Source organism: Pseudorasbora parva, chromosome 16, assembly GCF_024679245.1.
Source record: "Pseudorasbora parva isolate DD20220531a chromosome 16, ASM2467924v1, whole genome shotgun sequence".
Taxonomy (NCBI): domain Eukaryota; kingdom Metazoa; phylum Chordata; class Actinopteri; order Cypriniformes; family Gobionidae; genus Pseudorasbora; species Pseudorasbora parva.
The window spans coordinates 9,503,994-9,576,082 of NC_090187.1; the positions used below are offsets into that span (position 1 = coordinate 9,503,994).

General features: G+C 41.2%; 1 protein-coding gene across 6 annotated transcripts; it reads left to right on the forward strand.

Annotated features, from left to right (window-relative positions):
• Positions 1-982: 982 nt before the first annotated feature.
• Positions 983-19,077, forward strand: grk7b (G protein-coupled receptor kinase 7b). Of its 6 annotated transcripts, none has more exons than XM_067419336.1 (5): positions 983-1,582; positions 2,495-2,932; positions 5,518-5,789; positions 5,983-5,985; positions 18,622-19,077. In XM_067419336.1, the coding sequence occupies exons 1-5, from the start codon at positions 983-985 to the stop codon at positions 18,962-18,964; spliced, it is 1,656 nt and encodes a 551-aa protein (XP_067275437.1). In that variant the 3' UTR covers positions 18,965-19,077. The 6 variants fall into 6 exon arrangements, with proteins under 6 accessions (XP_067275437.1, XP_067275436.1, XP_067275433.1 ...); XM_067419335.1 differs by lacking the exon at positions 5,983-5,985 and adding an exon at positions 7,697-7,699; XM_067419332.1 differs by lacking the exon at positions 5,983-5,985 and adding an exon at positions 9,857-9,865.
• The last annotated feature ends 53,012 nt before the right edge of the window (positions 19,078-72,089 follow it).

The window sequence follows — 72,089 nt, forward strand, 5'->3', positions numbered from 1 at the left end:
ACACGAGAATAAACCTCATTGGTTCTTGTGGAAGCTCAAACGTGCTACGTTACATGAGAATCAACATCACCGGTTCTTGTGGAAGCTTAAATATGCTGCATAACATGAGAATGAACCTAATTCGTTTTTGCACGTCAAGCAAGCATGCTTAAGCATCTGTTTACCAAAAAACGTATGTGTGCATTGATGAATTTTTAATCTGTTCATCATATAAAGCGATCATGTCTCTCTTCAGAAAATTTGAAATAAACCACAATTCATATGGATTCGTTTTACGATCTCTTTATGAACTTTTTGAAGAGTCAATGTGGTACCTGTCAATGGAGGTAAAGAAAGCTCTCAGATTTAATCAAAAAGATCAGAAAGTTCAGAAGATGAATAAACAGGATTGGAACAACATGAGGGTGAGTGATTCATAAACGACAGAATCGTCATTTTTAGGTGACCTAACTCTTTAACAGAGGTTCTCAAAGTGTGGGGAGGTCAGCAGAGGAAAAAAAAATAAAGTGGGGCATGATTTATAAAAATGAGAACCCCTTTACCATTAAAGCAGCACATTTTGCACGGGCAAGCACCACTCACATTTTCTTCAGAAATCCACCTAGTTCTATGTATTTTCTTGTAGAGACAGTAGAGAACTATGCGCGTCATAGGCAACAATTGCATTGTCTATCCCTTAGCATTGTTGCTAAACATAGTACAAAGCCTCTTAAGTTCGGTACGGCATAAGTTCCTTCCGTGAGCAGTATCCGCGAATTAGCATACAAAGACACTTACTTAAGAGAAAATCCCCATTGAGGTTTTTAATTCTGACTGAGCAATTACATGAGTGGCACAGGGAAAATTCAGGCTTGAGGCACTGAAGCCTCATTGTTTTTAACTCATCAGTGTATCAGAGCTTTCCATTGTGCTGACTACATTTCTGTCCATATTCATTGTTACTTTCAGCATCACATATTTGACCCTTCACCTCGCCACAGCCATGTGTGATATGGGTGGACTGGACAACCTGGTGGCCAACACAGCCTACCTGAAAGCACGGAGTGTAGATGACAAGGAGATGAGGAAAAGAAGACGTAGCCTAATTCTTCCCCATCTTGAAAACTGTACAGAGGTGCATGGAGCTATTCCCAAAGACTTTAAGGACATCTGTGAACAGCAGCCCATTGGGAAAACATGCTTCCGACAGTTCCTCTTAGCCTCCAATCCAGAATATCTTGCCGCTGCAGAATTCCTGGAGGAGTTGAATGACTGGAATTTGGCAGAGGCAGGTACTAAAGAAAAAGCCAGGCAGAATATCATTAACAAATTCTGCAAAGCTGACTCCAAAAGTTTCCTGGCTTATCTGACAGAGGACATGGCGGAGAAGTGTAACAGCGTCTCTGAGAATGACTTTGAGGAGGTGATGATGGGACAGGTGAAAGAAGCCACGCAAGAGTTTCTGAGAGGAAAACCTTTCGATGAGTATCAGACTAGTCCGTTCTTTGAGAGGTTTGTGCAGTGGAAGGAATTTGAGAAGCAGCCCATCTCTGATAAATACTTCTTTGAGTTCAGGACTTTGGGGAAAGGAGGATTTGGAGAGGTGAGTTTCTGCACATCTTACCTTGTCACAAACAAATCTACAGATGAAATATGACAAACACAACAACAACAACAACAAAAATTCTGCTTTAGCTGCAGGTTTGGGTATCAACCCACTTGACAGATTGTATAATTTGATAGCAAATGTTCAGTTTAATTCTAGTTAAAGTATAGTATATCAAGTCTTATGAATGTTTGTTATTAAATTCTTGTTTATAATGAAACTATTACCTTTCATTATACAATTTCACAAGTTCACATTTACATATAATTTATAGAGTGCTGTCCGGGGGGGGGAGGGCTTCGAGCATCGGACTTCGGTCCGAACCCAGAGTACATTTGGAAGAATGTTTGTATATAAGCAGATATTGAGCCCCATTGACTACCATAGTAAGGGAAAAATACTAAGGTAGTCAATAGGGCTCAAAATCTTCTTATATACAAACATTCTTCCAAATATCTTCCTTTGTGTTCAGCAGAAAAAAGAAATTCATGCTTGTTTGGAATGTCAAGTCCTGCCTAACATTTTTTTCTTGTTCGAGAAGATGTTTCATTTGGATATACATCTGCTTCTGCTTGTTGTCATGATGACTATGTTGCAAAATCTCCTATCCCAGTTCAATATGCAGATACAGTTAAGTAAGCTAAGTTAGGTTGATTTCACAGAATGTTGAATTGCATTGCTTTATTAGTTTCAAGCTGGCATGTCTACTGTCACCAATCTTACCTGTGGTGTGTATTCTTGCTGCCACATATTCTGTTTTACAGCATTATTATTATTATTATTACTATTATTTATTTTATTTTTATTATTATTATTATTTTAGAATTCAGCCCATATCTAGTCCATCATCCAATTTCAAAAACAGCAATATTTCTCTTTTAATGTGCTTTAAAACCTCTCTCTGTGCAGGTGTGTGCTGTTCAGGTAAAAAATACAGGTCAGATGTATGCCTGCAAGAAGCTGGACAAGAAACGCCTGAAGAAAAAAGGTGGGCAAAAGATGGCTCTACTGGAGAAAAAAATCTTGGAGAAGGCGAACAGCCTGTTTCTGGTGAACCTGGCCTACGCATTTGACACAAAGACCCACCTGTGTCTGGTCATGACTCTGATGAATGGAGGAGATCTGAAGTACCACATTTATCACATTGGAGAGAATGGTATTGAGATGGAGCGAATCATTTACTACACAGCTCAGATCACAACTGGTATCCTCCACCTACATGCTATGAATATTGTTTACCGTGACATGAAGCCAGAGAACGTCCTACTGGACAGTCAGGGCCAGTGCAGGTTGTCAGACCTTGGCCTAGCTGTGGAAATACCAATTGGGAAAACTATCTCTCAGAAGGTAAGGACAGGAAGATAAGACTGCTTTTATGAATAAAAAAAAGTATCCTCATGTAAAATGTTCTTTTTAACAACAAACTGTTTTTCTGGGGAGGTGTAAACTCAGGGTATTCTCACAAAAATGCGTATAAATAGTACGAGTGTGCAATGTCGTGGAATGTATACGCCAAAACTCATTTTAGCGTGTCTATGGCACGCTGTTTTTCGCGTGCATATGATACGCATTTTATGGCGTATTATACATACGAACCCCCCACCCCACCACCCTAAACCTACCCAAGCGCGTGTCATATATACGCCATAAAGTGCGTATCATATGCACGCGAAAAACAGCGTATCATATGCACGCCAAAATGAGTTTTGGCATATACATTCCACGACATTGCACACTCGTACTATTTATACGCATTTATGTGTGATCAGGTTGGTAAACTAGTGGTTAATCTGGGCTTGTAGATGAAAAATTTGAGAACTGAACTCCCCATGCATACAGTATATATGGGCACTTGAAAAGGTAGCTGCTGAACACTTGAGTCCTAAAAAGTCCCAATAATCATAAATGTGTGGTTAGAGCTTTGCAAAGTACTTATTGATACTAACCCTTCAGAAGGGATAGCCAACGTTGCTCCTGGAGAGCGACCTTCCTGTTGACTTCAGTTCCAACTTCCAACCCTGCTTCAACAGCCCTGCTTGTCATTTTCAGTAACCCTGAACACCTTGATTAACTGGATCAGGTGCGTTTGATTGCAGTTGGATCTGTACTCCAGGGTAGCTGTCCAGAAGCTGGGTTGGCTACACCTGCCCTAAAGCAATATTTTCCAACCCTGTTCCTGGAGGCTCTCCATCAACACAATTTTGAGCAGGATTTGAACCAGCATCAACTGGCATGGTAGACGGGAATACTAACAAACACACTAAAGAGCCTCTACCCTCATTTGCTAGTGCACATTGAGGTCGGGACAGTGAGGTTTATCTGCACAGCTCTTACTAGCTGGCCTCCTTTACACCAGCATTACACATTCTGAATGTCTCCTTTATCTGACCCATCCATCTATGGAGTCTCCATTAACAAACTGATAAGATGTGCTTGATTAGAAAGAGTTTGAAAATGTGTTACACTGCAAAAAAAAAAAAAAAAAAAAAAAAAAAAAATAGTTGGTTTAACTTAAAAAGTAAGTAACCTGGTTGCCTTAAAATTTTAAGTTCATTGAAATTAAAAAATTGAGTTGATACAATGAAGGACGTGTTTAATAAATAGAAACTCTAAATATTATTGTATCTGAATCACATAAAAATGTGATAAATCATGAAAATAGCACAAATGGCATGTTTCACTGCGTCATCACAAATAAAATCACAAATGAAACACACACACTTACCCAATATGCTTACAAAATCTTTTAATAATATTTGCATAAAGGTTGTCGATTTTCAAAAGTTCATTTCATTAACTCACATTTTTAATTTCAGTTAACTCAAAATGTTAAGGCAACCAGGTAACTTATTTTTTAAATCATTTTTTACAGTGTAGCTGCATCCAAAATCAAATGTACATACGTTGCGATGTTCTATATAGTTTGAATGTGTGTAGTATCAATGCAATCAGGACATACTACATTTGGCATGTTGCATTGCCATGTGACCTATCAGCATCAGATGTGTCACTTAACTGCATTCACAAAACCTCTTTCATGGCCTCATGTGACAGTAATGTCCATCACACTTCAAAATCTTATCAGAAGTAGTAGGACATTCAAGAACATTTTGTCCTCTGTTTCACAAAATTCTGTCATAATAAGTTTGGAATTTATAACTAGATTTGATAACATTAATAAAGTACTATCACTCAGTTTTGGTGTACCTTATAAATAACACATAATTATAAAATAATTAACCCATGAAATGCATCCAACCATTTTCCAAACCACTTGTCCTACGTAGAGCTGCGGGAATGCCTCACTGTCTCGGGCTGTAGCCAGGTAACAATTTAAAAGGATGGACAGTTTTTCGCAGGACAACCATGAGATGTCTCATGAAAATTTTATGATATTCCTATGACATTAAAATTAAATGTTTTATTTTACAATGTTATTATATTAGACATTTAAATCTACCAAATAATTTTACTATGTTCAGTATCCTATTAACTGTATCTTGAGGTACAACTTTGACTCTGATACTTAAAAAAAAACTTAACTAAATTTTCCAAATGGCAAAATGAGGACATTTTGGACTATTTCATTATTAACAAATATTTTAGCCAGGGTTACCAAAAAGAAAACCTTGACTTTATGATGCTAATCACAGTATTACCCAAAGCTACCATCTTAGTTGGCACAAGGACTTTAATATCCCTGGATATCCAGGTTAAATGCAAAGAGACTGTTATTGTGTCTGTAACTTGTTTCTGGATTCTCTTTAAATAAAATAGGATTGAAATAGTATTTTAATGAGGATGAAGAAAAGGTCATAGTGTTTGTAACAGGATAGATGTCTTTAAATATGATTTGGAATGCTTTTTCAGGTGGATTCAAGAAGGCTGAATGGTTTTCCTCATAACCCCTCTTGTTGTCTTTTCCATCGTAGGCTGGCACTAAGGGGTATATGGCGCCAGAGATCCTGAAGCAGGAACCATATCGTACGTCAGTGGACTGGTGGGCCTTGGGCTGTAGTATCTATGAGATGGTGGCCGGCCGTCTGCCGTTTAGAGATCACAAAGAGAAGGTTACTAAAGAAGAGATAGTAAGGAGAACTCTACAAGACGAGTGCAAATTTGAACACAAAAATTTTGACGCTCCATCCAAGGACATCATCAGTCTTTTTCTGAAAAAGAACATTGAAGACCGCCTCGGCTGCAAGTAAGTGGCAGCGTTTCTGTGTTTCATGGCAAGAGGACGCACTGTTTCCACTCTAGGTCATTATTAGGACATGGTCAGTCCAACTCTGCCCTCCGCGTGCCAACAGAGGAGCAGAAGTTTTACTCTGTCAGCAAATTTAAGTCAGTGTGGCAGCAAATCGAAGAAACAGGCCAGCCTTTCTAAGTAAGAGCAGTGGGTTTGGAGCCTCAGCACTGGGTTTGGATGGAGCAAAGCATGAATGTTAAAACAAAATAGCTTTAAGTCTTTTTTCATTCTGTGGGTGAAGACACCAAAAGATTTAATACCAGCTTCATTGCTCATAGGTTTAAATTACATTTTAACATATAATACTATTACCAATGTCAGTTGCTGAAACTATTTCAACCTATTAAATTTTTATTTGAATCCTGTTAAAGGAACAGTTTCACCCATAAGTGAAAAATGTATCTTTATTTACTCAGCCTAATGGCAATCCAAATCCAATTTTTGCCATGGAACACAGAAGAAGAATCTTTATGCAGCTTCTGTCACATCTATCAAAAATATACCATAAAATCGAATCAAAATAAGCCAATGTGACGCTTTTGAGTCTTCTGAAGTAATTGTTTTGAGTGGGGAACAGACTGAAATTGAAGTTATTATTTACTGACAATCTTCAGCTCTCAAATCAAACATGGCATTGTCAGGTGTGTCACATCAGATTTAAACTCAATGGGTTTAGTTACAAGGCCTGCAAAACCCAATGACCTTTGATGTATTCGATGTCCAACCTGCAATATTGGATCCATGTTTGATCTAATTTGATTAGATGTTTGTTGCATGGCTTCAAAAACTCATACTGGGATAAATAGGGGGCTTAGTGGTTATATATAAAAATATATATAAACGCATATCAACATGCAGTTTTGTAATCGCATAATGCTATATATATGAGTATATAGGGGCGAATTATTTATTTAAAAAGCTGCTATTATGCTATTTTAAAAGCTCCTAATTTAGTTTTGGAGGTCTCCTACAACAGGTTTACATGGATGAAAGGTCAAAAACAGTTAAAGTTTTTCATAATGTACATTGCACATCGTATTTTTGAATGATTCTCAAACAACTCAACAGGTGAATAATTTTCTCTAAATCCCTCCTTTCCATGAGCTTACTCTGCTCTGCTGATTGGCCAGATGGTCCAGTCTGTTTTGATTGGTCTACCACTTACAGCATGTGTAGTAAAACATAACGTCTCAGGTTACGTATGTAACCCTAGTTCCCTGAGGGAACGAGACGCTGCGTCGAAACGCTGTGAGAACGCCTCTGCGTTAATGCGTCGTGAAGCGCCTGTAGAACCATTCCATCGGAAAAAAGATCGATCGTCGGCGTGATGACGTCATCGACCGGAAGCTATAAAACGTCCGTGAAAACAAACAGGAACTAACTTCTGATAAAGCCTGAAGTAAGTGATCACGGACACGCCGGGAGTATGGCAGAGCGACGCAGCGTCTCGTTCCCTCAGGGAACTAGGGTTACATACGTAACCTGAGACGTTCCCTTTCGGGGAACTCGAGCTGCGTCGAAACGCTGTGAGAACGCTTATACCCACATCGCCATAGGACCAAGTGTCTCGTATGTGTGAAACCGAAGCGCACACGGTTACGAGAGAACCTGTGCCCCTACTGTAGATGCCAGGTCTAGCTCGTAGAACCTGACGAAGGTAGAAGGAGACGACCATCCGGCCGCGTTACATATATCATGGAGGGAAGCCCCCGACAAAAGTGCTTTAGAAGCAGCCATACCCCTGGTAGAATGTGCCCGGACAGCCAAAGGAGATGGCTGCCCGGTTGCTTCATAAGCAAGTGAAATGGCCTCGGCCACCCACTTGCTCATCCTCTGCTTGGATACAGGAGCCCCCTTCTTAGGGGGTCCGAAGCAAACAAACAATTGTTCAGTTTTTCTCCACAGGGCAGCTCTGTGGACATAAGTATCCAGTGCCCTCACCGGACACAGCAGATTTAATCTTTCCTGGTCTGACGTCAAGAATGGAGGAGGACAGAAGGCTTGTAGAGTGATGGGGCCCCGTGGGCTCGTAGGAACCTTGGGGACATAACCCGGCCTGGGATGCAGAAATGCTTTCACCATCCCAGGCGCGAACTCTAGACATGAGGGCCCTACTGACAGGGACTGAATATCTCCTATCCTTTTAAGAGATGAAATGGCCAAAAGGAAGATAGTTTTCAGGGTGAGGAACTTATCCGAAACCTCCTCCAGAGGTTCGAACGGAGGTCCGGACAAGCCCCTCAAAACAATGGCCAAGTCCCATGCCGGGACCCTCGAGTGCATAACTGGCCTCAACCTTAATGTGCCACGAAGGAAGCGTGTAATTAGAGGGTGTCTTCCCAAAGACACTCCACTGCAAGGGACGTGGACAGCACCCAAGGCCGCCACGTACACCTTAAGTGTGGAGGGGGTCAACCCTGCAGAGAACCTTTCCTGCAGGAACTCCAGCACTGTACCAACCGGGCAGTTAACTGGATCCCACTGGCGTTCTCTGCACCAAGCTGAGAAAAGTCTCCATTTCAAAGCGTACAGCTTCCTCGTGGACGGAGCTCTGGAGTGAAGGATGGTCTCTACGACCTCGGCCGAGAGACCCTCCTCTATGAGCCTAGCCCCCTCAGAGGCCAGGCCCACAGTTTCCACATCTCCGGGCGTGGGTGCAGGAATCTCCCGCCCGCCTGAGAGAGTAGATCCCTCCTGGTCGGAATCTCCATCGGAGAGCCTTCCAGGAGAGATATCAGGTCCGAAAACCATACTCGGGTCGGCCAGTTCGGGGCCACTAGGAGTACCTGGGCCCCGTCCCGGCGTACCCTCTCCAGAACTCCTGGAAGCAGAACAATCGGGGGGAAGGCGTACAGAGGCAGCCTCGGCCACTCCTGTACCATGGCATCCAGCCCCAGCGGGGCCGGATGGGTCAGAGAAAACCACCGCGGGCAGTGAGAGTTCTCCGCCGAAGCGAACAGGTCTATCTCTGCTTTCCCATAAACCTTCCATAGGAGCTCCACCACCTCTGGGTGGAGTCTCCATTCCCCGGGCCTCGGCCCCTGTCTCGACAGGCTGTCTGCTTCCTGGTTTAGGGCCCCCGGGATATATACTGCCTTGATTGACAGCAATTTCCCTTGGGCCCACAGGAGGATCCGATGTGCCAATTTGTCCAACGGACGAGACCTCAGACCCCCCTGGTGATTTATATAGGCCACCACGGACGTGTTGTCTGTTCTGACTAGTACGTGGTGGCCCCTGAGGTCGGGCAGGAACTGTTTCAATGCAAGAAACACTGCGAGCATCTCCAGCCGATTTATGTGCCAGTGCCGCTGATGTTCCTGCCATAGACCCTGGGATGAGCGACCACTCATGGTCGCCCCCCAGCCCGTGAGGGAGGCGTCTGTCGTTAGCGTTACGCGACGAACATGAGCCCCCAACACGGGACCCTGAGATAAAAACCCCGGGTTTTTCCACATGACCAGAGCACGTAGGCATCGCCGCGTGACTTTGATCGTGCGGAGCGGATTTCCCCTCGGGGAGAACCCTTGTGTTTTGAGCCACCACTGCAGTGGCCTCATGTACAGTAGGCCAAGAGGTATCACGTTGGACGCTGCTGCCATGAGACCTAACAGTTTCTGGAACTGTTTCACAGTGACGGCTCGGCCTAGCTTCTGTTCTTTGGCGGCTGCCAGGATCGACGCTATGCGTGTTGGCGATAATTGCGCCCGCATAATTATCGAGTCCCAGTTCACACCTAGAAAAGTGGTTCTCTGAGCCGGAGAAAGCACACTCTTCTTGGCGTTCAGCCTCAACCCCAGCTTCGACATATGGGCGAGAACAGCATCTCGATGCTGAACCGCCATCTGCTCTGTATTCGCTAGAATCAGCCAGTCGTCGATGTAGTTCAGTATGCGGATGCCCTGAAGACGCAGCGGCGCCAGAGCTGCATCCACACACTTGGTGAACGTGCGGGGTGACAGTGCTAGACCGAAGGGAAGTACACGATATTGGTATGCCTCTCCCCCGAAGGCAAACCTCAGGAACTTCCTGTGATGTGGAAGGATGGAGACATGAAAATACGCATCTTTGAGGTCTATGGTGACAAACCAATCCTCCGATCTGACCTGCGCTACAATCTGTCTGAGTGTAAGCATCTTGAATTTGAGCTTGGCCACCGAGCGATTCAATAGCCGCAGATCTAATATCGGGCGTAAGCCCCCATCCTTCTTCGGCACGATGAAGTAACGGCTGTAAAAGCCAGACTCCCTGCTGGGAGGGGAAACCCTCTCTATAGCCCCTTTTTGCAGGAGTGTCTCTACTTCCTGTGCCATTACCAGAGCCTGCTCCGGGCCCACCTCTGTAGGTAGGACACCGCAGAAAGGAGGTGGCCGACTTCTGAATTGAATGGCATACCCCTTTTCTACTATCTGCAGGACCCAATGAGATATATTTGATAGACGTTTCCATTCGTCTAGAAAATCTACTAAGGGAACCAGCCTCTCGAGGCTGGCCTCTGGTGTTCTTCGAGCAACAAATGCAGTGCCCTGAAGCGGCGGACCGGCAGGGAACGACTGACTTGACTGCTCGGGGACCCCCCGAAGGGGGTGCGGACCACCCTCGGGTGGCCCGCGGAGACCGACTGCGCCCCGGCATTGCGGCGGGGTTGGCAGCGCGGCCCCCCGAGGGTGCCGCAGGGAAACGGGTACCGTAGGCAGGGGTAGACACCGTTTCCCTACGGGGGGAACCACCCTCAGCGTCCTGACGCTTCTGGCGTCAGGAACGCTTCGACGAGGCCTTCTTGGCGATCAGGACTGTCCGCAGATCAGCCCTGCCCCTCGAAGGCCTCGTCTGAGAGCGCCGCCCCTCGTCCCCGCGCTGAGGGGGAGCCCGAGCGGCGACGCTCTGCTTTTGTTGTGCCCTGTGAGCTGAGCTCGTACTCGGCTTGGGCTGCCTGATGTCAGCGGCAGCCCCAGGGACCTGGACTCGGAGAGGGAGAAACTGCTTTAGCGCCGCAGCTTGTTTCTTTGACTCCTGGAACCTCTCGGTGACAGTGTGTACTGCGTCACCGAAGAGGCCACCAGGAGACAGCGGCGCGTCGAGCAGAAAGCTCTTCTCCCTCTCTTTGATTTCGGTGGGGTTGAGCCATAAATGTCTCTCCGTAGCCACCAATGCTGCCATCGAGCGGCCAACACATCTGGCCGTCTCTTTGGTGGCCCGGAGAGTTAGATCGGCTGCTGTTCTAAGCTCATTTATGACGTCACCCCCCACTTCATCGCGTCCATCCAGATCCCTGAGCAGGTCAGCCTGATAAGCCTGCATAATTGCCATGGTGTGAAGGCATGCAGCAGCCTGACCTGCCGCCGAGTACGCTTTGCCCACCAGTGCCGACGTTGTTTTCAATGGTCTGGTGGGCAAAGTCGGGGCCTTTAGGGACGATGCCGAGGAAGGCGAGAGATGGCTCGCAAGCGTCTCTTCTACCTTTGGCATCGCCCCATAACCGTAGTGCTTCAGCCCCATGATGTTGCTATAGACCGTAGTCTGAGGGCTGAACACACGGTATGATGCCGGTCTCCTCCATGATGTTGCCACCTCGGTGTGCAAATCATGGAAGAATGGCAGGCCCCGCCGCTGAGGTTCTGAAGCGCGAGCGGGCAGGAATCTTTCATCTAATTTACTAGATCGTCTCTTTCCTGCCTCAGATCTCTCTACGGGCCAGTCAATATTTAATCTGGCCACGGCTCGCGTTAGAACCTCAACGAGCTCATCACTCGCAGGGGACTGAAGTGGCGAATCTTCAGTCGCGATGCTCTCAACGTCCACCTCCTCGGAGCTGGATAGTTGGAGCACCGGCGGCTCTCTCGGGGGGGAAGAAACCGCAATGCGTGCTTCCAAGCCCCGAGAAGAACCGCTGGATGGAGCGGGTGAGGGCAGAGATAAGGCAGCGCCCGTCTCAAACCCCTCCGCAACATCCAATTGTGAACCCCACGACTGCAGCCTCCGCTCTGCCTCGGCAGCAGCGGGACCAGAGCCGCGGGGAACACGAGCCGAGGCACCCTCCTCGAAGAGTGCCCGGCGGGAGCGCAGCGTTCTCAGTGGCATACGCTCACAGTGCTCGCAAGCAGCCCCCTCGAGGGCTGCCTGGGCATGCTGCGCTCCCAAGCAGGCAACACAAAGAGAGTGTGTATCGTTTGATGTAGATGTCCTGCAGAGACGGGAGAGCTGACCCTGAGATGCGCTCGGACAAGCGCACCACTCTTTGCAGGGCTTTGCAGTCGTGACTGGTGCTGTTACCATACCACGCTGTGATGCACTGAGTCAGTAAACTTTCTATCGCCCCTGAATAGAAAGTTTTCAGGATAGCTGGTGAGACCCGGAATTTCCTCAGCTGGCGCAGGTGGTACAGTCTTTGCCTGGCCTTTTTCACCTGAGACTGGATATGTGCAGTCCAGGTCAGGTCCTCGGAGATGTTCACACCCAGGTATTTGAAGCTGCTCACTCTCTCTACTGGTGTCCCGCTGATCATGAGAGGGGAATATGACTGTTGCTGTCTCTTCCTGAAGTCCACAATCAGTTCTTTGGTCTTGTTCACATTCAGAAGGAGACAGTTGACTTGGCACCATGATGTCAGTTGCTCCACCTCGTCCAGGTATGCGGTCTCATTGTTGTTGGAAATGAGGCCCAGGACAACAGTATCATCCGCAAACTTGATGACAGATGTGGAGCTGTGTGTGGACTAACAGTCATGCGTGTAGAGAGAGTAGAGCAGGGGACTGAGGACACAGCCCTGTGGAGCTCCCACACTCACGGTGATGGAGGTGGAGGTGAACTGTCCTACTCTCACCACATGAGGTCTGCCAGTGAGGAAATCTTCAATCCAGTGACAGAGAGAAGAGTTCAGTCCGAGATCCAGGAGTTTGTTAGTTAGCTTAATGGGAACTATGGTGTTAAAGGCTGAACTATAGTCAATAAATAGCAGTCTTACATAGTTCCCATTCTTGCTGTCGATGTGTGGGAGGGAGGAGTGGAGGACGTGAGAGATGGCATCTTCAGTCGATCTATTGGGACGATAGGCGAACTGAAGAGGGTCCAAGGTGTCAGGGATGGAGGAGCAAATGTTGTTTTTGATGAGTCTCTCAAAGACCTTCATGACTAAAGACATGAGAGCCACTGGGCGATAGTCATTTAGGCAAGAGGGTTTACTGTTCTTAGGGACAGGGATGATGGTGGATTTTTTGAATGAGGTTGGGACCACAGATGTAGCAAGGGACTCATTGAAGATGGATGTGGGGAGTCCAGCGAGCTGATCAGCACAGGACCGCAGGACATGACCTGAAACGCCATCCGGACCAGCAGCTTTCCTAACATCCACACGTTTGAGTGTCCTACGAACTTCATCCTCCGAGACAGAGATCACGTGATTGTTGCAGCTCTCAAACATCAAGATGTTTGTTCTGGAAACTCACCATTGCCAGGGCTCAATCTGAGGGGCGGGATAAACGGTCGTCTTTCAAACTCACTCTGCACGCAATAGGAAAGTGCTACAACCCAACAGAGCAACGTGAAGCGAAAGCAAAACACTGAACACATCTTCCCTTTTTAAGAATGACTTTGGTGCTGTTCTTTGTCCTTTTCTCAGAGAAAAGTTTAACTCCAAGTCTTCCAGAGTCGCGGTCAAAGCTGATTCGAAAGACCGCGGTTCGACAGCCTCTGTGTTAACTAGTTGCACGCAAGCGCAAGTCTGCCGTCAATGTTAAGCCCCCTCCCACCGACTCTATACACGATGTGATTGGCCTGACAAGAGTTTGGTTTTTACAGCTCAGAACTGTATTGAGAGTTGCAGATACTTGCGGCAGATTAGATTTGCTGCCGCTAGGGTGCGTCTAGATTTCTAGGCTAGCATTCGTTGGCACTAACGTGAATGATGTAACGGATGTGAGCCAGCAGCCATATCACCCTGTAGCCCAAGACTGGTTTCCCACTGAAGCTAAGCAGGGCTGAGCCTGGTCAGTACTTGGATGGGAGACCAACTGGAAAAACCAGGTAGCTGCTGGTAGAGGTGTTAGTGAGGCCAGCAGGGGGCGCTCACCCTGTGGTCTGTGTGGGTCCCAACACCCCAGTATAGTGATGGGGACACTGTACTGTCAAAGAGCACCGTCCTTCAGATGAGACGTTAAACCGAGGTCCAACTCTATGTGGTCGTTAAAAATCCCAGGGTTTCCTTCGGAAAAAGAGGGGGGGGGAAATTCCTTTGGCCAAAAATCCTGGCCAAATTTGCCCATTGGCCCCTGTCCATAATGACCTCCTAATAATCCCCATATCCTGATTGGCTTCATCACTCGGTCTCCTCTCCACCAATCATCTGGTGTGTGGTGAGCATTCTGGTGCAATCTGGCTGCCGTTGCATCATCCAGGTACTGCACATTGGGGGTGGTTTGAGGAGATTCCCCCCTTCAATGTAAAGTGCTTTGAGTGCCTTGAAAAGCGCTATATAAATGTAACAAATTATTATTATTAACATTGAAGTTTGCAAAACAAATCTTGCTCCATTCTTTATCTTTACTCAGAATTGTAGGAACAACAGACATTCTGCATTAATAGATCACAGTTTTAGGTAATATTGGCCCAGAGACAAAACATAATAGGGGCATTTTAATACAGGGCTTCCAAACTCATTTCCTAAAGGGCCACTGTCCTGCAGAGTGACTCCAACCCTAATTAAAGTCCTCAAGAAATCTAAATCGATCTACTTTGATTTACTTTGTTAGTACATATTAAAGGTCTTAGGGTGAACAATTAATCAGTGCAATACACAAACAAAAATTGTTTGCCATGGTAATCTTTAATGAAAATCTGAAAAGTTACTTCCGGTCTGCAAACGGCATTCCTTCTCAGCTGATGTCGGTTTGACAGCTTGCGTTTTAAAATGCGGAACCACTCCCCTCCAACCTTTCGTCTGCTATGAGCGTGAGATGGAGAGGAGGAACGCTGAGGTAAAACCCTGTGTCACATCTGTTCAGTGTCTGGCACTCTGTGGGACTTTTATGTTGAAGGTATCTGTGCATTTTTCTGTGTTCTCTTTCCTGTGTAGTTTGTAGTTCTTGTAGTTTTTTATGTTGATTAGTTTTCCCAGGTGTTGCCCATTTACCACTTCCCTTGTTATCTTATTAGCCTTGTTCCCTGGTGTGTATTTATACCTCTGTGAATCTGTTGTTCTCGGTCGGTCATTGTTTGCTGTTATGCAGGTATTTCGCAGTTCTCTGTTCCCCGTGTTTTCTTTTCGTTTGCTCAGTGTTATTTTGTTCCTGATTTTTGATTGTTTTGGTTATTAAATTTCCCTGCATTTGGATCCCACTTCTCTGCCTGCCGTCTGTTTAATCCCCGTTCCGTGACAGAATGACCGACCCACTTATGGATCCAGCGGGGAGATTAGTGCGGCTCCAGCAAGGAGAGCTCAGCACCAAGGACTTTGTGTGTGAGTTCATCAGGTTGGCTCGTCTGACTCAGATGGGCGAGGCATGCCTGATGATCCTCTTTCGGAGGGGATTGTCAGAGCCCCTCCAGTCATGCATGCCTGACTGGGATTCTGATGGGTCTTTGGAAAGCTACGCGGCTCATGCTCTTAAGCTATGGGACTGGATGGCGGGATTCACCAAGTCGGAGATCCCGGTGGCCAGGGTCTCGGTGGAGGAGGTCCCAAGTCCAGTGGTCCTGAGTCCAGGGGTCCCTGTGCCGGTGGTCCCAGTTCGGGTGGTTCGTGGTCAGGTGGACCCTGTGCCGGTGGTCCCAGTTCCGGTGGTCTCTGTGCCAGTGGATCGTGTTCCGGTGGTCCCGAGTCTGGAGATCCCGAGTCCTGACACAGCCAGGAGGGCTGTGCTGGGATTCTTTGTGGCAGCGGTACTACGTGCTTGGGAGAAACACAGGATCTCCTCTGGGGACTCAGGGCTTGTTTCTGAGCAGCCTGCGGTAGTCTTGGAGGAGTGTCCTGAGCTGACCAAGTGCATTCCCTTGCCGTGGCCGGCCCGCGCACAGAGTCCGGAGAGGGCTCCGGCCCGCGCACAGAGTCCGGAGAGGGCTCCGGCCCGCGCACAGAGTCCGGAGAGGGCTCCGGCCCGCGCACAGAGTCCGGAGAGGGCTCCGGCCCGCGCACAGAGTCCGGAGAGGGCTCCGGCCCGCGCACAGAGTCCGGAGAGGGCTCCGGCCCGCGCACAGAGTCCGGAGAGGGCTCCGGCCCGCGTACAGAGTCCGGAGAGGGCTCCGGCCCGCGCACAGAGTCCGGAGAGGGCTCCGGCCCGCGCACAGAGTCCGGAGAGGGCTCCGGCCCGCGCACAGAGTCCGGAGAGGGCTCCGGCCCGCGCACAGAGTCCGGAGAGGGCTCCGGCCCGCGCACAGAGTCCGGAGAGGGCTCCGGCCCGCGCACAGAGTCCGGAGAGGGCTCCGGCCCGCGCACAGAGTCCGGAGAGGGCTCCGGCCCGAGCACAGAGTCCGGAGAGGGCTCCGGCCCGAGCACAGAGTCCGGAGAGGGCTCCGGCCCGAGCACAGAGTCCGGAGAGGGCTCCGGCCCGAGCACAGAGTCCGGAGAGGGCTCCGGCCCGAGCACAGAGTCCGGAGAGGGCTCCGGCCCGAGCACAGAGTCCGGAGAGGGCTCCGGCCCGAGCACAGAGTCCGGAGAGGGCTCCGGCCCGAGCACAGAGTCCGGAGAGGGCTCCGGCCCGAGCACAGAGTCCGGAGAGGGCTCCGGCCCGAGCACAGAGTCCGGAGAGGGCTCCGGCCCGAGCACAGAGTCCGGAGAGGGCTCCGGCCCGAGCACAGAGTCCGGAGAGGGCTCCGGCCCGAGCACAGAGTCCGGAGAGGGCTCCGGCCCGAGCACAGAGTCCGGAGAGGGCTCCGGCCCGAGCACAGAGTCCGGAGAGGGCTCCGGCCCGAGCACAGAGTCCGGAGAGGGCTCCGGCCCGAGCACAGAGTCCGGAGAGGGCTCCGGCCCGAGCACAGAGTCCGGAGAGGGCTCCGGCCCGAGCACAGAGTCCGGAGAGGGCTCCGGCCCGAGCACAGAGTCCGGAGAGGGCTCCGGCCCGAGCACAGAGTCCGGAGAGGGCTCCGGCCCGAGCACAGAGTCCGGAGAGGGCTCCGGCCCGAGCACAGAGTCCGGAGAGGGCTCCGGCCCGAGCACAGAGTCCGGAGAGGGCTCCGGCCCGAGCACAGAGTATTCACAGAGAGAACACTGAGAATTCACAAGCCAACTACCAGTCTGTGCCTCAGCCCAGGAGCCTGCTGTATGCACAGACCTATGACCAGCCTGTGCCGCCCTGGCCTCCTGAACTGTTTGGGCTGCCCTGGCCTGTCCCTCCAGTCCCGCCCGATCCGCCCCAGGTCCTATCCTGCTTTCAGTGTCCGTTCCTGACCCTCCATCCCTCCCCCTGTTCCGCCACCGCTTCACCTCCCTCCGTGACTGGTTCTGGAGTGTCTGGAAGCCACTCCTTTGAGGGGGGGTAATGTCACATCTGTTCAGTGTCTGGCACTCTGTGGGACTTTTATGTTGAAGGTATCTGTGCATTTTTCTGTGTTCTCTTTCCTGTGTAGTTTGTAGTTCTTGTAGTTTTTTATGTTGATTAGTTTTCCCAGGTGTTGCCCATTTACCACTTCCCTTGTTATCTTATTAGCCTTGTTCCCTGGTGTGTATTTATACCTCTGTGAATCTGTTGTTCTCGGTCGGTCATTGTTTGCTGTTATGCAGGTATTTCGCAGTTCTCTGTTCCCCGTGTTTTCTTTTCGTTTGCTCAGTGTTATTTTGTTCCTGATTTTTGATTGTTTTGGTTATTAAATTTCCCTGCATTTGGATCCCACTTCTCTGCCTGCCGTCTGTTTATTCCCCGTTCCGTGACACCCTGTCCTCTGTTCAATATTCCGTTTCACTTGGAAATACATCAAAGCACTGAAGAAAACAACGTTTTTGTCCAAGTTTCTCGTCCACACTGAAACATCAAAAACCGCAAAATTCACAGCACTTTGCATGCTTAAAACCTTATAAAAGCTCACTTGATAAAGATGGACCAAGACATATGCAATTCTTTTGACAGGATCATTTTAACAAAAAATATCTCACCATTCACTGATGCATCAGGTCGCTCTCAGTCACCATTATAAGTTTGGTCTAAAACGTAACTGCTATCATGTTTTGCCGCAAGACAGCATTTGCGAGAACAGTTTCTGTAATCTTTACAGGATTGCGATATGAAAAGTGCACAAAGTAACATTTTAGCAACAATGTGAAAGTGAATAGCACATAACAGGCACACACACCAAAAAATGCTGGGTTAAAAAAAACCCAGGTTGGGTTGAAAATGGACATACCCAGAAATTGGGTTGTTTGAATGGGTCTATTCACTGGGTTCAAACAACCCAATTTCTGGGTTTGTCCATTTTCAACTCAACTTGGGTTGTTTTAAACCCAGCATTTTTTAGAGTGCAATAGTGGTATAAACATATACTGGTTCATATACTGGTTCAATTTGACCAGAACATATACTGGTTCAATTTGCGTCACAACTAAACATGCGTCATCGTTTTCAAATACCTCCATTGTCACAGTCCACACTACAACACGAAAACACCGCTTTCAAATGCATCCACTTTGGAGAGCTTGTTTAATGCCCTCACAGTTTGGACGGAAGGCTAAAAGAAATAAAACATATTAATTTTCAAATTAAAAAATATTAGTGTGGACTTGACTGTGGGTAAACTTAATGCCATAACCATAAATGATCCATATAAGCCATATTCGTGACTGTAAACTGTTTTTTGCCCACAGGGATGACCCTCGGAAACATGAGTTCTTCAAATCTATCAACATCCCTCGGCTGGAGGCGGGGCTTATCACACCTCCATGGGTGCCCAAACCCAACGTTGTGTATGCTAAAGACACAGGTGATATCCGGGTCTTCTCTGAGGTTAAGGGGGTTGAATTTGATGCCAATGATGAGAAGTTTTTTAAGGAATTCAGTACAGGGGCTGTGCCTATTACATGGCAACAGGAGATGATTGACAGTGGACTCTTTGATGAGCTTAATGACCCAAATAGGAAGACATTGTCAGCAGGACTGGATGATGATGATAATGATGAGCAAAAATCTAAATCTTGCACTCTTCTGTGACAAAATAAGAACAAAGTCCTTTTATTGAGCATTTGTATGAAAGATTATGAATTGTATATGTCCTGCTGATGGTTGGCGGACTGGCAAAGTCATGTGCTGTTGCTGTGCTGTTAAAAAAAAAAAAAAGAAATCTGACATTAATATTAATTCTCTAGGGAACTATTTTTACAAGTGGTCTCAAACTTTTTGACCTACATTTTTTTTCAGGTCTCAGTGACTGATGCTTTACTGATGCATGAACTTTAGCATTTTTGCTGGGTACATCTTGTTTGACATGAGACATTATTAGTCTCTTACTTTTTCTGTATGCTGTGTTATTCACTTCAGCGTGTTTTTGTTTTTTTTACCATGTCTATATTTTGATTTCTGATTGAAAAATGGCCAGATGAAATTCTAAATGTGTTTTAAAAAAATACATTTGAATGTATTTTATGTCTGTGTGAATTGCTTTGCCAGTTGTGATAAGTTCCCTTTAGTAATAAACCAACCATTAAAACTACACCAGAGCTCAGTGGAAAGTTCTGCGAGTTTTCTACTGACTGCCATATGACCAGCAGAGGTCACTGTTCACAATAAGAGACTGCTTTTTATTAGGCGGGAAAACGATTTAGATGAGCAACAGCACTGATAAACCATTCATGGTGAAGAAAGTTTATCCATTTCAAAGGAATACACATTTTATGTGAGCTGTTAAATATTTTAGCCATGTTCATAAGTAGATTATCATAAATCCTGTTCTTGTCATGGGGGATTATTAATGAAATATGATGAAGGATGGGGTCAGGCAAGGCATGGGAAAGAGAGGCTTGCGGTTTCGGACAGGGTGCAGATGTTTGCCCTTCTCCTCCACGTTCCTGGATGACACCTCAGCTGTGTGATAAACAAGCTCCCCTGAGGCGGGTGGAAATCTCTGGGTGCGGCCCGGCCTGGCAGAGACCCTCTCAAACTGCACCCTGTACCACATGCTCAAGTGTTTTGTCCACAGCTAACAGGAAACGACTGAAATAGCCAGTGGTTTCATTGGGGGGGAAAAAGCCCAGTCTGTTTGTATTATGGGCAACGGTTGACATTATTAAATGTGAATATTTATGCTGCTATGCTCTTCGTCATCCCACAGATCGTTCCGTTATTGAAACGTGTTCCTGAATGTGTCTAGGTCTCTTTTAGACTATTTTAAAAGATGTTTTGGCTTAAATTTAAATTGGGACATCAGCTTTTATGGAACATTGCTGTATTTATTACAAATGATTTATCAGTGCTCATCATTATTTTAAAGAATTGATGTGCCCTCATAATCTTTATATAATAAAAATGTCCCTCCGTCTTGCAGCAACATCGTTTACAAATAATTTATAATAGATACTGCAATGTTCCATAAAAAATAAGAATTGTCCATTTTGATTTCATGGGCCGCGTTTTTTCGTCTAGTCGTTAAAGTAGTGCATATTTACATAAATTAATAATTATTTGAAGCTTATTGTTTATTTTAAACACGTCGAAAATCACATATAGTTGACCATCATTCCAGAATAGTCTGCAAACTGACTATCTAGAGCCCCGTTTCCACCAAAATTACCCGGAACAATTTGTACCAGGAACTTTTTTCCAGGAACTTTTCTCCCCCCCAGACCTGCAGCTGTCTGCGTTTCGACCGCGATAAAGTTCCGAGAAGATTAGGCAAATTAGTCCGGTGATGTAGGACTGCACGCGACTGTTCCTCCAAGCCAGTGACGGACAAGGCTGTCACTTTTTATTCGATATTCGAATATGCATTATCCGTAATCGAACTATAAATAAACTATCCGGATTTTACAGTGCCATGTAGCGCAATTTTTTTTTACTGTCGGTGCGTTGGAGCACTGTAATCAGTTTAAAAGTCCAATCTGAAGGAAAATGCTCCATATAAACACCTCAATCGTAATAAATATGCCCAAACTGAATGAAATTGTAATCGTTTTGAGATGGGTGGATAAATTTTTTTATGAATCGATCAAACGAAACATTTCACCATGTAAATGACCTGACCGGATTACTTTTGAGTGTGCGTCCTTATGTGACAACAGCGCGCGCGCCCCACTGAAGAGCACACGTCGTGCTCATGCACCAAGCATGTTGACAAGAGAGGAAAATACATTTTTCTGAGGGATAATCTTTTTATTTCATAAGAAGTTATGAAGATAATGTTGGCATAATGACACTGTCCCTAAGCCTATGTAAGCAAACAATCAACTTCTTCAACTGCGCCTGACATTAGAATTAATTTTTTCTGAGATGATTATTACACTTTACAACAAATGAAATGAATAGCTTTTATAAAACCGTAAAGTCCTGGTGGCCGTTGAGAGTTGCTATGGCATCCGTGAACACATTCCAGCTGCTGGAGATGACGGCGTTGTAGATAATTGAATATATTCGAATGCCTTGCTTGATATTTGATATCCGTTCGAATTAGATTTTTTTTCAAAAATGACAGCCCTAACGGGCAGTAATCATTTTTGTGTGTACCGATTGAAAGATTTAGTGGATTTAGTTATTATAAGCTATTTATTTGTTTAAATAATCATCTCAGAAAAAATAATAATTCTTCTGTCAGGCGCAGTTAAAGTAAAAAACTGCCTGGGGCAATATACGCTGTGTCATTACTCCAACATTATCTTCATTATCTTATAACTTACGAAATAAAAAGTTAACCCCTCAGAAAAATTAACTTTCCTCTCTTGTCAACATGAGCGCGGCGTGTAAGACTTTTAAAAATGCAGAGTTGAACCTAAATGCTGCGAGCTCAACCAATCAGCATGTTCAGCGCCCAAGTCCCGCCCTCGAAAGTTCCTGAACTTTGAAAAAGTACTACCCCGCGAGCAGGGCCGTTTGGAGGGGGAAATATTTACCCGGAACTTCATTTATACCCTGGTTCCTGCGGTCTAAACACACGAAGTACCACCCAAAGTTCCTAGTTCCTGGGTAAAGTTCCTGTGGTGGAAACGGGGCTTAGGTAAAAGTAGCTATACAATAGGATGTATGGCTGAAAACTATTAACATTTTAGTCTTTAGGCAGCCTTACCTTGTCTACATTATGCCTTTATCGTGAATGTGATTATAAACAATATGCTTTCGTGTAGTGCTGCCATGTTTGGTATCAATTCTATGATTTTTGGGACCGGGAAATGACTGAAATGGTTATAGTGTTAAAGGGGTGATGAATTGAGGAATCAACTTTCCCCTGAGCTTTTGATATATAAAAGGTCATGGTAATATAAGAATATCCTCTAAGTTTCAGAGCTGAAAACTTCCTTGTTAGTCAAAGAAAAGCTTTTATAGACACCAGGCTCCTGTGCTTCATACTGACGTCATTGCGTGACGAATCAACGCCTATAGACCATTTCAGAATGTTTGTAAACAATCGCCTCAAGATACTTCCGGGTGGCAGAACGCGAGCGGCTTCTACTGACAAACTGAAGAGATCAGCCGGCTACTGTAAATAGTAACATAGTTAAGAACATTGCTGTTGTTTAAAGTTGAAACTATGACGAAAACGTGTTGTGTTTGGGGTTGCGCCATCAGATATACAGGAAAAGGTGTAGGATTTTATCGATTTCATTCAGAAAGAAGTAAATATATGCAGCAAAACCTGTGGGTGAGGAGGCTAAAGCGAGTGGACGTCGTCAAAAGTGGCGCTACAGAGAAGTATTCTCAAAATGGTCCATCTACAAAATCATAGCAGAGCATAATTATCTTCAGCTGGGGTATTTCGAGACTAATATTAGTAAACTTTAGATCTCTTTTAACCCCTTACTATTCAAAGATCATACGGCCTCAGATTACTATTGTTCAACATTCACTGCTCATCACACATTATCTGGACAAACTCAGTATCATCAGAAAGATTAAAGACTCCAGCTTTGATATTTAAACACTGTTTATGATAAAACTGGGTTGCAGTGACATTCAATTCTTAATTTATGTCAGGAGTGCATTATTATCGATCCGTTATGAACGATATTTTGAATAGATTATCAGACGCACTTTATTCTCTCGTCTTCACTGGCTCATTTGTGTTCACAGAGATCGCAAAGAACAGCTTTCAGTTTAGCTCTTAGTTTAAAAGTCCTCATATTTGGAGAAATATTGACATATCACGTTTGCAAAATATTTCGTCATACAGAATACCATTTCTATTCATTTCTCACGGAATTATTCGATATAAAAGCGTTAAAACATGCGCAGACCTCTCTCCTACTGTCTCGGACATTTCCTCATTCTGGCTCGAACGGGCCTATTCTAAATTTCTACACGTGAACTAAGAAGCTAATAAACACACGATAACTATGGAACAAGGTTTTTGTGTGATTGTTCATGTGATTTCGGCTATTTTATATCAATAATGGATGTTTACATGACTGCTAACAGGTGTAGTGATTAGTTCCATATAAAATTATAAATATAACATATTTTAACATCGGGAGTTTGTGAGATATTGCAGATGCCACGAGTCATTAAAGTGGATCATTGCATCAAATCAGCTGGGAAACAGCATGACTGCACCGCGAGCCGGCCGCAATCACACAAGGTTTCGTGTTAAACACAGACACCGGAACTTTCAATGTTGCTGCTATAGCTTCAGATACAAAAAATAAAGAAAAAATGTGTGCAAAGGATTTGTTGAAAAGCAGAGAACAGGGAAATAGACTATCTACGATAGCCTAACATATTGTAATTCAAACAGCAACAGTCACTAAAATAACTACTCAATGGTAGGCTGAAGCTCATTTAAAAATTGTGGTATTAGACTAGCACTACATCTACTAGACCAAGGTTAGGCATTTCATGTATTGCTATCTCCTGAATTAATTAATCGGTCCCTCAATAATCATGTTAACTATGTCTGAATACTAGCGTTGCCATAGGAACGCTTCGGCTTTTGCCACCCCGAAGAACGTTTATTACTGTTGTGACGTCATGGTGAATTGTCGTATACAGCGCGTCTAATCCAGTAGCCCCGCCCACTGACTCATGGAGGGCTCGTGCTAGCTGGTCAACAACAATCAGCATGCCGAGGAAGATAAAGATATTGCGCTATTCCTGGTTGTGGAAGAACACCGTCGCTGCATGAGCTTCCGTCTGATCCTAATATTAGCAATGTGTGATTGAACTTTATTTTTTAATGAAGTTCCAGCTCACATGGAGTAGACATATTCACTTCAGTTCATTGTGGGATCGTTTGTAAACAAATCTCCAGTAGATGCTGGATTTAGATCTGACAGGAATGGTGCAACACACATGTGAGTAAAATTTTTTATATGTAATAGTACTGCATTGTTATAGATCGTTTTGCTTATGTGTACAGTACGTGTCTAACAGAGCATAACTTTAGCACGCTGGACTCTGGAATCTCATTATATTCCGTTCTTGTTCTGCTATTCTCTCTCTCAAGTTGACAACTGAAGGGTGGCGCGCCGAACATGTATGTGCGCGCACAGTTCGCACTTATATTGTCCAATCTTGCGGGCTATGTGTAATATCAAAATAATAGTCCAATCAATCTCGGGTCGATGAGAAATAAAACATTGTTTGTTTGATTAAGACGTTTTTGAGCCCTGTGGTCGAGAGAATCATTCCGGTTGCCGCTTCTCCCTCAATCTCTCCTCTCTCATGTGGACGGACAGCGGAGCTTAAACTCATTAAATATGCAGATCTTATCCAATCCTAGCCGTGGGCGTTTACTTCCAAGTCTCCAGTTTGTCATGCCCATCAAAACCCAGCGTTTTGGAGAGAGCCTCAAAACCAGTGTAGAAAGTAGCCTATTACTTATTAGTTATGATGTTTTTGAATGTAAAAACCACACAAACATCATTAGTTGACCTCAGACAACAGTATAAAACAATTTAATAAGCCAGTTCATGACACCTTTAAAATAACATTTTCCCAAGACGCACAAAAAGGTCCTGGTGCCCTCCATTCTTTCCAACAACAAAGCACCTGAAGACAACAAGCTCATAATCAAAACTTCTGAAGTGGGAAGTTGGAAACTTTAGATAGCACGTGAAGGCAGCATTAATGATGATCAGAAAATCCCTGCTCACTAGAAGAACTTTCAAGGGTGGGACGTGTGCACTGAATGATCTGATTGGTTGAGTTCACTTAGATTTTTGATTGGTTGACTCAACGGAGCGTTTTATTTCAACCACCATATTTAAATGTCTTTTGCGGTGCGTGCAGTAAGAGTTGTTTGCAGCCTGAATCAACAATGGAGTAAAAAAAACACAACAGTCCAACGACGAGGTTCAGACTTTATTAAGCTTATATGTGGAGGTTGAAATCCAGAAGGAAATGGAAAGTCGCACACGGTCCTATGTTACCTTAGACCTCGATGGAAATGCAGACAACTACAGGTCTGGGGGAAAAAAGTTCCTGGGACAAATTGTTCTGGGTAATTTCAGTGGAAATGCAGCTATGGTGACTAAGTTCTTCATGGCTAAAGTAGTAGCGTACGATGAAGTAATGTAAAAAAGTGTGGCTTGCGGCCTCCTCTGTTGGTGAAAATAATCACTAGACAATTGTTCTGGTAACCGGATTGGCCAGACTTTTTTGCAGTGTACCCAGAGACTGTTTTGAATGTAAAATGGGAACATTTCCAGGGACAGCTCTAGACAGGGACAGGACACCAAAATTTAGGTTCAACAGAGTTTACTGAAAAACTCATTCCTCAGTTAGAATTAATATACACTTGGCCTATACTGTTTAGTGCTATATTTTTTTACCTATTCATCATCAATTTTGTGAAGAGATGTTCATGATGGGCACACGCCTATCCTTCTTCTATGTATAGCCTCAAACACTATGCCAAGTGGCTGAATATCTGATGCATATATAATGGCATGCTGGTCTGTTATTGTGGAGACATCGACTTTACATTTTCACACTCCTAAATATGAAGCTGAACAATACAAACTGACTGGTTGTTTTACATGTCGGTCAGCCATCCTCTTGGGTGGTCCATGGCCAATGATATCTACTAAAAACTCCAGATCTGAGCTTCACAGGTCAAATTACACACTTAAATAATTAATATAAGCAACTGAACAAAAATGTGAGGTGCACACCCCTGCTGTTGTGGACATTACTGTAAACTATTTTTGCATACCAATATGCCATCTACAGTATGAAATAAATCTCGTTATTTCTGGCAAATACACAAGAATGTCTTATGAATGAGGAGATTCTCTTCTGGGCTTGACAACACATGTTACATTTCCAGAGGACTTTATGTGGTGTCAGCACCTCTTATAAATGATCCTGTCTGTTCTAATGCTGGTTGAAACAGCATTTATAGCAATTGATCTGCTTTTGAATACAATAGGCATAACTGCTTAGAGATTTTGCTTGTGTTGGACTAATTTGCTGTTCATAAGTGTTTAGTGGTGGATATTATGTTGTTTCATCCAAACCGCCATCTAAAGGCCCCCTCTTCGGGTATCTTCTTTTACATTGAAATTATTAGGTTCAAATTTCACCACAGCGGCACAGACAGTGCTTTATAATCTCATTTAACAAGCTGACATATGGCTGTTAACACAATACTCTCATGAAACCCTCCGCTTCAGCCTTCTGCTCACACTTTAACAGACTGCGGTCAGCCCTACAACATTTCAGAGGGGTTAATGTCATTTTGAGTTTGTCATTTTGAGGCATATGCATACACACAGGTTGAGACACTTCCATTTTAGAATTATTTAATAAGATTAAGGGAAGCATATATTTATATTGCTCTAGTTTTCTTAAGACCTCTAACCCAAGTATTAATCTTTTATGTGCAGTTTATCTTGACATCTCAAATTGTAAACCTTTATTATGGAGAGGAGTGCTATCACTTTTCTAAAACAATTTTCACCTGACAAACAATAAAATGTCTGGCAACACTTCTTTATTTTGAGAGTCCACTTTAGACATTCAACACTGTACATTTAAAAAAAAAATTAAGTTACCTGCATGGTTGCCTTAAATTTTTGAGTTAATTGAAATTAAAAAATTGAGTTAATACATTAAAAATGTTTTGAGAACCGACAACCTTTCTTTAAACCTTTTAATTAAAGATTTTGTAGGCATATTGGGTAATTGTGTGTGTTTTATTTGTGATGAGCAGTGAAACATGCCAAATTGTGCTATTTTCATGATTTATCAAGAATGTTTATGTGGTTCAGATACAATAATATTAAACTCAAAATTTTAAGGCAACCAGGTTACTTACTTTTTAAGTTAAACCAGCAATATTTTTTACAGTATACTAACTAAGTAACTTTGCAACTACAACAACTATGTCAACTAACTGAGTATTTGTAGACTGTCTGATTAATATTTACTAAAACTTTATTTTGTTTGTCCCCCAACAGACTGACTATAAGTAACTTGGCAACTACAATTCTTATTCTTCTAACTCAAACCCTAACACCTAACCATAACCTACCAGTCTACTGACAGTAATACTCTAATGAGAGTTAGTTGACATGTAGTTGCAAAGTTACTTATAGTGGAATGTTTAAAGTGGCCTATCGAAATAAAGTGTAACGAAATTTCTTAAAATCCTGTATACTGTCACTGAAGAATAGGCTGGTGGACTCCTTTGGACAATTAAGCAACACTCCAAAAACCATACAGAACACCCAAGCAACCACATACCAATGCACTAGAAAACACCCTGTAGGTTTTGTGGTAAGTTTTGCATGAGCACCAGGCTTGGTACATTATGTAATCAGATTACTTTTTTTACTAGTAATGCATTACTTTTAAATTTACATCAAAATATCAAAGAGTTATTTTTTGAAATATGTAATGCAAGTTACATTGTTTTTCCATTTATTGACTGATACCTCTTCAGTCCCTATGTAGAGAGAAATCGCAAGTAAGTTCAAAGGTGTTGTGTGTGCTGTGTACACATAGTGGTTATTGTATTTCCGGCATGGTAATGGATCTGGCAATGTTAATGTATTTGGTCTTGGGGAAATGGATCTGCTAGAATAGACTTGCTACTGCCAATAAATTCATAGACATTGCTGTGAGCATGTAAGACATGATGCTGCTGCACATGTAACATACTTGATTTGAAGCAGATATATAGAAGTGGAGCTGGGGAAATTGGAGGGTTTCTGAAAGCATGCTTCAGACTAACAGCAAAATTACTGGTATTTGTTTAAATGTTGAGCTGCAGCTTAGTGGCTGCTAAAAAAAAACTGTGAAATGAAAGCTCTAGCATAAGTTCTGCTGGGAAGACTCAATTACTACTTCACTTAATGCCTTCACTCTAATCCAATGATATTCTCATGCTCACGGTATAAAGGCTCTGTACTTACACATGTTTGAGTTCGCAGATACTGAAGTGACGATTACCCCCATCCTCCCCACCACCACCAGGATGGCCCTGTCCATACCCTACCGGGGGGTCGGCTGCGCCCCTGCCCTCGTCTTCAGGCAGGAATTGCAGATCCGAGACCCTCGGATTATGCTCTTCGGACGGGGCCTACGCCAAAATGACTCTGTACACTATCAGCTTGCTGAGCTGTTAATAAATGCACTATTGTTAATATATTTCTCCCCGAGTCTTTCTGGTAGAACTGTTTGTTAAAAAAAAAACAGTAAGCTGTGTGCCAATTACTGTGGTTGCAAATTACCCACGACCCACTAGGCTGCGTCTAGATTTCTAGACTAAATTATTGTATTTATGTACATACTTATATGTAGTAATACATACTAATTACAGTAATACTGTAGTTAGTTAATATATGTTAACTAATGTTAATGAATTGGACCTTATTGTGAAGTGTTTTTTTTATGTATTTATGGACATTTTCAGCCATTTAAGCCTTTATCAAGTCAGTTATTTCCAAATATTTGAACGGTACTACATTAACTTGTTTATTTTTATTTTTATCTTATGGTGCACCAACAAAGACAGATCATATGCTCACAGGATTTTAATGCAGGCATGCACTGAAAGATTAGTCCCTGATTAGGGTTAATGGGGTCAGAATGGCATGTCCTATGAAGTGTGCTAGAGGACAAGAGTGCTGAGATTCACACCAGTGTGTAGATGGAAATCCAAGATGGTCCATAATAGCGGCTGTAGGCTACATAACCAGGGTGACATCTGTGGCTGCCGCAGTGACAGCTGGAACTCCATGGAAGATCTCAGAACATGTTTTTCCCAGGCTGGTCTGTCAGTGTGAAACTGTGATACTCTTACAAAGACTCTCTTGCTAATGGAAGTTGTTGCTCAAGTCACCCAAAGAAAGCCGCCATCACCCTCCCAAAACACACACACATACACCCGCAAACACACATTCACACCTACTTGTATAGATACTAAATATTTACTGTCTCAGCACACACTCTCAAATGTGCAAAACCCATAAACACATGCACACTTTTAGCGCTTGTGTGGGCAGTTGGGATGTGAGATCAAAGTGACAGTGACAGCAATTTGGGAGTCATGTTTGAGATCATCTGGCTCCACTTCACAAGGTGGAATAGTGTAAAAATGCTATCCTGCTCACAAATCTTCAGCTGATCCTCATGAACTTGTCTTTCTCCACTTGTGTAATAGTGGAGCACTGATTATGACTGTTATACATGTCAATGACAAACAAGGATGTTCCAGTCCAGGGTGATGAAAAGATAATTCTTAAAAAATCAATTAAAAAAGGCTCCAAAAAAGATAGCAATAAGATCCAACCCTCGCTTCAGAGCATCTCCAAAGCCACGCCTCCTTCAAAACACATAAATGCAAACAGGAGGGAGCAAACAAAAGCGTCACAATAGACAGAGTTAAACTACCTCGTGCTAAAGCATTTAACATTACAATAATAATGACCACAAACAACTTAAATGGCACTGACCTGTACCACCTGACTGCTGCAGATGTATTTTGCAGTTGATAGTGTTGCCATTAAAATGCTTATATTCGAACCACAAATTGTTCCAAGTATAACGTCACAGGCTTCCATCTCTTCCAAATTACAATAGTTATGGCGTGAACACAACATAAGCTCGCTGTTTTGGTTCAGAAGGAACTATAAAAAATGGCTACTGTTTAGGTTGCAGTGCTCGGTGACTGTGATCTTGGTGATCTGTCTAAAGCCCTATTCGGACGGGATTAGTGTAAGATGGAGAGGTGAGGTAAAGTATTTATTACAAGAGCTTTTCCGTGATTTTAGCCCCGTACAAATGTGTCATCTCGGTAATCATTACTTATGAAAGTGTTAATGATTACAAAGGGGGTTACATCTGAATATTTTCTGAAAAAAGCTAGGATGTGTTGAATAATATTGATTTGTTGCTTTGATGTTTTTGATGTGCACGATGCCTCCTTGCATTAAAAGGCTGTTTAGTAAAGCAATGCTATTTTGATGCTTTTGATTGGTTCTTGCAGCACACCACATCTGCCAATTACATCAATCCACATTGCCGCTGAAAGCTTTAGTCTACAGCCTGTCTGAGAGTTGCTACTATGGCGACAGGCGAGCAATAAAATGAGTTTCAGTGCTGGAAAAAAGAAAAGTAATAAAATGTAGTAAGTTACATTACTTTAATAAAGTAATTGAAATAGTTAGACTACTTATTACGTTTAAAATGGGTAACTTATAATCTGTAACCTATTACATTTCCAAAGTAACCTTCCTAAAACTGTAAATCTTCTTTTTGTCAGGGATCAGGAAGTGGAGGACCCAGATGCAGAGTGAACAAGGACAGTTTATTAACAAGACAGATCAACAGACACAATGGGGTAGTGGATGAGTGACAGTCCAAACACCAGGGCAGGGGAAAGACACGACGATGACGGGCAGGGGAGGATGACCACTGAGACCAGTTCAGGCAGCCAATGAACTTCACAACAGCTTGGGAGGCAACACCAGGCAGGGCGGTGTTGGACCAATCCAGGCAGGAACCTGAGGCTTGATGTTCTTACCGAAGCAGGAGTCTTGGCTGACAGGCAGTGGAGACAGCGGCCAGGGAAAAAACACTGGACAGAAAACAACACAGGACACACACACACGACAAGACTCTAGACAAGACAACAAGAAACAGACAAACTAAGAACTATGACTAAATTAAACAAAAACTTAAAATAAAAACTGGAGCTAGAAAACGAAGAAAAATAAAACAAAACCAATCTCTATAAAAAGACCGAACTGAGAAAATAAAAGTGGAAAACAGGGAAAATAAAAAGGTAAGCTATCAGAACCAAGAAAACTAAACAATAAGGCTAGAAGAAAAAAAATACCAAAATAAGACCTGGAGAAAACAAGCAAAAATAAAGACAGAAACTTCACTAGACTCAAAAACTCAGGAACAAAGAAAAAACTGAAAATAAATTCAAAGCTAGAAAAACAGGAGACACTAAAACTAGAAAAGGATAGACTAGGCTAGACAAGGAGCTAGAGACATGTACGCACAAGCAAACGCTCACAAACATACACAACGAACCAGCAAAGACATGAGGGAAGGTAGCACAATATAAAGGGACCAGAGCACATGAGGAACAGGTGAGCACAATTAGAGAAACGAGGACTAGACCAGACTAAACAAGGGGGCGTGGTAACGGCAAACAAGGAGGTAGGACAAGAGGAACACATGACAAACACAGAGAGAGACAGATCCAAGTACTAAGACACAAAACAAACATAGAAACATTAAACAAAGACAAAACAGACAGAGCTGCCAGGGCAGAACCCTGACAGTACCCTCCCCCCAATGGACGCCCCCTGGCGTCCAAACTAGGCAAGGGAAACAAAGGCGGTAACACTTGGGAGGGTGGGCGGGGAACAAAACTAGGAGTACCAGGGCAGACAGGAAACATGGGAGGCAGAACTGGGGAGGAAAATAATCTAGGGGAGTGGTTAGGGGCTGACCAGGGGGGTGCCGACCTAGGGAACCCACAAGGACCAGGAAACAGGGAGGGTGGGATGGGAGGGGTATTAGGCACATGACCAACAAAGGCATGGGGCCTTTTCAATGGTGGGGACCTCTGACTGGACATGAGTACTGGGACAGACTTAGAGACACCTTCTGGAACTGCAGAGATATCCTCCAGAAGTTCAGGGACAGATACTGGACTTGACTCGGGAGCGCCCTCCTGGGCTTGACTGGCGTGCTCAGGGACTGACTCGGGAGCGCCCTCCTGGGCTTGACTGGCGGGCTCAGGGACTGACTCGGGAGCGCCCTCCTGGGCTTGACTGGCGGGCTCAGGGACTGACTCGGGAGCGCCCTCCTGGGCTTGACTGGCATGCTCAGGGACTGACTCGGGAGCGCCCTCCTGGGCTTGACTGGCATGCTCAGGGACTGACTCGGGAGCGCCCTCCTGGGCTTGACTTGCGGGCTCTGGACGGCCTCCTCTGAAGCGGGCTCTGGGACGGCCTCCTCTGAAGCGGGCTCTGGGACGGCCTCCTCTGAAGCGGGCTCTGGGACGGCCTCCTCTGAAGCGGGCTCTGGGACGGCCTCCTCTGAAGCGGGCTCTTGGGACGGCCAGCCTTGAAGTGTGCCCTGGGACAGAAGGTGAAGCCCTCACTGGGTTAGGAACAGGAGATGGAGCCGACACTGGACTGCGCTCAGGGGCTGGAGCCGACACTGGACTGCGCTCAGGGGCTGGAGCCGACACTGGACTGCGCTCAGGGGCTGGAGCCGACACTGGACTGCGCTCAGGGGCTGGAGCCGACACTGGACTGCGCTCAGGGGCTGGAGCCGACACTGGACTGCGCTCAGGGGCTGGAGCCGACACTGGACTGCGCTCAGGGGCTGGAGCCGACACTGGACTGCGCTCAGGGGCTGGAGCCGACACTGGACTGCGCTCAGGGGCTGGAGCCGACACTGGACTGCGCTCAGGGGCTGGAGCCGACACTGGACTGCGCTCAGGGGCTGGAGCCGACACTGGACTGCGCTCAGGGGCTGGAGCCGACACTGGACTGCGCTCAGGGGCTGGAGCCGACACTGGACTGCGCTCAGGGGCTGGAGCCGACACTGGACTGCGCTCAGGGGCTGGAGCCGACACTGGACTGCGCTCAGGGGCTGGAGCCGACACTGGACTGCGCTCAGGGGCTGGAGCCGACACTGGACTGCGCTCAGGGGCTGGAGCCGACACTGGACTGCGCTCAGGGGCTGGAGCCGACACTGGACTGCGCTCAGGGGCTGGAGCCGACACTGGACTGCGCTCAGGGGCTGGAGCCGACACTGGACTGCGCTCAGGGGCTGGAGCCGACACTGGACTGCGCTCAGGGGCTGGAGCCGACACTGGACTGCGCTCAGGGGCTGGAGCCGACACTGGACTGCGCTCAGGGGCTGGAGCCGACACTGGACTGCGCTCAGGGGCTGGAGCCGACACTGGACTGCGCTCAGGGGCTGGAGCCGACACTGGACTGCGCTCAGGGGCTGGAGCCGACACTGGACTGCGCTCAGGGGCTGGAGCCGACACTGGACTGCGCTCAGGGGCTGGAGCCGCTTGATTCCGGCCCTCCTGGACCAACAGATGAGGGGCATCTAGAATGGCAGCTGACTTGCAGGCATGGGCTCTCCTCTTCTTCCGCTTTCGAGGGCATGACAATTTGTAGTCGACTGGCTCAGGCCTGACAGGTGCGGGCTCGACTGGCTCTGGACTGGACGCTGCGGGCTCGACTGGCTCTGGACTGGACGCTGCGGGCTCGACTGGCTCTGGACTGGACGCTGCGGGCTCGACTGGCTCTGGACTGGCCGCTGCGGGCTCGACTGGCTCTGGACTGGCCGCTGCGGGCTCGACTGGCTCTGGACTGGCCGCTGCGGGCTCGACTGGCTCTGGACTGGCCGCTGCGGGCTCGACTGGCTCTGGACTGGCCGCTGCGGGCTCGACTGGCTCTGGACTGGCCGCTGCGGGCTCTGGACTGACAGGTGCGGGCTCGACTGGCTCTGGACTGACAGGTGTGGGCTCGACTGGCTCGGGTGGTGTCAGGATCTGCCAATCCCTGCGGTGATGCAAGTAATTGGAGAAGTTCCAGAAATCCAGGATCCTAAGTTGTTCCATTTCCCACTGTGGTAGGGGGTCATCCAGACAGATGTTGAACGCATCCTTGAGGGCTGCATCATCATACTCAAGGCCCTTAGCCATTGTCCAGAAGAACTGGGCGAAGGACCGCACTTCCCGGCCCTGTTGGCGAAGGGATGCCACACCCTGCTGGAGTGCCAACCTCTCTTGAGCAGTCGCAGGAGGAACAATACGGAAGCTCATTCTGCTGGGTCCTGTCTTGGCTGGTTCGTTCTATCAGGGATCAGGAAGTGGAGGACCCAGATGCAGAGTGAACAAGGACAGTTTATTAACAAGACAGATCAACAGACACAATGGGGTAGTGGATGAGTGACAGTCCAAACACCAGGGCAGGGGAAAGACACGACGATGACGGGCAGGGGAGGATGACCACTGAGACCAGTTCAGGCAGCCAATGAACTTCACAACAGCTTGGGAGGCAACACCAGGCAGGGCGGTGTTGGACCAATCCAGGCAGGAACCTGAGGCTTGATGTTCTTACCGAAGCAGGAGTCTTGGCTGACAGGCAGTGGAGACAGCGGCCAGGGAAAAAACACTGGACAGAAAACAACACAGGACACACACACACGACAAGACTCTAGACAAGACAACAAGAAACAGACAAACTAAGAACTATGACTAAATTAAACAAAAACTTAAAATAAAAACTGGAGCTAGAAAACGAAGAAAAATAAAACAAAACCAATCTCTATAAAAAGACCGAACTGAGAAAATAAAAGTGGAAAACAGGGAAAATAAAAAGGTAAGCTATCAGAACCAAGAAAACTAAACAATAAGGCTAGAAGAAAAAAAATACCAAAATAAGACCTGGAGAAAACAAGCAAAAATAAAGACAGAAACTTCACTAGACTCAAAAACTCAGGAACAAAGAAAAAACTGAAAATAAATTCAAAGCTAGAAAAACAGGAGACACTAAAACTAGAAAAGGATAGACTAGGCTAGACAAGGAGCTAGAGACATGTACGCACAAGCAAACGCTCACAAACATACACAACGAACCAGCAAAGACATGAGGGAAGGTAGCACAATATAAAGGGACCAGAGCACATGAGGAACAGGTGAGCACAATTAGAGAAACGAGGACTAGACCAGACTAAACAAGGGGGCGTGGTAACGGCAAACAAGGAGGTAGGACAAGAGGAACACATGACAAACACAGAGAGAGACAGATCCAAGTACTAAGACACAAAACAAACATAGAAACATTAAACAAAGACAAAACAGACAGAGCTGCCAGGGCAGAACCCTGACACTTTTAGCTTAAGGTAAATGCAGATTTGTACACTCAGAATTTAATTTAATTAATTAATTGCTTGACTGGATCTAACTGTTATGTAAGGGATAATGTACACCCAGCCGGTTGTTATCGCAGAATAAACCCTGACAGATTGATAAGGACCCTGATGCGAAGTGGACCCCTGTCTTGCATCACTCTGAAGGGGTTTATTCTGCATAACAACCGGCTGGGTGTACATTATCCTGCTTATTACACGGCTACTATTCTCAAATAAATTAGACACAAAATATTGTCTTGAGATTAAATATTTTATTAGCTCTTACGCAAAGCTTCCGCGAAGAAAAACAGTTCCAAACTGCTTTAAGCCTTTATCTATTGCTGCTAAATGTTGAAAATTAATGCTGAAAGGGTTAGTTTACCCAAAAATGAAACCAAGCCAATGATTTACTCACCCTCAAGTCATTATAGGTGTATATGACATTCTTCTTTCAGACAAATACAATCGGAGTTATATTTAAAATGTCCAGGCTGACATTAATCCCAGCATTAGTTGTAGCTGTTTTTGAAGTTCATAAAAAATGCAGCTGTCCATCAAATAACGTGCTCCACACGGCTTCGACGGGTTAATACAGCGTTCTGATTTGAATCGATGCGTTTGTGTAAGAAAAATATCCATATTTAAAACTTTATAAAGGAAACCCGCCTTGAAGTCTTCCATTGTAACCCATGACAGTGTAAGTATTTAACAGCCACAAGATGGCACCAGCGTTAAGCATAGTAGTACCGGTCAAGATAACACGTAGTACCCGGATGAGTGGTTGTTATCTGGAAATAACATACCGCTGGAATGCGCGATTGACCAATCAGAATCAAGTATTTCACAGAGCCGTGTAATAAATTTAGGTTATAGATTATATGGGTTTGCACACGTGATATCAGGAAGCAACGTATTACACACATAACTATAGGGAGGTGACGACGTTATGTAAATCGTGTTACCCCTCCCACTTTCGCTGGTTTTACTGAGATTTTTTATCCCGTGCGAATTGGCCATTAATATTACAGATGTCCTGTGGTAAAATTTCATTACTCCATCTACCCTTGTAAAACTAATCCTGTCCAAATACGGTTTTACTCTGCATAGCATGAAAGGTGACATGTGATATCTGCACGAGCAGGCTGCACAGAGATATGGAAATACAGTAAGTTAGGACATCATATCCGAACGCAATGATGGGATGAACATTTTATGGTCCAATGCCTTCTACAGACGACCAATTTACTTGATGATTTCTATCATATCTGTGAAGTGACTTTAAACCAGCAAAACAAAACAAACAAAAAAAATCTGTAACAAATCACCAACATTGCCTTTAAATTCAAGGTCATAGAAATGTAATCTTAATGAAAAGATTCAATTTCTAAAAAGGAAGTTTTTGATTTGTAAATGTGATGCAATTTTTTCCACCAATTTCAGTTATATCTGACAAGTAGGATATTTTATGCATGACACCTTTAAAGTTGAAGTGTGCCATGTTTTAATTTAAATATATTATATCCTTTCCTATCCTAAAGTGCCCATAATATGCTATTTTAATGTTTCCTATTTTAAAGGTCTCCTACAACAGGTTTATATGTATTCAAGGTCAAAAAACATATTATAAATTTTCTCATAATCTACATTGCTGTATCACGTCTTTTCTAAAATTGTTTGATCAAGGATTCAGTCTCTCTAAACCAGAAAACAGCATTTTCTTGACAAGTCAACAAAACAAGCCAAAATCTTCCAGGCCTCATCTACAGTTAAAGTGTTATAGTATACAATGTTTGAGGACAGGTTGATGTCAAAGTACACATTGTTTGCAGGCAGCCAATAAAGACCATAGGGTGGCATCATTCAAATTTGTTACAAATATATAATATAATTGAAACCGTTCCTTGCCGTTCTGGAAACTGTTCGGTTTCGTCCACTGAATGCCAAAAAGACTTGACAGGCAGCATTGGTTTTCAGCATTAATGCAGCAGAAAAAAAAAAAAAAAACTAAAACGGGAAAGAGCTTTGAGATTGACTGTACAAACAGATTTTACAAGAAATCTGAGCTATATTTTTTGTGGAATGGGCACTGGCTAACAAACAACTGCCATATGATTCATTTGTTACATTTATATAGTAGCCTGACATGGTCATACTCAATTCTAGTCAGAATATGAATCTGAAACTGCTCCATTGGGCTGTGATTATGGGGCGTGTTTCAACCGAACCAGGAAAGACCATAATTGGATAGACCAACAACCAATCAGAGCAACGAAGCGACGCATTGTCAAATGTCAACATAGTTCAACTGCACTGTGTTGCCAAGTCCGCGTTTTCTTCCGCGTCACAATTAAGACGCTAAAGGTGCCCCTGGGCGTCATTTTTCGACGCGCTGGGTGCTCCATTCATTACAATGATAAACCTTTGGCGTCATAAACAGGCGCATTTAATTATTTGCGTAATATAAAAGCAGACATGATTTTATTAATATTTAAAGGCTACTTTTATATTTTGGAGCAACTATCTCCACTCCTACCCTAAACCTACCCATATTTAAACAATATAAAACACATAACAGGCAAATAAATGTACAGTCACAAGTATTTATTGCAAAAACGAACCAAAACAGTATAAAAGTATTAACTCATGTTGCATTCCAAGTCTTCTGAAGTCCTACGATGTCTTCATGTGAAGAACAGAGTTGATCTTGATGTTTTAATCGCTGAAATGATGATCCCGCTGCCCCGTGAACGAACTCATTCATAACTCATTCAAATAATTCAAAAGACTCCTGAGCATGACGCAATCGGTCACAAGACACAGGAGAGCCAATGACATGTTACAATCAATGCTGACGTAATGACGCAATTGGTCACAAGACATACGAGAGCCAATGCAATTTCACTATGAAATCTGAAGTACGGGCGGCAGTATTTGAAATTTGGTGTGTTCTTCGGCGGATGGAGATGCTGATCGCTTTTGGGGAATTTCTTCATACAAATCAATCGTTTGGCCTCGGAAAACTTGGATTATTTAACTTTTTGAATAACTTGTGGATGCAGACGTATGTTATATCCTGTGTTTTATATCATGTTCACACAAATGGGTAGGTTTAGGGATGGGATGGGGTTGGGTTACATGTTAAGCATGTCTAAATAGCGTAAATAAAATAAATATAAATAAAAGTATGCTTGCTGATTAAATTGAAAAACACACTCCAACATGTCATAACGGCAAAATCATAAATTAATACAATTTCACCATGACGATAACATTCCCAATACCCAGTGCGTCTGTGTATGACGCCAAAGGTTTCTCACTGAAATGAATGGAACACCCAGTGCGTCGAAACATGACGCCTTGGGGTACCTTTAGCGTCTTTATTGTGACGCAGAAGGCACTTGACCATGCTTCGGTTTTTGACGCCTTGGGAGTGAGAATGGGTTGCAACAGATCCATGAGTGCGAATTTTAGCAGGCAACCTTGCCAAAATAACACACATTTACCCCCAAATGCCATTTTTCCCCCGGAGAACCCCTATTATATTCTATTCTATCCCAAAGCTATTGTTTAGGGCTAGTAGTTGGCGGGTTTTGACGTAAAAACTTGGCAACCCTGTCTGCACGCGCGCTGAAAACAGGCTGGAATACACAATATTTGACGGTGTTGTAAATTTTTTTAATTATTTAATGATACACAGAGTACTTACCCAACATGATCAACATTTCTGAGAGAAAGCGTGAAGGTGAATGCATATACAAACAAGCTCTCCGTTTAGATTTCGAAAAAATATAATCCAAGCCCCTTTGATGACGTGCATGATTACGTTACTGTTTATCATCTGTCCATCATCGTATAAAGCCCGCCCTGATGATTTCATTGGCCTGAACAGTTTCTGTTCGGAGATAATTACTCCTCTATGGAGCAAAGCCAGACCGAACTGCCCGACCTAAAAAATTTGTGGGCGGGGCTAAATTCGGCTGGCATCCAGGCTATGTATATAGCGCTTTAGACACTCAAATCGCTTTACATATAGAAGGGGGGAATCTCCTCAACCACCACCAATGTGCTTGTTGCAAATCATGGTGTAGATGAAACTCACGAATGCGAAGGAGAACTTGGAACAGGAATTTTTAATAAACTGATACACAGGAAACACTCAGGAACTTCGACGGACAAACACTGAGGGGAAACTGAGAACTAAATACACAGGGTTAACGAAGTGATTAACAGGACACAGGTGATGGCTATATACCCCCCCCCCCACCCCCTTCTCAGAACCCCCTGAGAAGTTATTCTTTTGGGCTAGTAGTTTGCGGGTTTTGTTGTAAAAAATTGGCAACCCTGTCTGCACACACGCTGGAATAAACAATCTTTCCCGGTGTTGTAAAAAAAATAATTTAAGGATACACAGAGTACTTGCCAACATGATCATAATTTCTGAGAGAAATAGTGAAGGTGAATGCATATACGAACAAGTTCTCCATTTCGGATTAGAACAAATTCACCCCAAGCGCCTTTGATGATGTGGATGATTACGTTACTGTTGATCATCTGTCCATCATTGTCTTAAGCCCACTCTGACAATTTCATTGGTCCGAACTGTTTCTGTTCAGGCATAATTACTCCTCTATGGATCGAGTCCAGACCAAACTGCCTGTACTTAAACTGTGAGTTCGGCTGGCATCCAGGCTACCAATGTGCAGCATCCACCTGTACGTGACGGCAGCCATATTGTGACAGAACGCCCACCACACACCAGCTGATTGGTGGAGAGGACACAGGGTGATGAAGCCAGTCAGGATATGGGGATGATTAGAAGGCCACGATGGACAGGGGCCAATGGGCAAATTTGGCCAGGATGCCAGGTTTTGTTTAAAAACGGATATCTGTTGCTGGAAGAATGTGATTGATTTATAGTAACACTTGATTATGTTAGCTATGATGAAAATATATTGTTAAATGTATTATTTGTTTTAAACTAATTCGCATTGTATGTTTAGAGTGTACTAGAGAGGGAGAATCTGATCGCCCCGTTGCTCCAGTCCTTATTTCCCCTAATTACAGGTCGAGTAAAGTGCTGAATATCATCAATTGGTCGTGTGGTCCTGTGTGAGTGTGAGAGTGACCGGTCAAGAAATGCTACATATTATTATAATCAATGACACCAGCTTTCTCTGTGTTGGATTATAAAGAATTTATAGATATAGAATATGAATAAGTGGAAGAAATCTCTTAAGAAGTCTGCATTTACAAGTGAAATAAGGGAGAAGAGAAGATTGTTCAAAGGTCTGGATGTCATGTCCTCATATGCTGAGCGCTGCATTTATTTTTCTGTGTTCGACTGTGTTTAGTAGGGCCCATTACTTGAATTCTTAACATTTCCACAAATAAGTAAATTCCATAGAAGGGGCCAAAGGAAACACAGACCTCAAACACTGGCATGTTTCGCTCTCATTCTCCCCTTCTTTTTCCTAATGTGCACATTTGTCATGCCCCAGTGTTATAATAAAGAAATAAATGTAGCTTATCGAATTCAGCTCTATCCATAGACCCGCTGACCACCACAACCGCCATTGTCATCTTACAACTGGAGCAAAACAAAGTCAATAAGAAAGTTTCACATTCAGACTTTTTCTAATCAGTGAACAAACTTTTGATTTATTCCTGCTTACTGTAAGCAGGTCGAGTATGAAGAATCGTTTGATGAGTTTTATAGGAACAGTCATCTAGAAAACACATGCTCTCATTGTTTCTGTGGTCTGACTGTTTACATCAGTTAAAAATATTCCAGGACGGTTAAGTAAACTTTGCTATTATCTGTGACCAGTAATGAAATCTAGTGAGCTGGAGTGTAATCGCTCTCTCTATTTCTGTCTCTCTCTATTTGTTTGTCTCTTTTTAGATTGTTTTTTCGTCTCCTGCCTGTTTTTATTTCTGTCTAGAATTTTTCTATACAGTTGATTTGGGTCAATCAGCCAAACTTATCGTATGGTGATATGACTTTGGAGAATGTGCATTTGTAGTGTACTTAAAATCTCAGAAGTATATTTTTTTTTATAAAACTCTACTTGCTGATAATATAATATTAATGAATTAAAAGGCCACTTAAAGAGAGTACACTTAACACACTTTTAAAAAGTGCACTTTGTGAGAATGTGACATTAAAGGTTTTACTTTAAAGTATGTTTTAAATTATTATATTTTAATCTTGTTTCATGCTTTAAAAAGTACATTTAGTTTCATGAGTAAAGTGCTTCATTATAATTTTTACTTTGATAAATTGTTATTTTGCATGTACTAAATTACAACTTCATCATTAGAAATGTGGAATTTCAAATACTTAAGTTTCAGTAAAGCACATTAAAGTATGTTTTAGTTTACCTCTAATGCTTGTCAGTATTTTCAGCAGGACAGTTTTAAACATTTCAAAAACAATAGAAGTAATAATTATATATTTGCACAAAAAGATGTATTTAAGTCTGTCAAAACTCTTTAAAATATAATACATTTTCATTTCATTCTATAGACGGTTTCAACGGTAACAACATAAACAAACGCTACTGCGCATGCGCGCTTTTGTGGCCCAAACTTAACTTCCGGTAGACATCAATAACACCAGAGGATGCGTTATCTTTCTTATGCGTTAGCATCTTTAATTTTGATTGTGCACCATTATCTTAATGTATAGATTTTTTTTTTGTTTCAGCATGTTTATTATAAATAATCTCCCATTTATGTCTTTAATATAGAGTGGGAAAACGCCCCACTTAAAGGGTAGGTCACCCAAAACTGAAAATCCTGTCATTCATTACTCACCGTCACGTTGATCCCAGAGTTTCCGCTAGAAAAAAATGGTGCCGGACATTTTGATGATATGCCGGTCAAAAACTCCTGAAAGCAGTTTATGTAACTTAAAAAAAAATGACCATGTTTATTAGCCGAACTTTCAAATAGACGGGAAAAAAAACATGAACGTCCGATTGGCGTCAATCAACCAATTTTTTAACTTATAGGCGTAATTTGCGGGTGGGACAGGTGGGACATGTCCCTACCACTTTTTTTAAAACATCTTGCTTCACGGATTAACCTAACTAATACAAACAATGCAGTTCAATGCAGCAAACGCGGCTCATGCAATCTTCACACAGACGAGCGCTTTAATCTAACGCTTAACGCCGTTGCAGAGACTTTCTGTTTGTTCCGGTCAGATCGCGAAACAAAACGCACAAAAACTGTTCCTGCTCTTGATGTACAACCACTGATGGTATTCGGTTTTGATGAGAGAAAAAATAGACCACGAGGGCAGATTAGAAACGAGAACTTCTGACAAGTTTAACAGACTAGACCAGTGATTAAACAAAGTGTGCAAATCTATTTGCCTTTATTCACGTGAAAAATCTTTAGATGCAATAATTAAACGCAATTAATAAATTTAATTATAAACTCAGTATGTCTCATTTAGTTGGTTACATTTAAATTGGCCACCGTGTGAAATGACAAAATCATATAATAGAATATAACAGTACAGCTACTGATAACTACAAGCAGGTAAGCACTACAAGATGTTTTTGAAATCATTAGAGAAAACGACCATGTGCTTATTTAAATCTTTTCGTTTCTACACATATTAGGCTATTCCTCATGTCTGTGAGGCAAGCCTGCCGAGTTTCAGTTTGAGACGCGATTCGGTTCATGATGAAAGCGATGGCTTCCGCGACCTAGTCTACTTATTTATTTCTTATTAATTAAATACATGCAATTAACCGAATAACCCTTTATTAAAATTAAGAGACAATTTGTACAAAACGAAAGAAAGGCTTTTTACAAAACAAAACTTAATATTAAACTAAATATAACCACCAAAATCATTTCTGACCCACTCGCATCTTTGCACTTATAGCCTATCATAATCAGATGAAATCTAAAAATAATATTATAATATTTAAACATAAATATGAAGAAAAAAAACATTGTTTAATGGCTACAACAAGTATAGTAAGCTACAGATTTATGTCATGTCTGAGCTGGATTTGAACGAACATAATTTTACCGGTGGGTTCACAGTAGCCTATATAAATGCATGCGCACTCGCCTTTCAATTATGCATTGCGTCGGCATAACATGTTTCTTTGTTTCATAATATAAGAATAATGTTGGGAAACTTGTGTCATGTGCTCTCTGCTTGATTTTTAATATTTATATCATGTTAACCAAGAATAGTACGTCAAAATGTATTTCTACTGAGTAGTGCGCCATACAAACAGACACAGACCGGAAGTTAACTTCGGGCCAGGCGCGTAACCGTAGCAACGCGCGTGCGTTCGATGAAACCGTCTATAACATTGACTCAAGTGTCCAATAACATTACATTCAGTTCACACCTATTAAAGTATGATATTTTCATAATAAGAACTCTTTTTAAAAGCATGTTGAAGTGTACTTTGTCACAATGGTTATTACTCACAGGTGATCTATGGTATAACCTTCTCAAGGAAGCTACGGGAGGCCTTCATAAACGTCCTGGGCCCCAAGATTTTAAGTGATCACCCTGATGGGAATATATTCCGCAAACCTCGAACAATAATTACACGCTGCTGCACGCTGTCAGACCTAACATAGAGATATCATTACATGTGCAAATTTACTTAAAACAAACTGAAATTTCCCGCTTATGTGGTCCAGAGGTTTGGCTCAGTCATCTTTGCATGAGTGTTAGGAAGTGAGGGAGTGAAAAGAGAGAACAGATGGGAAGAGAAAATGAATATAATTATACTTGATTTAACAATAGGGGAAACAAAGAGAGAAATACTGTATTAATGAAGAAGATTAGAAAATCAATGAATGCATCAGTGAGACAATATAAAACTATGATAGCCAGACGAAATGGCTCTTCGGGTGTGGGAAATGAAGTATCAGATTCAAAGCTTATCATGTAACACATTACATTCCCTCTCAGTGATGGCATTTGGTGAGTGTGCACAATGGCAAGCTGGAAACGTCCCAAAGCCATTAATATCTCTCTGTCTGATTTATTTTATAGTTCATGTGATATATTGTGTCTGACATTTTTCGATTTAGCCCAGTGTAATATATCTCTTCTGTCTGTCTCTCATATCTTTCTTCTATTCTCTCCCACTTTCAGCCTAAAGCTCTACACATTAAATAATCCATGTACACCACAATCCACTGCAGCAAAGAAAAAAACAACAACATGGGCACACATTACATTAGGTGTGTTTAATTATTATGTTCTTATATCAACAAAACATTGTTAGGTAGAATGCACAATTGTGTTAATGTTGCATTGCAGAACATATTTGCTGCTATTGAGGTGGGACATGGATAGGGTTATGGAGTAGGTTTAAGGGTCAGTTAAGGTGTAAGTAAAGGGTTGACAGTGTAATTATAGATGTAATTACAGAAACCACAGCTGTAATTACATGCAGGTGTTACAGACAATGTAAAAAAAATTACATATAGACACACACAGTGGCGTAAAAAAGTATTTAGTCAGCCACCAATTGTGCAAGTTCTTCCACTTAAAAAGATGAAAGAGGCCTGTAATATTCATCATATAAGTACACTTCAACTATGAGAAAATCAGAAAAAATCACATTGTCTGATTTTTACAGATTTTATTTGCAAATTATTGTGGAAAAATAACTATTTGGTCACCTGCAAAAAAGCAAGATTTCTGGCTCTCACAGATCTGTAACTTATTCTTAAAGAGGCTCTTCTGTCCTCCACTTGTTACCTGTTACCTTGTCCTGTCCACAACCTCAAACAGTCAGACTCCAAACTCCACTATGACCAAGACCAAAGAGCTGTCAAAGGACAACAGTAACAAAATTGTAGACCTGCACCAGGCTGGGAAGACTGAATCTGCAATAGCAACTTGGTGTGAAAAAAATAAACTGTGGGAGCAATTATTAGAAAATGGAAGACATACAAGACCACTGATAATCTGATCACAAAATGATCAAAAGAATGGTGAGCAAAAATACCAGAAGCACACCTGGAGACCTAGTGTATGTCCTGCCGAGAGCTGGGACCAAAGTAACGAAGGCTACCATCAGTTATACACTGCACCGCCAGGGTCTCAAATCCTGTAGTGCCAGATGTGTCCCCCTGTTAAAGCCAGTACATGCCCGGGCCCATCTGAAGTTTACTAGATAGCATTTGGATGATCCAGAAGGGGATTAGGAGAATGTCATATGGTCAGATGAAAACAAAATAGAACTTTCTGGTAAAAACTGAGCTTGTCATGTTTGAAGGAGAACTAATGCTGAGTTGCACCATACCTACTGTGAAGCATGGGGGTGGAAACATCATGCTTTTGGGCTGTTTTTCTGCAAAGGGACCAGGACGACTGATCCGTGTAAAGGAAATGATGATTGGGGCCATGCATTGTGAGATTTTGAGTAAAAACCTCTAAAAACCTCATCAGCAAGGGCATTGAAGATGAAATGTGCCCGGGTCTTTCAGCATGACAATGATCCAAAACACAACGCCCCGGCAACCAAGGAGTGGCTTCATGAGAAACATTTCAAAGTCCTGGAGTCTACAGATCTCAGAAACTCTTTGAAGGGAGTTGAAAATCAGTTTATGCCCAGCGATAGCCCCAAAACAACACTGCTCTAGAGGAGATCTGCATGGAAGAATGGGCCAAACTACCAGCAACAGTGTGTAAAAACCTTGTGGCAACTTACAGAAAACGTCTGACCTCTGCCATTGCCAACAATAACAAATAGTATTGAGTATTGGTATATAACAAAGTATTGAGATTAACTTTTGTTATTGACCAAATACTTATTTTCCACCATAATTTGCAAATAAATTCTATAAAAATCAGACAATGTGATTTTCTGGATTTTTCCCCTCATTCTGTTTTTCATAGTTGAAGTGTACCTATCATGAAAATTACAGGCCTCTCTCCTCCTTTTAAGTGGGAGAACGTGCACAATTGGTAGCTGACTAAATACATTTTTGCCCCACATACTGTATCTGTTTAATTACAATGTTAGCTAATGAAAATTAGACAGTATTTCTAATTATGCTGACCCCTACTGAAATACTTAAAGGGATAGTTCACTTTTAAATTCTGTCATCCTTTACTCACCCTCAAGTTGTTTCAAACCTGAATGAATTTCTTTCTTCAGCTGAACACAAGGGAAGATTTTTTGAAGAATGTCAGTAACCAAATAGTAAACTTCAGCCATTGACTTCTATAGTAGGAAAACAAATTCTATGGAAGTCAATGGCTCCAGTTAACTGAATCTTCATTTTAAAGTGAACTATCCCTTTAAAAAGAGTGAATTTTTATGACACACTTAAGTACAATTTTAAATAGTGCACTTTGTAATAATGCCAAACTAAAAGTTTTGTTTCTAAGGACATTTTAAATTATCTTTAAAGATGATTTGTTATGCTTTAAAGATTTACACTTATTTGATGTGTTGACTGACATACAAATGCACATGTAAAGTACTTGATTATAATTTTTAACTGTAGTGTTATTCAAAATTACATTTAAAATTAATAGATATTTAAATGTACTAAATTGCAACTTCATCATTCCAAGTGTAATCACAAATATATTTAATTATGTGACATACAAGTTTTTAACCACATTGTATTTCAGCAGTACACAAAGTATATTAGACAAGAGAGAAATTAAAATTACTGTAACATGCAAGTAAGGGTCTAAAAACATTACATTCTGTTCACATAAGTATATTCTTTTTGTGCTAAAGTGTACTTTTTCACCTTCATGTATGACTTTATTTTTGAAGATGTCTCTGTGTTGTTCCTGTTTCTTTCATACAATGGAAGTCAATGGTTACCAAAACTATTTGGTTGCCAACATTCAAAATATCTTCTTTTGAGTTCTTCCAAAGAAAGAAAGCCAAACAGGTTTGGGTGCACACAAGGATGGGTAAATGATGACTTTTACATTTTAATTAAACATCACCTTTGATATTATGATATTTTGATCACTAGATGAGTGATATTGGATTTTCTTTTCTTTCTTATTTTATATCCATAGAACAGTTCAAGACAAGTTGTGTAACTGCATTCAATATAGTAAATCCACATAGTCCATCATTGGAGCAAATTGTGATTCATAGCGTATATTTGGCACTTTTGAAACCTTCAGGTTCTTTTAGTGTCTTGCTCTGTATGAGAGAGTCATGTGGTTTGCTGGTCCGGTATGCTGTTCGCATGTCCAGACTCCCATGTGCCTATTGAAAATGCCTTTGGTGATGAGGCCTATGTTTAGAACTCCTGTAAGTTAATATGTTAGTAATATTTTTAGATTTCTCTGACATGTGGTCATCACTGGCTTTGCACTTTCATTGCACTGTATAGCCTTCTATCTGCTTTTTGACCCCTGTTTGACCTTTGGCATTCATATGAAAGAAGACTCATTGTAATTTAGTTGTTTACATGTTATTGGATACTTTTTTTAAATACCTAAACTGGAACAAAATAAGAAGAAAAATGAAATAAATGAGATGCAAATAAAATATATCATGACATGTCATTTCAGAGGGTTGCTTTCGTTCTATAAAAACAGCATATCTTTTTGTTTTGTTTTTCAGTGCATGCTGGGTCTAATATATTTAATTTTATTGTCAAATACAAAGTAAAGAAATGGAGATAAAGAGCCCGCATGAGAGCACAAGCAGCCTGTTACTCAAGATACAGTTACAAATACAGAACAAAATAATCGATTCCTACACTGTAAAAAAAAAAAGGCAAATTTTGAATTTTTGCAGTAGCCTACAATCGACTTGGATGTTTAAGTTATTTCAACTTAAATTATGTTAAACTGACTTGAGAAAGTGAGTTACATCTTGTATATCTAATAAAAACAAATTTAACATTTCTTAACTTATTTTGATGAGTTAAAGCCGCACTTGGCTACTTTTGCTCTCGGGGTCCCCCTACAGTTTGGAAAAAATAATGTCCTCAACTACTGTCGTAAGCTCTGTAACAGGGGATGCCATCGTGCGTGCATTTGTTGACATGACAACCCTGATATCCCTGAACTAGTGATGCGTGGGTCGTCTCATAACTCACGGACCCCGTATGTCTATTTAATGGTCGCGGGTGCGCGGCGGGTTGTAAAAATATATACAGTGGTGCGGTGCGGGCCAAATAACTTCATAAAAGTGGCGCCGCGGGTCGGTGCAGCGCTAACAGTTCCCCTGAACACTGCAAGAGGAGTTCGAGTTCTTCTGGCGTCACGTGTGAAATGTCTTCTTCATCCCAGGTAACGTTACAGTCAGTGGCATATGTTTCAGCATGTCATATGAATATAATTTCTTGGGTTTTATTTTTTTCAAACGCCAAATAATCACGATGCTCACGTTTACAAGCCAGTGTCATTATAGTAGTCTATTGGTTACCGTTTTACAGAATCTATATGATACTTCAGTTCAATGTTTGAGTGGTAGCTCACCGTAACAAGCAGGACAGCATTGGTCGGGCACGCCTCCTTCAGCTCACGCTGACGAGCAAACGCTGGTCACATTTTGATCCTCGTCCTGCCTTTAATCACATCACTTTTTCGTTTCCTCTTATTGCTTTCCTCCAACAAAACCTTTTCTTTCTTATGTGTCTGTGCTGCTTCGGACATGACCATATTATCCGACGAACAAAGTTGGGCTCGCACATCCGAATTTAAGGAAGTGTGGGTGTTGGTGGAAGTGTCGTATATGTCGTAAAGCAGTCGAATTTTGTAGTTCTTTTTGTTCTCGGGTTACTACCCGAAACCCGAAGTTTAAAAGTACGATTAAAAACGATACAGACCCCATCAGGCTATGGCAGACGTGTCATTCAACCTATTGTAAGTCGATTTATCATCACAAGAGTCTTAAAAAATATATTATGAAGGTTGAAAAGTTACCTAGTGCTGCTTTAAAACCCTGTAAAAACATATGTTTTCATAACTTATTGAACATATAATTTTTTACAGTATACTGAAGTCGCCCAAGACATAGTTTTTTTGTTTGTTTGTTTGTTTGTGTGCAGCATCCTTTCCATGTCATATAAAGAAACTGGTAATAAATTACTCTTTCTTTTGACTTCCCTGAGAGGCTTCAAGCCTACCCAGATCTTGTCCTGTACATCACATCCTGGTTGCAAGTGTAGACTTAAGGCTCTCATTGTTTTGCCTATTTAGAATTAATTAAGCTTGTTTGGGGTTAAAAGTGAAACTTCTGTTAAAGCTCACTTCACCTGGACTTTAGTTTTTTTTGGCAAGTCCAGAGCTCTCTGTGCGGGAGACTGATGTCAGAAGATTAAAGGGTAAATTATACAGTAGGTCTGCGGTTTGAAGTGAATCCACCTAGAGATACGGATCTTTGACTGTATGAGTTTTTGGTATCTCAAACGAAACACTGTGGTGAACTGGCCTGAAATAGTACATCCTGCGGCAACACTTTAGAATACTGCTCCGTCATTATTGAATAATTATAGAGAAACAAATGAGTAATTTACAAGTGACATTCTAGTAACTATTATTAAATAACAAGAAACTGATTAATGAATTAGTAAGTAAAAGCGCAGTTAGTTCACTGTTAACACACTTTTGTTTCATACCTCCCAGAGGACTACTCAGAACTACTATACGTCTATACAGGTTCATAATTAATGCGAATGCATAATTAATAGGGTACATTTCTCAGTATTAACTAGTTGCTTTTTTAGCATTGATACTACTGGAATATTGACTGTTTATTAGTACTTATAAAGCACATGTATGCCTTATTCTGCATTACCATATTCTTCATCCCTAATCCTACAGTACATAAACTAGACAACTATATTACTAACTATTAATAAGCAGTAATTAAGAGGTCAGAAAAAAATCATAGTTAATAGTTAGTTAATAGTAGGGGTTGAACAACGTCAGATTTTTTTGAAGTCAACAATTATGTGACAAAAGTCGAATCAACTAGTCTCTCATGACGTCATTAATGAACAAATATACGCCTGATCTTTGAGTTGAGACTCGAACACTGCTCTGGAAGTCTTACACGGTATTTTACAAAAAATGTTAAATAAAATGTATTACAGCTTCTCTTGCCTTATGCGTCCCAGTTTCCCTCAAATAAGCAAGGAATAAGCATCTTTGTCGATAGAAGTTATTGAAAATGAGCATAAGCCCCATTTAGTCCGCCATGCTTTGTTTATATCGGGCTACCACAATGCCTTACGCTCAGGCAGTTTGCCGTAACTTTGCCTGGAACGCGACAAAGTTGTGAGTCGCGGTTTGAAGTCGTAACTTACGGGCTCAAAAACCTTCCTGGAACGCAGCATAACTTACGTGTACAATAAGCTGTTTAAAACATGCGTTCTCCCAACCAATTTTGAGCATCCAGGTGGCATAATAGCCCAGCCACTAGTCGATGGCAAGCCTAAAGTGTCATGGCAGAGCATTAAAGTCAACTAGTCTGTGCAACTCTTAGTTAATATTGAGAATTGGACCCTGTGACTTTAATTCTAAAATAAAGATCACTGTAAGCCACTAGTTATTCAAGTATTATCAGAACCTTCAGAAGGACTTCATTATTTGGAACAGTATTCTAAAGTGAAAAGCATGATAATTCTCTAGAAATGCAATATCATCCAACTGCGGCCACAAATGGGTGTTATCGTGCTGCTGGTTGGGTTTTCCGTTTTCGCAGACTGGAACACCCCTTCTTCTTCCTCACCTCTTCTGCTGAACTGCAAGCTGTCAACATCCGAATTAATATGTTCAACATTCGCCGCTAGTTAATTTTTCTCAAACAGAAGCTTCAAAACAAGATCTAGCATCTTGCAACATGACATCATGACTTAGCGTAAAAATACATGTCACTTTCTAAAGCCAAGTGGCGTGTTATCTGTGCGCATTTTGAGCTATCCGCATGTTTTAGGCAATCGTTATTGTGATTGACAGGGCCAAATTAAATATTTAGAATCGGTTATAGGGCATTTCTGCTGGACTGGTTGGGGGGGATCACGCATATGACATCATACCCACGTGCCTTCATCGCGACTGCTACCAGGAACACCCAATAGGCATTCTTGTTTCATGACGGGAACGCCCAAGCCGCAGCTGGACCCGTCTCTAAAAATGACTAAAGTCATTGTAAGAGTTTTTTTGTAAAGTTTTAGATCAGGGGTCGGGATCATTTTTTTGACCAAAGAGCCATTTCTTCATTTCTAGTTAACGTTAATCAATTTTTCAGTAAAAAAAAAAAAAAAAAAAAAAATATATATATATATATATATAAATTTATATATATATATATATATATATATATATATATATATATATATATATACATATATATATATATATATATATATATATATATATATATATATATATATATATATATATATATATATATATATATATATATATATATACATACAATAGATATATATATATACAATTATTAGTAAAAAAAACATGCTTTCAATACATTTTTACCAGTAGTTTTTATTAGGTCTAGCCAGTGAAATGTTTCAAAATATCTCTTTGCACAGCAAAGCACCAGCTTCAATAAATCTCTGTTGATGTGTCTCATTTTTTTATTGATCATTTGTTGTTAAAGGATCAGAGACCTGGCGAGCAGTATTCTAAATTGATTTTCATGGTAACTCACTAGTAATGACTCAAATGTTATTACTTCCTTCTAAAGGAACTACTAATTATTTGGATCAGAATTCTAAAGTGAACATCATGGTAACACACTAGTAATGACTCAAGAGTTACCAAATCTGTCAGAAGCAATTACTATCCACAACCTTACAAAAACCTCCCTCAAAAGCTTGCAATGACTTTAGTCATTACTAGAGAGTTGCTGAATGAATAAAGGATGGGATGAAAGGGTTTGACCACTGGAAACAGCAATAGAATGTTAGACTTACACAGCACTTGAGAAAATAAGCTTTAAGCATACAAAAGTAATTATTTTGAAATAATATTTTTTAAAAGATTATTATAAATCTTTAAAAGGATGCACTTGAGTGTGGAGTGAATGGAAAGTTTTTGGACAATACATTTAATCTTAGTTACCATTATATTAGATGAACTTAAGGGTGATTTTTGACCTTAGGATTTTAGTACATTTTATATATACATTTACATTTTATACATTTTAGTACATTTACAAATTATGTATGGTTAAAGTGTACTGCTGAAAATACTGACAAGCATTTATGGTAAAATGTACTTTAATGTAAATTTTATTGAAACGTATATCAGATATTTAAATATATTTGTAATTAAATATTTGTAATGTTCAAGTTGCAATTAAATACACTTTAAATATTTACATTTAATGTAATATTAAATCATTACAATCACATTAAATGTATAACATTCATTGCACGTGGTTTAGTATGTTAGTCAACACAACACAATTAGTACACACACACACACACACACACACACACACACACACACACACACACACACACACACACACACACACACACACACACACACACACACACACACACACACACACACACACACATGTTGGTCTATGTGGTTTACAGGGACTCTCCATAGGCGTAATGGTTTTTATACCGTACAAACCGTATTTTCTATCCCCTTACACTGCCCCTACCCCTAAACCTACCCATCACAGGAAACATTTTGCATTTTTTAGTATGTTTTAAGGCCGTTTGAATTATGAGGACATTTGATATGTCCACATAAACCACATTTATAGTGTAATACCAGTGTAATACGCATGTAGTTATACAAATTTGTGTCCTCATAAACCACATAAACAGGCACACACACACACACACACGCATACACACACACACACACACACACACACACACACACACACACACACACACACACACACACACACACACACACACACACACACACACACACACACACACACACACACACACACACACACACACACACACACACACACACACACACACACACACACACATATATACACTGTAAACAAAATAGAAAAAAAAATTGTGTTTTATTTTTGATGACGCAGTGAAACATGCCAAATAGTGCTTTTTTCATGAATTATATATATATATATATATAAAAAGTGGTTCAGATACAATAATATTTTGAGTTTCTATTTATTAAACAAATTTCCTTCATTGTATCAACTCAAATTTTTAATTTCAATAAACTCAAAATTTTAAGGCAACCAGGTTACTTACTTCTTTAAGTTAAACCAACATTTTATATATATATATATATATATATATATATATATATATATATATATATATATATATATATATATATATATATATATATATATATATATATATATATATATATATAGTAAATATTCTCTTGTTCAAAAAAATTCTAGTGACTGATCACATCTAAATGAATAGCATGGAATTATGCTGTCTGAAACATAGCCAGTGGATGCCAGTGTTGAGGAAGTGGATGAGATGGAGGCTGTACATCACATGCTCCAGGCAACGGGCCCAAAGGCCCAGGGGGAGTGAGAGAGGGCAGTCAAACTCTGGAGCAAGAACAGATTCATAATTCAGCACTCATTTACAGCAGGTCTCCTGTTTACACAAGGCAGCAGCTACAGCAAATTTATCACATTTTAACATTTACATAGAAAGCCTTCTTGAAATTGAATATTTATAGTAAAGAAAATATAGTACATTTAGACTGTTACTGAATATGAATTAGGTGGTTATTAGGCTAAGCAAATCAGTGCTTGAGCACCTGTATATCTTAACTTTCTTTTGCCTCTGTTCCATTGTTAAAAGACGCGTGTCTGACAGAGTAACACAACACTGATATACTCTCAGTGGCCACTTTATTGGGTGCACCTTGCTAATAATAATAAATGCCTTTATAAACGGACTTAATTCTTCATGGGATCGAATCAACAAGGTGATAAAAACATTCCTTAGAGATTTTGGTCCACATCTTCCGTTCCACCACGTCCCAAAGGCGCTCTATTGGTTTGAAATCTGGTGACTGTGGAGGCCATTTATAAGGAACTCATTGTCATGGTCAAGAAACCACTTTTGAGATGATTTGAGCTTTGTGGCATGTTGTAATATCTGGTGTTTTTGTTTCATCTTATTGTTTCATGTCTATTTTGAAGTTCTGTTCCTGGTTCTTATCAGGTGAATTTCCCCTTGCCATCATGTGATCATGTCTTGTGCTCCCCTGTTCATGTGTTGTGTTGTCGTTGGTTAATTGCTGCGATTTTGTTCACATTGTGCGTCTTGTCTAATCATGTATTTTGTTTAAATCTATGTTAAATAAACTGCATTTGGGTTCATCACAGCTCGCCTACAGTGGACTGTTACACATGGCGTGTTATCCTGCTGGGAGAAGTGGACACTTTGGTCATAAATGAATGAAATGGCCAGTAACCATAATCAGGTAGGCTGTGGAATTTTAAAAATAGTTCAATTGATACTAAAATGCTTAAAAGTGTGTCCAGAAAACATTATCCTCCCAATTACACCCAACCTGATTTCACTGCAAGTAGTACATATTTTACGAGGTGGCTAATTCGTACAAGTTTGTGCAACCTCACTCGTACAAAATCGTACGATTTACCAAAAATTTAGTATTTGACGAGTTGCCAAATTTGTACGAATAGCCTACCCTAAATCCTGCCCCTAAACCTACCTGTCACTGGGGTTTAGACAAAACGTACAAATTCCTACGAATGAGGTCGTACGAATTAGCCACCTCGTAAAATATGTATGAATTGTTCATGAGATAGCTCCAGCCTATAGCCATTGTTACACCAGCAGCCTAAAACCGTTGATACAATGCAGGATGGATCAATGCATTCATGTTTACGCCAAATTATGACCCTATTTTAATGTCGCAGCAGAAATCAAGACTCATCAGATCAGGCAATATTCTTCTATTGTCCAAATTGGGTGTGCCAGTGTAAAAGGAAAACACATTGTCCAATTTACGTAATCTTATTATTTGCAATATACGCAACAAAATTGTGTTTCTCTTCTAAACATGATTTCTTTGCCTTCAATTAATGTAATTCTTTTAAATGTGCAATCTACTAGATGACATTATTTGGGGTTAATGTGAACCAATCAAGTACTCAAACATGATTTTTGCTGAAACTGTAGTTCCCTGCATGCTTTGCGTGGGACTTGACGCAAAGAGTAACATTTTTGAACTTAAGTGTTATTTTATGTGTTTTTTGGGCAAAATTAAATAAGGGGGAGATTTTATTGTTTAATAGTGTTTAATGTTTAATTATGTTAAAATACCTCGAATCACTCAAATTATACTGGGTTGCCATAGTGGAGAAGAGCGGAGCGATTGCTTATACTGTGGACTTAGACAGCACATGTCATTAAAGAGAATTTCATATCACTTGAAATGTTCATTATTGTTGGCTAACAGAATAAAAGTTAGCTTGAGCAGTCTTATAAATCATTAGCCTGGCAAGCCAGACCCACATCAAGATGTTTGGTCTGGAAACTCACCATTGACAGGGCTCAATCTGAGGGGCGGGATAAACGGTTGTCTTTCACTCTTTCAACTCCCTCTGCACGCGATAGGATAGCGCTACAACCAACCAGTGCAACGAAGGTGAAACAGAGCTTGTTGATAGATTAAACATTCGCCGTATCCGGTCAGCAAAACTCCGAACACATCTTCCCTTTTTAAGAATGACTTCAGTGTCGTTCTTTGTTCTTTTCTCAGAGAAAAGCTTAACTCCAAGTCTTCCAGAGTCACGGTCAAAGCTGATTCGAAAGACCGTCGTTCGCCAGTTTCTGTGTTTACTAGAAGCACGCAAACGCAACTCGGCCGTCGTCATTATGGCCCCGCCCACCGACACTAGACACGATGTGATTGGCCCGGCAAGAGTTAGGGGAATACAGCTCAGATGGGTATTGAGAGTTGCTAGACGACACTTGCCGGCAGATTAAATTTGCTGCTGCTAGGGTGCGTCTAGATTTCTAGGCTAATAAATCATTCAAGTGACCACTAAAATATACTAAAAACAAAATAACCATGTGATTTGATTAAAGAGTCAGAGTCTCAAGCCCCCCTGTGCACACCATGTTGTTAGGAAGCCATATTAAAATCATTTTGAGACTACTCAATTGGGTTACTTAAAAATTACTTCATTTCATGATGTTGAAGTTATGTGAACAAATGATGATTGTTTAACTTAATTGAATCATGTGGAACCGATGTACATGATTAAATCATGTAAATCCAACACACCTTTTTTTTCAGTGTTTGTTCTCAGCTGACAGGAGTGGCATTTACATTTACATTTACATTTATGCATTTGGCAGACGCTTCTATCCAAAGCGACTTACATTGCATTCAAGGTACACATTTTACATTGTTGTCAATTCTTGTAAATTGACAAGAACACCGGCATCCGGTGTGTCTTCAAGATTCAACTTCAAGATATGTTCAGAGATGCTCTTCTGCAGACCTCATTTGGTTATTTGAGTTACTTTTGCCTTTCTATCAGCTTGAGCCAATCTGGTCATTCTACTCTGACCTCGAGCATCAACAAGGCATTTTCTTCCAAAGGAGTGACACTCACTGGATATTTTCTCTTTCTCGGACCATTCTCTGTAAACCCTAGAGATGTTTGTGCGTGGAAATTCCAGTAGATCAGTAGTTTCTGAAATAGACCCGCTCGTCTGGCATCAACAGCCATGCCATGTTCAAAACCTTTCTTTCCTATTCTGATGCTTCATTTGAATGGTTTGTCTTGACTACATGCCTAAATGTAAATGAGTTGCTGCCATGTGATTGGCTGATTAGATGTTTGCGTTAACATGGTGTACATCATAAAGTGGTTGTTGAGTGTACACGCAGCACATGCTGATCTAAACACAGATTAATTTATGGCTATGCCCGTCCAAAAAAAGCCTGTCTATGGTGCTTTGGTAATGTGGTAATTAGATGTTGGGTTCAGGAGTACATCATTTTGCGGTCATCAGTTTGTCACTGAATCCACCACACCGCTTCAACAAGTCAAGGCCTTGTGACATATGGTTACCCTTAAAAACCTGGACTAGTGTTTGCCTGCTTTCACATAAAGTTTTTTTTTTTTTTCCCCTCGGCCATCATTTAAAAAAAGAAAAGAAAATCATGTTTACAGTAATGCATTTAAAATGGACATATATGGAGCAGCAGTTTGCTTTGGAAAAGTTTGACAAGAGTTATTGGAGGACAAATAAAAATGCAAAAATAAAGGAACTGTCTGATATAGTAGTCAATTCAAATAACTTCCATTTCCAAATCCCAGATCCATACATGTTCATGTTTAATATTCATCTACTGTATAATTAATTAGCACAGTGAGCTGAATCTTTTTTTGTAAGAGATCAGCATTTATATGCATTGCATAAACAGTAGAAACATCCATCAGGTTTTTTTTTTTTTTTTTAAATAAATGAAGATAAACAATACAGACGTTTACAGAAACCTATCTTTAAAGAAATATATTTTTTTTTAAAATGACACATCTAAATAGGGATATACTAAAACTTAAAAGTAATTTAACTGTTATTTGTGTTGAAGGAAGCTGTTTAGACATGCTAAAATAATGGCAAAATAATTAAATACACACAGCAATTTACTTTAATTTTATATCAGTGATATTACAATGCACTGTTGTAAAAGCACAACTGCATACTGTAACTTCACAGCTTCAATGACAAAGCAATACTGCGATATTACAGTACATTACTGGGGAATTACAATCTTTTGCTGTGCATCATTACAACATGGCCCTGTACTTTTAAAGTGTGTACTGTGAAAGTAATGTGCAAGTGGACAATCATTTACTGTGAATTTACAATGTATACTGTGGAAGTCATACTAAAATTATCCAATAACATAAAAGTAATGGAGATGAAGCTTCCATTTACTGTGAATTTACATTAATATATCTTTATAGATAAGACTAGTAAATCATTAATGAGTTAGACCATTATTAAATAGCCAACATAATCTACTCATGTTTTTTTTTCAGCTTTGCTTGCTATAACAAATGTATTGTAAACACACCATTGCAGCAGCTAGAGAAAAAATATGTTATTGTGTCAAGGTTCAAGAGCCCAACGAAAGCAAACACTGATCACCATAATGGTAGCGTCAGAATAAACAATAAAACATCATCTATTAATTCTCAATAAGAGCTTCTGTAGACGTTTGACAGAAATAAAGTCAGTCTGGTTAGTAATGTGTAAAGCTGGTAATGCTGTTTGTGGAGTTGTTTATTATAGTTTATAATGACATAGAAGCCGTTGTGTCTCACAATACAGCATATGTCTCCATTTAGGTTCATCAAAGAACATTCATGACTGAACAGCATCTCCTGTAATTTCTCATACAACTCAATCTTTGTTCCTTGTAATGCTTGTCCTACTATCCGCTGGAAAAAAATGTTTCATGGACCATTTGAATCACTAAGTTATTAAAGTTAAACAGCTAACGGTTAGCCCTGCTAATCTAACCTTGACTAATTACCGAAATGTGCACGCATAAATAGTAATGTTTGTCCCATCATTGGTTTTATAAACTTTACAAACACCAGTTTTGTCTAAACGGTAATAGTGACATGAAAAATTAGAACGTTAGCGAAACTCTCGTCATTTCTAACATTACTATTAGCAGATGCTGTGATAGAATTTTAATCCATTCTGGGCAATTGCTAACAAAATATTAACTGTGTCATGTAATAAACGTTTATTTGAAAGTAAATATTATAATTGTATTAAAATAACATGGGTGTAAGTGCTACAAACATGCATGCTGCTCACCTTCTCCATTCAGCCTGGAATAGAAGAGGGATATGACCACGGCGCCTTCAGTTCAAAACTGGTTATGTCATGTGACTTCCCAGGGCATATTTCAATACAATATTTCACTGTAATAACACTGTTTAACGCTGTGAAATCCTTAATTTTTTTTCACTGTGTTGCTGTGATATTACAGACCTTGTTTTGATATAACAGCAGGTTTTAGATTACAATATTTTACTGTAAAATAAGAGTTAAATGCTGTAAAATCCAAGGATACTGTACAGGTACTTTTTAATCCAAGTAATCCAAGGATACTTTTTACAGGTATTAATTGGAATATTACAGGGAAACTTATTTACAACTAGTTACTGTAAAATAATACTGGTAATTATTGTGAAATGCTGGTAATTTTTAACAGTGTAGGCATAATGTATGGGGTATGGTACTTCCTTACAAATCAAATATGTTGTTTGCATAGGTCTGATTAGCATCATTCAGTAAAGTCTAAGTATAAGGCCACCTCTGCAGAAATGCATACAGCCAGACTGAAGTGGCCCATCAGAGACGATGCTATCATGCTAAGATGTCTATCCTGCCTTTTAAAACTCCACACACTTCCGCACATAACACAACATAACTCTTCAGTTCAGTTCATGATAATACACTCCCCTGAAGTTGTACTGTTGTATATATCACCAATATGTTAGCAGTAGATCATTTAACTCCTGTAAATTGTAAGGTGGGGCCTCTATGGATCGGACTTGTTTGTTCAGCACATCCCAAAGATGCTCGATTAGATTGAGATCTGGGGAATTTGGAGGCCAAGTCAACACCTCAAACTTGTTGTTGTGCTCCTCAAACATTCCTGAAACATTTCTGCTTTGTGGTAGGGCACATTATCCTTCTGAAAGAGGCCACAGCCACCAAGGAAAACTGTTTCCATGAAAGGGTGTTGATCAGTGGTCGGCAACTGGTGGCCCACAGGCCAAAATTGGCCCGCCAGCAATAATATCTGGCTTGCGCCTGCAGCCAGATTGTTTTGATAGCGGCTGGATCTGAAAAATATCTGTCATGATAGTGTAACGGAGGCCAGCTAGTGAGAGCTGTCTCTCCTCATGTCAAGAGACGCTCTAGTGACTGGTGCTAGAGGTCGCAGCCTTTAGCCTCATTGTTAGAGCGTCAGACTCCCATGCGGAAAGACTTGGATTCAAGCTCCACAGCCAGAGAGATTATAACAACAACAGCTACTCAATCAATTTTTCTTTAGTGATTTTGCCTTTTTTTTAAAGTATGAGTAGATTTTTGCAGCAATGTTTTATTTTGGGATTAATTGAGAGCTTTTAAAGGGGTGGTTGTGTGTTTTGTTTATGGGGTGCATTATACCATGTCTTAATACTTCTTTATTTATTTTTTTATGCTGTATTTTTCTTATATTTGACCTTTATTCCACACCACTGTCTCCACTGTCCTTTGAACGGCTCATTTGCTTCCTGCTTCTATGAAGCCCATCCCTCCGAAAACCGCAATGGTCTTAGATTGGTTAGATGGCCAAATGTAGTTTAATGTATTTTTATTGGCTGAAGTGCCAAGCACAGGTTGTCCAGAAACGCCACGCCCCTTACCATTACGGGCAGAAGTCACATCTGGGGAAGTGTTTATGTTAATAGGAAGCGTTTATGATGTCACCAACCAGGTAAGAAGCTTGTTGTAGTCTAAACCAGACGTTTTTGTAGGCAATAAACTGCCATAACTTTAAAAGACAATATCTCCGTTTGCATTGAATTTTCAGTGCTGTAACTTTACAGATACTGTTTATGCTCAAGCAGCAACATTACACACGAACTAAAGTTAAAAAAGTGAAATCACATGCAACCACCCCTTTCATTTGAAAAGACAATAGAGTCTGTGGCTAGACACGCATCTAAAAAAGCAGTCATGAAATGTGTGGTATGAAAAAAAAAACAGTGAACCATTGAAACGTTTGCTTATAACAAGCCAAATTCAGATTCCTTTTCATCAAAAATATTGACAAGACAACCAGCAACAAAAAGGCACCATGCTTCATCTCATGATGACGCCTGATATTATGTTCTTTACCAGACCTGCAAACTTGTCGCTTTTTGGCGACAATGGCCGTTTTCTTGGTCAATTGTGTCACTTACGTGAATCGCGTAGAACCGGGAAGAGTCTACTAGACTAGACATGCGAAACATTATTGGATAATTCTTATAACTGACATTTCTCTGGGCCAATCGAAATCTTAGCTCACTTGTGTCAGAATCTTGAAGCACACAGCGTCAACTGACTGAGCTCGCCATTGATGAGACGCCTGGCTACCACGCGAGTCTAACGGATGGAAGGAAGCAAGCTTAGTGTTCAATTCAAGCATGGCTGTAGATTACGGGGGGGACGTGTCCCCCGCACTTTTAATAAAGTGTATTTTCATCCCCCGTACTTTTACTGGGTCTCCCCGATCCTAGTCGACCCGCTCCGAGCGGGATTTGAACCGGCGTTACCTGCGCGAGGGCGGGCAAGTTAACAGGGTAAAGACAGCTTTCTTTACCTTGGTTGATTGCGTGCTTCTTGAGGTCACGGGCAAGTGTATTTATACTTTGAGAAACCAATGTAAATACATCAAGATTTAAATTCAGAGACAAAAAATAATCTATGCATGACCTGTCATTTTACTCATATCTAAATATGAGGAGGGCGCTCTCACAGAAAGTCCAAAAGCGGATTCGTAGAAACTTTGTCACGCTGGAGCTGCAGCTGAAGGAAAACAATCGTTATGAGTTGAAACGTGACGACGACAGAAACATCAGACGATAGCGACAATATATGCTTTATGTGTGTTTTTCAGGATTCTTTGATGAGAGTTCAATGGACAGCATTTGTTAAATAAATTATTATCTTTTGTAATATTAGAAATATCACTTGTGATCAATTTAATGTAGCCTATGTCTGATCAACAAAAGTATTAATTTCTCTCTTTTTTAATTTGACCACAAATGTTTGAATGGTATGGTGGTTTCCGCAAAATGAAGCAGCACCATGAGCAGCAAAACTGTTTTCAACACTGATAATAATCATAAATGAGTTTGCAGGTCTGTTTACAAACAGCTACAACTTTGCTGCAGATAACACACCGGCTTTGCATTCACAAAACCAGGTAGGATGAATGTATAACATTAGTTGACTTTCCATTCTTCTTTGTATGGTCTACTTTCGCTGTAGGCTTTCCTCTTTAAACTCTTTGATAGTGCCATTTTCTCTCGTCGGCAAGGTTAAATGTTAACATCACTCTGCACGCGACGTAACCGCGTACCTCCAGCATATTTGTTATTATGTAACACTGGTTCTTTTAAACCTGACTGAGGTGGTGATGTTGACCTTGCTATTGAACTGTCAATTGCCCTATCGCAGCTCTTAAAACATCCGTGGGTAACAGGATGTTATGTGTCTCAGGTTCTATCAGGTACTTTTGCACTTCCGTCTCCTTCTCTGAATCAGCGTCTCCTTTCTTTATCTCACTCTCTCTCTTTCTTTTTTCATTTTAAGCCACTGCATTGTCTTGCTGTCTCCTTCTTTGTAATTCTTCTTCTGTACTCTAGGAAGTCTGCGCTGGTTCCTGCAAAACAAACTCTTGCGCACAGACACACCTTATCAGTCCTTTTATCTCTTCAATCTATTTCCTGAGAAGGGGATGAGGGCCTTCTATCCCTCGCTCTGTTTGCGTTGTGAGTGTGGTTATGAATGAGAAGCGCAGGTCTGAATTGGTCTTGTTTTTGAACGCTTGAACTCCTCTACTCATGGCCAGCTTACAAATGACCTGTTCTTCTCTGAGCTGTGACATAATTACTTACAGATTTCACTACATAGCACAGCAGATATTCACGGTGGAGGTCAAACCTGAGCTTTGGGTTGAATAAAAGAGACTTTTGAAACATGTTTCATTCAATGGATTTGAGGTTTAGGACGAGGGGGGTGTGGGTAGTCTCTCATTTTCACTCTATCGTTCTCTCTTATTTGATGGAATGCTATCTGGAGGCAATGAAAATGTAGCCTTTATACGTACAGTGGCATGTGACTTTATTATTCTGTGTCTGTTTCAATAAGTTAGGCCTATTTCTTTGACAGTTAAGTTATGTGATAACCTGGTTAATCCATAGTTTACCTTTTAAGCACAATAGCAAGGTTAACAAACCTACTTAGTTTCCCCTTGTGAAAAAGGAGCATGCAGATTACAGTATGCTTTACTGAAATAATGTCCTTCAAACTTACTTTTTTGTAATGTGTATGTCATTTATATATAATTACACGTCTAATGATGAAGCTGCGAAAATAAATATATTAACTTTGAATTTAATATCAAATAACACACTACATTTACAGGTAACACTTTACAATAAGATCTCATTTGTCAACATTATTTGAAGACCCACTTTATATTAGGTGGCTTAATGTGTACCAACATTTTAGTTAATCATTTGATAATGTACTTAATTTGTACATATATACTTACATTTTTAAAAATACCTGCATATAGTTCTGTAGTTACAACTTTCCTTACACCTGACCCTACCCTTAAACTTACCCATATCACCACAACGGTCCCTAACTTTAATCCATATCCCACTTCAAGATCAGCAAAAGTGTTTTACAATACAATAAGTACATTGTTCTTATTTTTTTGATGTAAGTACATAGTAGATAAGGCCCATAAAGTGGTGCCATATATGAACTAACCATGAGCAATACATTTATTTACAGTATTTAATACAATTGTATCATGTTAGTTAATAAATATTCAGCTGTTCATTGTTTAATTTATCTCACTGTGCATTAACTAATGTTAACAAATGCAATATTTGATTTTAGGTAATGTTAACTAAAGTAGTTAACTAATTGAACATTATTGTAAAATGTTATCAATATACAATTATAATCAAGTACTGGTAAAGTAGATTTAGATTACGGCCCGGAAAGTAGGCCTACTGCATAATTAAAGCGAATTTACAGCATAACTTTCGGTAATTATAGTGCAACTATAAAGTAAGTGTAGTTATAGGGGAACAATATGTAATATTTGGGGAACAAAGGGGTAACTATCAGGAAAATTAACAAATTATTTACACTGTATTTTTTAATTAAGGGATAATTATCCGAGTAGTTATGGGGTAAGTTAAAATCTGCGGGCTATAATTTAAAGTGCCTCTTGTTCCCGTCATGTTTCATGAATAGGGTAAGTACAATAAAAACACAAACACATTTAAATAAACTTTTCATTTCAAGTGATAATGCCCTCTTTCTTTTCTTTTCTTCTTCCTCTTCTTCCTTTTTGTTATTTACATTGATGGATCTTAGGAGGAATCCCATGTCTTTTGAAATGTTGTATTATTATTTACTAAAAGAAAAAGTAGTACACCAAGAAATGCTGTCATGATTTAGTAATCTTTTCGTATCCGATCAGCTGTTACCAGCGCGTGCATGAGACGCTTCAAGCTTTCCTGACGTTACATGAACGTTTCATCTGAAACACATGCGAGAGCTGGCGCATCTCTTTTAGTCTTGTTTGTTTCTAATTGCTATTATCATATATTATGTTATTGTTTGTATACTGTTGTGAGCATAAAAAAAAACAAACAAAAAAACGGCAGGATCCGCCATCCGCATGACCAGTTTTTCGGCGTGCGCAAATCAAATTTCAAGTTACGTCAAGCGTGAAATCAACCCTCACATGCACAGGCAGATGATTGCTGGTCGGATACTCTACGGTTTAAAAAATGTGAAATTTTTCTTACAAACATGAAATTTTGGTGGAGTTTCCCTTTAAAAGTGTTAAAAACTGTATCATTTAATATTAACAAAACAAAAGGCCAACAGAGTATACTTAAGGAGAGTACCCTTTCATGATATGTTTGACACACTTAAGTACACTTTTATGTAAAAGTGCTATTTCAAATCATCATGCATTAAAAAATCTTTTGACTAAAACAGCACTAACTACATCACATGTAAACTACTTTTTATATAGATTATAATTTAAACTTTAGTCTATTTGCTATTACACTTTAATTACAACTTCAACAATATACATTTAAATACATGACACAAGTTTCAATAGAAATGACAGCAAAGTACATTTTAGTCAGTATATTAGGCAGTACACTTTATCCATATTAAAAGGCAATATAAATAATTATGAAAGTACATATAAACACTACTTAAGTGAGTCAAAAAAGCACTCTTGAGTTCAACTAACTGCATTTTCATTTAATTGTAAATGACATGATGTTAAGTAAACAAAACTATTACATTCAGTTAGCTTCTTTGGGTATTCTTTTAAAGTATATTATTTACATAATAACTTTTTTTTAAACTTTTTTCACAAGGGTATTTTTTTACAAGCTAGACTTCTAGCAAATCTTTGGCTCTCTAAAAATAAATGTACCCTGCAATGTTTTCATTTTCAATGTGGTTTGTAACAAGTACGTTTGTTTTATTGTTATTAATAGTTTATTTTTACACATTTTTATGACATTAGCCACTTAGCAGTGCATTATTCTCTAGTGGCACCACCAGCGGCTATGCTTGTCAAAACAAAGTATACGCTTTCAGTGTGAGGGATTTCTTATTGTTAAGTAGGGTTTTTTCCTTCTCTGATTAGAATTTTGATAGATATCCCCTTTATTGTCTTCTATAACAATGCACAAAAGGCTGCATTTGATGTTAGCACTGAATGCCCTGCTCCCCTGCCCACAGCGGCTAGTCTTTTGAGGCATGGGTTTCTTTTTCCAATGGTTTGGCAGGGGAGGCTGGATGCTTGTGCAGAGGAACAGAGAGGGGGTCTATGATGGGGTGAAAACTTGCAGCAGCCTTTGGGACAATTACAAGAGAAACAGCCGACGGCTCCTGTGTTTCATATCCCCCCCTCCGAACTCCTGCGGCTCTGTGTCTGTTGGCCTGCAGTGAATGCCTGCTTTGTGTTCTCACACCTCACGTAATGAACTGAGGTATTATGGACCCGGTCTGAGGTGTCTGCACTCACGATAAAGCACACAAGATGTCAATTAGCGCTGTGAGCCAACCTTACATTCATCCTTTATTTATTTTATTTATTTTTGTTGGACACAATCATTTCTGACATGGTGTTTCACTGGCGTGAATTGTGATGCAAAGCCATAAATTGCACATTGATTGGGCTGTTGACTGGGCCGGTCAATCCGTCCTCGGAGAGCTGGGTTGTGTCACATTTCGTCTTTGGTCGTGGAATTGACATGTTATTGTTCTGTCCAGACTCAGAGTTTGGTAGCGGTACTGTACCCTATCTTAAGTTAAAAACAACTTAATCTCATTCTTCCTATGGAAGAAATTTAGAAAAGTTAGAGGTTAATTCTTAGGATTATGTATTTACTGGCACAGCATCACCGTGAAATTAAAGGCTGGAGACCAATATATATCATCAATATATACATTATTTGTCCTTACAAAACATGACCGTGGTACCCACAGTTTTATTGTAGCTGAAGTATCTGAAGAAAAAATGTGTATATTTGTATAATTTATACAGTATATAATGAAGAATTGTGAGATTTTAGAGTTCAAGATTGCTGATCAGATACATTTCCTGAAAAAACAATATGATAAACATTAGGGGTATAACAGTACATGTATTTGCCCCTAACCGGTGATTTGGTGCATACAGTCAGATGACAAATACAGTCAGTCACAGGCGAGCCACACTCCAATCCAGAAGGGGGGGGGGGGGGGGGGGGGGCAAACTAAACAATAAAATTACACTTCAAATATTTTTTCCCCAAAGTTAGTATGTCATTGAAGGCAGTTATCATCACGATGATTTCATTTCAAGTGTTCGTTTTTAAAATAAGCTTAGTTTTAGTTAGTTATTTGATGCCATAAAAACAGGGGGTGTGACGTCATGATTGACAGCTGAGACCAACGTCTTCTCTGAGTGAAGTTGTCACTGAGGCACTAACAGACTTTTTCAGAATTTTTGGGAGCAGATTGGAGCTTTAGCTTAAATTTCTACATTTCCATAACTGTTTATTTCACACCAACATAATTAATTGTTCTGCACCTGTGAGAGTGTGGGCGGGCTATTGATATCGCGGCTGTACTTCCTGCTCTACTTACTGCTCTCTACTGCGCAACTCCGGTCCCGAAATCGCTACTGCGCAGACTCGGTCCCAAGATGTCAGCGCTGTGCAGGCCACCTGAAAGCTTCAAATCTGGCAAGCGGAAACAGATGATGTCGAGTCTTTTTTTTACGGCCTATGGTTGAAGCCAATACGGAAGTGAATTAAACTGCAATTCCTCGACTGGCCACTAGGGAGATGCTCCAAAAGGGAGCAGAATCTAACTGAGCCCCATGTTAAATTGGCCAAATTTACAGCAGAAAAAAAAAACATGTTTACTGCCTGGTACAAATTGTGGGATTGATCTAAATAGCTAATTTTGCCCTTCATGACAACTGTGAAGGAGGTGATTTTTTTTATATAACTCATTTGTTTACATTATATAAAGCCTTAAAGTTCTGCATTATTAAGAGTGTGGCCACCTTGAGTGACAGGTGGATTGCCGTTTGTCTGCTGTCTGTTAGTCATCATGTCACTTCAGCTCCAGCCACGTCCCGCCTCTTTGCCTATTTTCTGTTATCCTGGATTGATGCTTGATGATGCGTTGTCAGGATGGCAATGGCCAGCTTATCTGTACTTTATGCTTCAGAACTGCTCTTCAGAATCCTATGGTGACGTCAAGGACACTACGTCCATATTTTTTTACAATCTATGGCACCAACCCAAAACAAGAGTTCAGATTGCACACAAAGTAGCTAGTAGCCTATACACTGAATTTCGATACTTTTTTGTGATGTTCTCCACAAACTTCACAGAAAAGAAAAATTGTGATGATAGAAAAAGCTGTTTTATTTATTATACAATAGCACAGGTCTTTTTTATTGTAAGTATACAACAATTTCGAATGATGTCTTACTATTATCTGTATGACCGTATTTTAAGTTGTTTCCACTGTTATAACGAGACAAAATCATTTGGCATTGTGCCGATTTGTGTTGTGACTTCTGGAAATCTAATATTGAACTTTGTGCATCTGCCATTCACTCTCAAAAAAACAAGTACAAAACTTGTATCTTTTAAGGTAGAAGTGGCCATCACTGGGCTGGGATCCTTCAGGGTACATTTTTGTACCTCTAAGTCAGAGGCTAGTTCGGTCCTAGAGAGCTGATGTCCTACAGAGTTTAACTCCAACCCTACAAAGCCGCCAGAGTATAAAACGCATGGTTCCCAGCATGCATTGCAGCATTAAGTATGTCACCATTGATTAGATTTATTTGCTGATTCTTGATATTTGTGTGTGTCTAAGGTTTTTCCCCCTAGAATGTATTTAAAAATCTTTTTCTTGTTTTGTTTTTTTGTTAACACTGAAACAAACTCACATGAACAGCCAAGAGTCAAACTGCCCAACTAAAGGAAACACTGATCACCATAATGGTTACCAAACATTTTCAATAAAACATCAACATCTAAACCTCTGTTAATTCTCAATAAGAGTTTTTATAGATGTCTTTCAGGGTTGAGCCAAACTCTCCAGGACAGCCACTCTTGCCTACCCCTGCTCTGCTCTAGAAGAAATCAATGGTATAATTGTACCGTACTGACCAAGTGTGTACCTTGGTACAGTTATACGTTTTGTTCCCAAAGGAAAACTTTGTTTTGAGTGTGTTGTCACCACATGTTAATGAACTTTTTTTGAAGTAAAAATATCTGTCAATGATGTGTTTTTGGAAACTATCTTGCTACAGTGGATTTTCAGGCCTTACTCTGATACCCCTATACTACCTCCTTTTTTCACTCTGTCATCCTGCTATCACTCCCCTGACCTGTTTTCTCTCGGCCGTCTCTGTAATCTTATCTCTGCAGATAAACGGTCTCATCCTCTCTCCTGGTGGTGCTTGTCAAACGTGTCTGACTTCAGGCCTGCTCTCCTTCTGCTAACTGATCGCACTCTTTCACATTGAAGGGATTATGGGTCAAAGATACTCATCAGAACTTGATATGTTGCTGGATTATATCAATAAGCGGAGTGCTGTTTGTGAACATGTTTGTATATTGATTTTCTTTTGTCTTATGCCATTAATTGATGGACAGAATAGATGATGGACAGGATCTCCAGCTTAGGGGTCTTATCTTCTGATAAACATCTATAACACAATGTTCCTCTTTAGTAACCTATTTTCTTCACTATGCTTACAAATGATGCATATATGATCGTAATAAAACGGTAATAAAATGATGGCTGAATGTTTTTTGGGGGGTTTTTTTTGGTCACACTATATCCTGATAGTCAAAGCAAAGTTTTTATTTTTGACTCAGTTAAAACATTTTGGCGTAATTTTACCGTTATGAAAAATGTAGTTGTGTGTGACATTCAATAAAAGATTTTTGTACTATGCGTTTTTAAATATTAACCTTTTTAGTGTTTACATTGAAATAACATTTAAAGGGGGGGGGGGGGGTGAAATGCTGTTTCATGCATACTGAGCTTTTTACACTGTTAAAGACTTGGATTCCCATCCTAAACATAGACAAAGTTTCGAAAACTAATGTTGGACGTTTGATAGAGTATTTCTGTGTCAAAAATACTCCTTCTTGTTTCTCACAAGTTTCGGAGAGTTTTTTTCGAGTATGGGTCTACTTGACGTCGACAGAGCGGAAGGTCCTTGTATGGGCCGTACGGGCTCTTCTCCCAGTAGGGTGCGCGCGCGTGACTTGCGAGAGAGGTAATGCACGCCGCCCAAAAACACTTGTCTCATGGTGCAGAGCCACTCGTCCGTGAACACTTCTGTCGTTATAGTCCGCGCCGCGCTCCACTTTATTCCTATGGGTGACATCAAGCGACTTCAACGCTTCAGCACAGCATTCCGGGAAGGCAGCGCTGCATTTGAACCGATTTGAACGCAGAAATGACGGGAAGCTTCACAACATCGCGGATCTCCACGGTCACTGCTGTCACAGGACTTCATCAAATCATACCAAAGAAGTGTGTTTTTTACGGAGCGGTCCCAGCGATAAAGGTTCGGTCCTGCTTTGGAAGCAGTCAGTGAGTAAAACTGCTTCAAATGTCTGTGCTGTTGGCTATCGTCACGTGAGTAAACATCAGTAAACGACACGATCGCGTGCTTCGTCATTCAAATGCGCTAACGGTTACTCCATTGTTGTTCTATGTGTAACGTTACACTAGTCTGACGTGCAAAACCGTTTTGCTTGCTACTGCTAAGGTTTAGTCAATACAATAGTCCATAAACCGAATCATGTCCTCATAAACTGCAAGTAAACAAATGCAAATGTTGACAGGCCACTAAATACAGTACATACCACAGAGACGGACGTCCTGATGTTGCTGTTTCTCCTGTTCAATTTATTTCAGCTTGATTCTGGATCATGTATTAGCTGAATCCGATCGATAGCCAAGGGTTTCTCCACGCTTGAGGACGTCACCGCTTTGTGCGCGATCGCCGTTCTTAAGCTCCGCCCACACGATCCAGGCGCTCGTTTTTTTCCGGAAAGACTCAGTACAGCCTATATTTCTTTTATAAATATAATAAAACTAAAGACTTTTCGGAGATATGAAGGATGCAATACTACTCTATAGGTACTCAAGATTGACATCAGATTGACTGAAACTGAGTGCCCCCCCCCCCCCCCCTTAAGTGAGTAAAGTAAATTAATGAAAATTTAGCTACAACAATTTGTAGTTGCTGTCATGTGGCAGTTAGTGAACATAAATGTCTTTCCATTGTTGCACAATTGTCTTTAGGCAAACAAACAAAAACAAAAACTATATAAAAAAAAATGTAATAGTAATAAAAATAAAAATAAACTAAAATGGTATTTAGTAATAAAGTAGTAATAAAATAAAATAGTAAATAATAAAATAAATTAATACATTTAAAATAATTAATTACAAATACAAAATTGAAAGTAAAAAGAAATAAAAACAAACCGACTGAGCCAAAAGCCTCTATGCTTTACATGTTTATGAAAATTGCATTATTACATCTGTAAGTAATTTGTATATTATATCATTTATATAAAACGTTATTAAAAATCTGTATATTTGTATAATTTGGATAATAAGGTTAAAGGTGACAACCTGGTTACCTGAGGTTAAAGGGGACAATTTAGTCAGATAGTCAATGGGTTTATCCCAGCCCAATGTGCAGAGAAGAAGAAAGCATTTTTAACTTTGAGCAATAATAACTCTGAACCTTTCCAGCTGTCCGCAGAGCTCACAAAAAGATTAAAACCAGGACACCCCTGTCCTACAATGCCATGCTCTGCAGGGTGTCCCGAAGACCCTCAGTGTACCGTCAAGATTTTTGGCTCGTAACTTGTGTCATGTTTCCAGATTGTACCTGGTAAAGAGGAACGTCTGTCAGCCTGGCACCAGGCAGCTTTATGTAAACATCCCCACCTGGCACCCAGCAGTGAATGAGTCGTGAAAACTGTCCTTCTTTCTAAACACACATCGCAGACATGTACAGACACAGCAGAGTCCTTAAAACGTGCCACGTGCACAGAAGCTCTTGTGCTCACTGCCTTCCGAGAAACAATAGCTTCCCAAGATACAAATACTCACAAACTACTCATTATTTAGTCCAGTGTTTCCCAACCTTTTTTTTGTCATGGCACCCTTTAAAAATGTTAAACAGTTTGCCCCCCCCCCCCCCCCCCCCATTAGTCCTTCATTCAGGTAATAAAGGACTAATAAAAATAAAGAAAATAAGAACAAATAACTTACAAGCAGCAGTACAAATAAATATTATTGAGCAAAGATACTGATAAAATAAACAATGCTTTTCATGTTTTTCAGTAGGTCTAACATTATTTTTTTGGCAGAAAAAAATAATAAATAATCAAATATAAAATAACTGCTTATTTAACTGTTTAAATTAAAG

Excerpts from the sequence above, each read along its gene's own strand:
- grk7b (XM_067419331.1), top strand. The coding sequence starts at position 983 with ATGTGTGATATGGGTGGACTGGACAACCTGGTGGCCAACACAGCCTAC. Across the intron at positions 1,583-2,494 it reads GGAAAGGAGGATTTGGAGAG|GTGTGTGCTGTTCAGGTAAA; the intron begins GTGAGTTTCTGC and ends CTCTCTGTGCAG. Across the intron at positions 2,933-5,517 it reads GGAAAACTATCTCTCAGAAG|GCTGGCACTAAGGGGTATAT; the intron begins GTAAGGACAGGA and ends TTTCCATCGTAG.